Here is a 72,089-nt window from a genome sequence, read left to right on the forward strand (position 1 = left end):
GATTAACAGTGTCTCTATATAGCGACGTTTTAGTGTCGCTATATAGCGACGTTTGCCAGTGTCACTATATAGCGATGCTTTATGTGGCCTATGCCTTGTACTGAGTGTGATGCATATTCGTAAAAAAATATGCTCCTAGGTGTGTTATTTGAACAAGTACTTATGGGATGGGCACTCCACTTTGCATGGAAGTCAATACATCCTGGTTTTATGCATGTGCAAAGTATTGTGCCCATTAAATATGCTTTTCTTTGTTGATCAAGCATTAAACATTGTTTTTACCTTATATCATGCACATCCACAAAAAAAACATGGTCCTAGGTGTGTTATTCAAACAAGTACTTATGGGATGGGCATGCCACTTTGAATGCAAGTAAATACCACTTGATTTGAGGCATGTTCAAAGTATTGTTCCCATCGGATATGCTTTGCATTGTCGATCAAGCATAAAACACCGAGGTGGTGAGATACAAATATGTCCACTACACTTCCATCATTTTTCATCCTCTTGAAGTGTCCATGAGGAGATGCTTGAAGTGTGCATTGCATGTGAGCATGGAGAGTTGACTTATGAAGCTCCTTTGTTTGTCTCGAGAAAGTCAAAGGTAATGGATAAGGAGTTGACTGCAAGGATGTGGAGGCCTCTAAAGTACCTACCTGACAAGTATGCATCCATGACAGCCCATAAACTTTTAAAGAAAGAATCGTTTTTTGGAAAGAAAGAAAAAGACCACTGCTTGGAGGAATGCATCAATGTATAGGTGAGGCGTGATGCAACGAATAGTGCCATTAAGTATTTGTTAATAGAGAAAGACATCCCACTTAGTCATTGTAACATTGACTATAATGTTGTCAAGCATATAGTGTCTTTGTCAACAACCAAGATAAAGCTATGGGCAAACAAGTGGATAAAAAAGGATGAAGATGGGTCACAAGTAGTAACCTCTTATATGAGAAAAGAAATCCCACAACATGTGGTTGCATATGTGGAAAGATTGATCAATGAGATAAGGATGCCAATGAATATGCACCAAAGCTTTCAGTTCAGTGTAGAGGTTACATCAGAGTCTAGAAAGCTTGTGGACTACAGGGGAGTTTCAGAAGATGACTTCATCAAGAATGAGTCAACATGGGACAAGCCACAACTATTCTTCATCAATGAAGTCTCTAGTGATGAGATCCATAACTTCATTGATAGAATAGTATATACTACCATTAGCAAAGTGACAATTTGCAACATTGACATTTGTGTTGATAAACAAGACAAAGAAGCCATGTAGGTTACTCTAGAGCGAGCATATTCTTCAGCTTTTAAGATCTATAGTGCTGTGTTTATGCAACAAAGAGAGGCAAGAGAGAATGTGGCATAGCGATTCAATATCTTGAATCATTCTTCTTGTGTATGCGGAGTCCCAAGCTTGATCACTCCCTACAAAAGAACATAAGAGGGAATTCAAAAAGTTTTCAATTGATGCTAAAAGAGCAAGATATTCCCGCATCCATACATTATCAAAAAAACAACTATGGAAGTCTTGTAAAAAGTGGGACTCTCCTGCTTACCATGGTGGAGACAATTCTTTTTCGATAGGTTAGGAGGTCACCTTGTGTAGGGTGGGATATTTCTTTAAGGATCTCCTCAGAAAAGGAAACTCCATAAATATTATTGAAAACAAGCATTTCATGGCCTATTTTCAACTTCAAGTGGATCTAACCCCACAGATTATGAAAAAGAGGTAGAGCACAAGGAGACTGATGACATGGATGATGACCTCAAAGATCATAATGTCCCACATGATGATGATGAAGAAATGAACTAGCATGACCTGATCAGAGAGAGTTTGGTGGATGAAGAGAAAGATGATGATGCCTTCCATGATAATTATGGCTCGCAGGGTTATGTGAAAAGGCCACAATGATAATACTTAGTGGTATGAACTCTCTATTTCTCAATCAAATATCATTTTTTAAATAATATTTAACTTTAAAGATAATGAATCTAATCTTTCATGTTTGTTTGCAGGCAATAGAGGGAGAAGAAATGGATGAAGTCAATATGGAGGCACTCCTTTCTACTTTAGTAGTGCAATCACCTCTAACTTTGGTTAAAGAATCCCATGAGTAGAAGAGCCTTAAAGACATGATAAAAAAGCAGAATAACCACAAACATAGAATACAAGCTATGACACAAACCCATTCTGCAAATTTGGCTGCATTGGATAAAATGGAAAGCTCGTTTGAAGTTAGGGCCATTTTGAAACAAGAAGCTCAATATTTGAGATTTGGTAGAGAGGAGGTTTCAATCCTCTCCAAATAGGTTAATGACAATGCTATCTTGGCCATCCTCAAGTTTGATACTATCTTTTTTTTAATTGCTACTTCAATCTTTTAATTAAATCTAATGATCTAACATTTGTTTATTTGTTGGTGCAGTGTAGTTATATCTCAGTTTCATAGTGCAGTGTAGAATCATGTCTACATACTCGATTCCCTCCTTTCTTCTAGTCTTAGCTCTTCTTAAAAGATGATACAAGAAGTTTGTACCTGATTAAACCCTTTAAATTTAGATGGAGTGCGAGTCATCATTCTGCCGTATCATGAGGAGTAAGTATCAACTCCAACCTTATTTTTACTATTTCTTTGGCAAGATTGTGTTAAACAATCATCATTTTTAATCTGGTCATGTAGCTCACATTGGAGTCTAATTGCTTGGGACCTTGAAGTCGATCGTTTGTGGTTTGTGAATTCAATGGCAAGCTATCATGCCAACTCCCCAAGGAAACTATTCTCTTAATATTTTTGTTACTTTCATATTTTGTATCTTATGATCATGACATATTAATTTCTTTCATATGTCATGATGGACAGTGCTGCATATCGGCTAGTATCTACTATCAGAACAACCAAGGAGCAACAAGACCAAGTAGAATTCAAAAAAATAACATGTAGCAACAAGACCAAATAGAATTCAAATAACATGTACCAGTGGAGCAAAAAGATGGGCATAGCTGTGGGTGGTCGTGTAGCTCACATTGGAGTCTAATCACTTGGGACCTTGAAGTCAACCATTTGTCATTTGTGAATTCAATCGCAAACTATCATGCCAACTCCCCAAGGTAACTGTTCTCTTAATATTTTTGTTACTTTCTTATTTTGTATCTTATGATCACGACATATTAATTTCTTTCATATGTCATGATGGACAGTGCTGCATATCAGCTAGTATCTACTATCAGATCAACCAGGGAGCAACAAGACCAAGTAGAATTCAAACAACATCTACCAGTGGAGCAAAAAGATGGGCATAGTTGTGGGTGGAGAGTTGCCTACAACTGCATGTTGTTCCTTAGTGAAATTTTTTATTTGGAGTCACCAGTTAAAATGGAATCATATACAGAGGACAATCTACTAGCCGGGCTGATTCCTCAGGGGTTTCAACTCCCAACATTTTAGTGTACCATGTGCATTCAAAAGGAAGGGATATTGGTTGTCATGCTAATTCATCATCCGTAAACCAATGATACTTGACTTATTCATGGATATTTATATTGTGTGCGTATTATCCTCAATAGTCCCAAGATGCAAAGATGGGTGGAGAGATATGAAGAGGCTAAAGCAAAAAGAATAAATGAGAGGACGAGATCTAGATTCATGCATAGGCAAAGCGTGCTTTATCCACCAAACCTTTCTCTTCTCCCAGACACATCTCACATGATTGGCTACAAGAAGCTCTTTATGAAGCCAAAGATGGAGAGGTGTAACTGATTGAGAGCGGGAGCCTATAGTCGCGGATGTATGCCATGTGTAAGTTTCTTATCTTTCTACCTAATATGGGTTTTTATGATCACAATCACTACAAAATGTATCCTCATTGTTTTAATCATGTTCTTTTGTAGTACAAAAAGTACAGTGCATTATGGTCACAAGGATGACATTTTTGTGTGGAACGCATCGATTCAAGGAGAGTCACCTATGATTGTGGAGTCATGGCTAACTTTGTACAACATAGCTGAGCAATTGCTTCTAATACCAATCTTCTCTCCTCATAGTTAGATTATTGTCGGACCATACGTGACATCTATGAAGTTGATTTTAGATGATTTAGTATTTTCATTCTTGATGTCAAATGGTTTAGAACTATCTACCATGGTCCCAATCCTACAGTTAGGAGAGATAGTAGTGGTTTCTTTGCCATTGACTCTGCTAGACCCTGGACCGATGAAAGTGATACTTTTTTCCTTTTAGAGCATTGTGAACAAGTATATTTTAATGAATTGATTAAAAGATAATATCTTCGTTTTCAAACAAATATTGATAGATGTTCATATGTGTGTGTGTGTGTGTGTGTGTGCATGTGTGTGTGTGTGTGTATATTTATATACTTAAGCATAAATTAATATAATTACTAGCATCTAATTTGCATCTTCAACGTAGATGATCTTTCTTTTGGATCGTTCAGATCCAAGATGGTGGTACATGGTCCAAATAGCTCCTCGAAGCAAATGTATTTTTGAAGATAGGAATGTGGATATGGAGATGCGGATAGAAGATCCAAATGATAATGCCGATGGATCTAGGGAAGAGGATGAAGATGATGATATGGGCTAGGAAGAAGGTGACTGTAATGTAAAAAGGTGGAGATCATGACTTTGGGGAAAAGGAGGGAGAACTAGAGCATGAACTAGAGGAGTCTTAGGTAGACATATAATAGGGGATGATTATATAGGTGATCAATTGTATGTAAATCTTGAGATAGACTTATTTGGCATGCAATACTTGGCTCAAGACAAAGCCGTTGAAGTAAATGCTATTGATTGATTATCTTGATATTGACAAGACTTCGTATGTTTGGCCCTCTCATTTTTATAGTGACATTTTGTACATTTGTATGTCAAGTTGACCATCGATATATGAGTGTTTTGATCTCAATTTTGATGTATATACTCTTATATTTTTTAGCTTCCAAATGACCAAATTTGTGATAAAAAATTATTTTGGGTCCCTTGGAAATGACATTCTGTAAAAATGTCAGTATGGAAATTTTAACCTAGAGTTGGTGGAAGCATTGTTAGTCGTAGGTATGTACGTTGGTATAGGCCTTATACAAACGCCTATATCGACATACATATAGACTAACATTTCATCATCTACAACACTTTCCTCGCCTGTCAACCATACCATCGCAACATACACAGCTTCAAAAAGAGACCTATGTCTTGTGGTGACCCTCCAAACCTTTCCTAAACACTTGCACCCCTATAAAGGTAAGAACCTCAATCAAACCTTGTGATCAACACTTCTTTTTCACCCACTCTTATACAAGAACCACTCTCGATGCTTTAACCTGCACTTCTTTTTGGAATACAACCCAAGGACCTATACCTACACTATAAAGTGCATCAACATAACTGTAGTGACTCAACCTTCAAACTTCAAAATGAGACCACATTAATTAAATATGACACTAAATGTGTATACCAATGGTTCAAAACCTAGAAAAGGAACAACTCTGTCACAATTTATGTCAGAAATGTGTCAGAAAGGGGCTAATATCTCTTGTAATGTGTTCTTGGCATATGTATGTAGGGACCTCTCTAAGATAACAAAAGAGAAGTCTTAGCTTTTTTAACAAATTGCCTTTTTTGGAAAAAAAACATATTCATCTCAATGTATGGATATGGTGATTAGGCTACATAAAGACTTGGGACCAAGTACAACATAATGTTGGCATGTGTTCCAATAAGTGCCTATGCTCGAGTACACCTACTTCAATGATGACATCGGTTTACTCTCTTGGTTTCTTTTAAATTTTATTTCCGTCTTCCATTGGAGTTCATCTCTATAGAGTAGATTTTGCGGCTAGTTTGATATCATAATGTAGAGGAGATTTTGCGGCTAGTTTGCCCTGTTTGTGATGATAGAGAGCAATCATCTTCCAATATATCAATAAATTTGTTATGGATTCTCCTATAAATGTGTCTAATTTACCTTTTGTATCAAGGTAGTGGATCAACAAAATTCTTGTAAAGGACATCTAGGATGTGTTGGGGTGCATCAGTGTATTCATCCTTATCCATGTTTTAGAAGAACTGTGTGGCCCTTACCACGCCATCATAGATCACTCGTTTACAAGATTTAGATGTTGGATTATCCATGCTTAGGAACTCAAATATTAGCTTTGTGAGCAAATGCATTTTTTGATTTGAAATATACTTTAAGGCTGTCTCCTCTGTTTCGCCAGGATGGTCATTCATGTAGCATCCAATTGCACTTGTGTGTTGTCCTAGTTCCTTCTTCATCTATATCGTCAATTCATCAAGAGCATAGTTAGTTGTACTGAATAAAAACTAAAATGACCAAAAGAGTGTTGGATAGGATGACATTGGATACTTATAATCTCAAAATTTGATTAATTGTGACAAAGCTACATAAATTCATCACGAGCGTAGTTAGTTGTACTGAATAAAAACTAAAAGGACCAAAAGAGTGTTGGATAGGATGATATTGGATACTTCTAATTTCAAAAATTGATTCATTGTGACAAAGGTACATGCTTTATTCAAAATGTATAAGGAATTTTGTTTGACATTTACCTTAAATTTTTGGATGTCATTTGTGAGTCGAGATGCCAAGCGCGTCAGCCTGAGAAACCTTGATCGATAGTCTAAATATGACAACATATCGTCACTTAAGACTTCCCCACAAAACATTAACGTAGTGATAGCAATGGCTCCATTGCCTATAGAATAAATCCCATTATCAAGGTACTCTTGCAATCCTGGAGTGTATTTTGATGTTGCCCATTTAGCTTCCGTGACTTTGCTTGCAATCACATCTGCCCACTGTCGTCACAAATATTAGAACATTGGAATGTGATTTCGAAGTGGAGTCATAAAAAATCTAATTAACTTATTTCTCTCCTTTTAAGAGTTATGGCGAGCACGTAAAAGCTAACAATGTGCTTGAGCTAATTAACAAGCCCAAATAATTTGACGGATTTGTTAACTTAGATACTCACTGCTTGCTTGAGGTAAATGCCCATGTCACGTCGTTGCACCTTGGATGCCTCAGCCACCCAATTATGGACTGTGTCATTAAGCGTCATGAACACGATCCTTGCCTCTTGTGAGAGACAGCGTACGATGCTTGGATCCCACCTATATACATTACCAGCTGTTGAAGGAATAACCTTGATATGCACAAGTTACATGCATCTAGCTGAGTTGTCTATTGATCCATAACTATATTTAAGTATTCACTCAAGAACCTAGAGATGCATACCTCTCAACTGCTTTCAAGTACGTGTCCAGCTCTTGAGAAGATCTCGAAGGCAAGTCCATCAACTCATCAATAGCAACTGTCAAGATGACTGCCTTGGCAATGGAGAGCCTTGCCTTCGCAAATTGTGGCTCAAATAAGGCACATGCCGGCAAAAAGTACAATTCCATGGGTCTTTGTCTTAAGGGATTCAAGTCTACCAACCCTGTTTCTTTGCACCATCTAGGTCAAGAAAATGTCGAATGAGGAAACAAAGTCATTCCAAAATGATTGCAGCTAGCTTTTGTTTAGCTCCTATCTTGTATTTTACCTTTTCAATTCTTGAATCTCTTGCTGATGGGCTTTTTGGCAACGAGTAAACTCTGCTTTGGCTAGAGCGAGAAGTTTTTTGTTATTTACGGAAGGTAAACTGCATTGTGCAACGTGCTTTATGTCAAAGATAGCAGTAACTAGTATTTAGCATCTGCTACATCCTTACGATTAATTGCATTTGGTTGCTTAGAAAAAACTATAATTACCGATAGATTGTCTTTGCAAGCCACACATCATCTGTTCCGTAATGATCAAGGTACAACATAGTGTCTACTCGCGGAAGAGTTCTATTCCACGAGTACTTCACAGCATGTACAATCTGGGCACAGATTGTTTGGATTAGTCACTCTTCCTACTCTTGTATTACGATTGCATGCATTCTAAGAACCAATGATTTCCTCATAGAAGTGAAGGGCATCTGACCTCTCTGGAAAGGTTGTTCTTCAAAGACCATTTGTCATGTGGACCTTCCGACCTGATAGCAGCTTCTAGGTGTTTTCTTGAATAGTGGTAGGCCTCCTCTAGAATAGTTTCTCTAGGAAACCGAATATTAGACGCTCCAAACACATTAAGCATTTCTGAAAGCCCGTGCAGACGGCATTCTCCAAGAAAGCAAAAGAACTTCCCGTCTTGCTTAAAGTATTCGAAGACATCTACACTGGCACCATATAAAGTGAATTTCATTCTGGAAAGAAGACATGACCTTGGACAATGTCAAGGCCAAGCGTTTTCCCTATGTAGTATAAATCTGACTTTATAATGACGTCATTCGCAGGGTATCTTACCAGCTGAGACTTTGTAGCCATACAAGCGAAAAAGGCGGAAAGCCATAGCTGTATCATCAATATCCTGAACAGGGAGCTCCCTAGCCCATCCGATCCCATACGGTTTAAGAAACGAAACAAGTCAACTATCCCAAAGCTCATGTTGCAAAGTGATGTATACGGATATTCAAGCCATTACCCATTCATGAGGATGAGCCTACCATTGGTGATGCTGATTTCGATGAGCACAATAGCACAAGTAGTAGTGGACTGAATGCATTTGTAGATCTCAACATTGGTTTGGATATTGAAGTAGAGAGTTTGGCAAGGGTTAATCTCATTGAGGATGAGATTGAACCATGGCCCATGATTGATATTGGCAAGCCGAAACTATTTTAGATATTGTCTCATTCTCCTCACCTCACTTTATTTTTGTATATGTGGGTTTGCCAATATCAATCAAAACTGTGCTTTGGTAATTATGGGCAATGTTTGGAAAGCAGTGACGCACATTTATCAGCCTACAGCAAAAAAAATTTCTGTGTACTCTACTGTGCATTTATAAACATGTCTAAAAGACAGTGTAGACGTGCTAATAGACGTGCCCATATTTTCACTAATTCTATTTGCATCTACAGGCGCGACCGCTATTTTGTGCGTCTATCAAGCATGTCTATAGTTGCTTTGTCTTGTTGTGTCATGAGCAAATGGTTCGTGAAAACGTAGCAAAAGCACAAGTACACGAGCATAATCCTTCCCGAACACACACAACATGAAGCAACATCTTCTAGAGAACCGCACATCACTCTATCCACCGTACACCAAGCTGGATGTCGAAGGCATTTAGGATGGAACACCAAACATCACTGCTCCGAAATGGTGCGACTCACAAACATTCTATCCTATCTATGCGAACCCTAAAATGACATAACATTCTACCCTAACTTGCGGTTCTACTAACCCTAGAATAATCTAACCACCCTAACCCACAATCCTGCTAACCTTAAAATAACCTCACCACCCTAACATGCAGTCTTGCTAACCCAAAAATAACCCAACCTTCAACCTAACCCGTGGTCTTGCTAACCCAAAAATAACCACCTTCAACCCTACCCCGTGATCCTGCTAACCGGTCAAACATGACCAACTACACACACAAAGCCGAATCCCTAACCCAACGTCTAAAGTCCAACACACCCCTAAGACCCAAAAATTAGAAATGTGTTGAATATACGGAAGGTAGAAATTAGAATGTGTTGACTGTACGGAAGGACGGCCGAGCCATTGATTAGGGCAAAAAACAATGGGAGTCATCGACAAAACCTTTCTTTTGTGAAATGAAAGGCTCAGGGCAAAAGGAGAAACCTCAGCTCCCAGATGCACAATATGGTTACCGGTACGTCGGAGATGCTAGTGAGTTTCTCCACTCGTTTTTTTTGCTTGCCTGTTGCTTTTTGCTTTGTCGGGTGGATGAGTGGCTGGAAGAGTAGCGAGGATGAGTGGATCGGGAGATGGGCGTTGGCGGTGGTGTATTCGGGTGGATGCATGGCATTTTGGATCCCCGCGCAGCTACCCCCAGACAAATGAAACTACCCCCAATAGCATCCGCGCTACTCATGAAACTACCCCCCAGGAAATGAAACTACTCCCCCAATAGCTGCATCCCCGCACTATTCGGGCGGATGAGTCGGGTGGATGCTTGCCTGTGCTTTTTGCTTTGTCGCTACCCCCGATAGCATCCTGTAGACTCATAATAATACTGCCTTGTTGCTCAACTCCGGAGACATTCCACTCGCCTTAATCCGCTCGCTTCCATGGGACCCTGCACTCGCCTTCCCCTCGCTTCCATGGTACCCGTCACCCCATGCACTGCCAGCACCCTCATCTCCCATGCTCCCCTCCTCCACCCACCGCTCCACAGATTTGTTTCCTTTGGATCAGCTCGCAGCCCTCCCTTCCAGCCCCATCAATCTTCCTCCCATATCAGCTGCTGCTCAGAGGTCGACGGCCGCCTCATCAGCACCCCTTCACATGGACACGGTAAAACCTATTATCACGCTCATGGTGTTGCAACATGAGAGATCCTGCTGTCGTTTACCAATCGTAGGTTCGCAAATGCTCACCCTGGATGCAGACTTTTCCTTCAATCTTATCGCATGCAGCTCCTGATCAAGATTTCGATCTGCAAGTGTTCAACACAATATCTATCTTGTGATTTGTGTGCTTTTTTGTTAGACCCTTGAAATCCTTACCAGTTGCAGCTTCATCGGCGTAATACATTCCTTACATAGCCAACAACATGTAACGATCTGTCTCTCTGTTTCGTACGCTGAAAGTCGCCCATGTTACGTATTCATCCTTTAAACGTGTAATCAAATGTCTGCCGTAGAGATGTGGTGAAGAACAAATTCAGGAACTAATTGGCGATATCCGAAGAAAATTGACGACGATGGATGACGGTAAGACATCAACCTCGGCATATGATACCGCATGGGTCGCGCGGGTACCAGTTTTACATGGCCTGGGAGGTCCTCAATTCCAGAAAACCACCATGAACCATCTTCGAGTTGTTTTTTTATGATCCACTCGATAGTTTTCTGGAATTGAGGACCTCCCAGGCCATCTCGCTTACTTTTTAGCATAGGATCGGATGCTCAATACTCTCGCTTGCGTTATTGCCTTGAAGACTTGGTGTACTAGCAATGTCAGCATTGCAAGAGGTGAGATATAAGCGCTTGACCGGTACCGTAAGCCATTGTCGTTACATGGCCTAATTAGCATGAATTGTCATCGTCGTGCCAGGCGTGGAGTTCCTAAGAACCAACACACAAGCTGGAAGGCGAGGCCAGTGCACACACGGTTTCGAAATTGTATTCACTTCCTTACTCCAGGAGGCAAGGAGACTTTCCTTACAAGTCACCCTTCATTGAGAAGATCGAGAAAGATAAGGAGGAAAAGCTCAAAAGGTTTGGCCCTCGGCAATCTATGCGTCTCCGTTTCCGAAATTAGTCTCAAGATACTGGAGCTTGGAACCGCAACCGTGTAGGTTTCTTAATGCAACAATGCGATTAAAAGAAGCTTGTTTTCGTTTACAGAATCCCTGTAGACGTGCTGCAGGTCTAGAAAGTTTGGTGGATTGGGAGAGGATAATGCAGCTCCAGTCAAAAGATGGTTCGTTTGTGAGCTCTCTTGCAGCAACAGCCTGCGTCTTTATGCACACAGGAGATTCCAAGTGCTTGGAGTTCTTGAATTCAACGCTCGCAAGCTTCAATAATAAAGCAGGTATAGAGCTTGTGATCAATATATATTGACTGCTGATTTGTTGAGCATACGGACGAAATCATGGAAAAGTTGTTCGTTGACTCTTTGAATGATGTAGTACCACATAATTATCCGATAGATTTATTTGAGCGCTTGTGGCTGGTGGATACAATTTAAAGACTAGGCGTAGCTCACTTTTTTGAAAATGAAATCAGGGTATGTATACAGGCACTCTAAGTTCCACAGAATTCTCTCTGACGAAGGAAGATAGAAGCTTTACCTTAAATGTTTCGTCAACATTCTTGTTGTCTTGCATTAAACAGATAATGTGACTAGCTCTGATAAACATTGTGCACAACCATTGGAAACCGTATGGGATTGGATGGGCTAGGGAGCTCCCTATTTAGGATATTGATAATACAGCTATGGCTTTCAGCCTTTTTCGCTTGTATGGCTACAAAGTCTCAACTGGTAAGCTACCCTGCGAACGCTGCCATTGCAAAGTCGGATCTATACTGCATAGGAAACACGCTTGGCTTTGACTTTGTCCAAGGTCATGTCTTCTTTTCAAAATGAAATTCACTTTATATGGTGCCAGTATAGACGTCTTTGAATACTTTAAGCAAGATGGTAAATTCTTTTGCTTTCTTGGAGAACGCCATCACGGGCTTTCGGAAATGCTTAATTTGTTTCAAGCTTCTAATATTAACACACCATTCAAAATTTTTGGACTTTCTCTCCCGGTTTGGGCTTTTTTTTTGAGCATATCTTCTCCACTCAACTTCACTTAGTGAGCTCAAAAATTGGGTTTTTTAGAGCACTAAATGTGTCACTTATATACAAATATGGCTTAAGCTAAAAAGTCAAGTGGTGACCTCTAATTTTTAAAAAAATGGCTCAATGAAGCTATAATTCCCAAACTTGTGCATGGTGCCCCCATCCAATAACTATAATAATAATAATAGTAGTCTTCTAACTCTAGTTCAATTTTAACACTATGAAGTGAAAATATGACACCATATGAAAAGAGTTTGTTGAATTCAACATATAAGTGGCGTATAGATACACCATTTTTTTGAAAAAAAAGAGATTGTTGAATTCAATATATAAGTGGTGTATAAATACACCCTTTTTTTGAAAAACAAACCATACAATAAATTATCTTATTGGTGGTGTATAGATACACCATTTGTATAGGCAAAAGCATACAAAACATTATCTTATGCATCTGAATCTCGTTCAGAGTCATCAGATTCATGTAATGTATATGCGCTTGATGGGTCAAGTCTTGCCAAATGATGTTTAATATGGACATGACTTGGATCAGGGATTGTGATACATTTTTTAACATTGTATCCACGCTTCTTTTTAAAACTTCATGTCCTCAATTTCTAGCAATGAATAATGCTACTAACTTCCACCTCTGTTAATCCCTCATCATTTGGAACCCATTCACGTTTCTTTTGCAAGCATCTCTCATAGAGTTGTTTTATTGTATATCTTCTCGGGCGATTTTTCAATGGCTTTGGTTCATACCATAAAGCTGTAAATATTATAGGAGTTTCCTTGTCATCCCTTTCTATCTTAGCAACCTTTGAAACCCAAATTGGGCCACCTTGGTCATCCAACTCTGAACCTAGATCAGATGCCCAAACTGCAACAAATAGACCCTCTTCAATCTCATTAGATAGTATAAACTCTAGTAAGGTTTGTCTCCCTTCCTACCACAATATTTTCGAGGTAAAAGGCATTCCTCTGCTTCCTCCATATCTACTAACATATTTATATCCAAAGGAAAACTTGGTGACCTAGCTTGTTCCAGTCAAAAGGATTCATAGTATTCAATACTCATTAAGTTTTCTTGTCTTTCTAAATATTGGATAAGTGCTTCAGTTGATTTAATTGTCTCCAAAATCTTAATTGATTGCTAAGGATATTTTTGCATCATGCTTTGAAGATGTTTAATGAAGGCTTTCAAGCCTTTCATTTCATCTATGTCAAGTGATTTGTTTTTTGCAAGAACAAATCTAGTTTCCTCCAATGGAATTATTCATTGTAATAAAGCATATGACTCACTCCATAAATGATCTGATCCATCTACTGAGTAGTGCTTCCATTGCATCACTGGAATATTATCATGCATGTGAAACTGAAAGTAGTGTGGATTTGTGTGTCCTATTAGGGCATCATCTCCTTTTTGTAAATGTGGCTCTATGAATGCTCTCCAATCTACCATCCTCTCTAAGATAGCCACTTCTGATTCTTCCTTGCGAGAACCTCCAATTTTTTTCCCAATTCGAAATAGCATATCCTCCATTGTCAAAACATCCATTGCCTTCAACTCACCAAAGATAACACTGAAAATTTGATCTATGTCTTCATGTGTATGGCCGACAAGAAGAAAGCTAACTTCCACTTCTTCAAATATTTTCAAACCAATAGAGCATAAAGCAAATATATATTTATTCTTGTTCTCTCTCCAACAATTATCAGCTTGTATTCGCAATGTGTTAGGTAAACATCCATGAGCATCTCTGACCTTTCTTATTGCTTTCATGATTGATGTAACAACCTGGTTACTATCATGGTCATGCAAACTATTAATCCATACATCACAAAAGATTCGGTATCCATGTACTAATACTCCACACAAGTGTGTTTTTAGTCCACGTTTGCCCTCCAATGCTGGTGGGATACATCTATATCATGGCAAAGTGGTTGTATTCTGGTCCATGCCATCAATGGTGATGCACATGGACTTATCGACATGTGAAATAGCTTCCTCTCTCCAAGAAGCATATAACTTTCGAGCATCCTCCACATGACGTAAATGGATTGATCGCCATTTAATATATCTTCCTTGTTGCTGCTCACATTTACTATGTTCAATGGCATTTTTTGATTCATCACATGTCTTACATTTTGACATCCTTTGCTTTGATGGTGTCTTGACCTGGCAAAAATCTCTACGCCAAATTTTGTACAAGGTTGATCATGAAATCATGCTCTCGTCTCTGTCTTGTAAAGTTTTATTGACAGTTTCTAGGACGACCTTCTTTGTCATTCCCAAAGGAAGATGTTGTTGGCATTCGACACGTCCATCTAGCATTGTTTGTTGAAGATGAGGCTGTGGTAATGCATGGTCTTCGAGAACTTGCTTTAATGTTGCGGTTGAATTTATAGTGCTTCCATGGCATTTAAGCTTGTAGGTATTTCCATGAATTGTATGAACCACTTTTTCTTTCACCTCTACCTAGATGGTTTAGTATGTGCCATGTGATAGTCCAGTTAACCATTGATATCCTCGATTGCAAATGGGTCTCCCATTAACGATGGGTTTCAATCTAGGTTTACAGTGTTTTGTGCTCAAGTCTTGATTAGTGCCTTGATAAAGAAAGCATGAAAACTCTTGAAGAAGATAGTTATGTCTATTAGGCACTGTCTTACTCTAAATACCAAGGCATATGGCTGCACAATCATCTTTCCCCACTTTTTTGATGCAAAGTCTCTTGCAACAAACTCGCATAAGCATCCTTTCCATATTCTCCTCGAATAGCATTACATGTCTCTTTGGTTCTGGAAGTGATGCCATGATTCTTCGCCTCTTCACACTCACATACTTTCTTTTTGTAAATAGTGTCTTGTGTTTTCTAGTTGTAAGACCATCAAACCTCGAATCCATTTCCCTTGAATCTTCATCTTTATAATCAAATGCTGTGTGGGCTTGAGAATTATTTGATACCTTATAATATCTTGGAAATGGCAATCTGGTAGACATGTTCATTGATGTCAATTTGTTGCCAATGCCTCTTGAATTTTGTGGTTGAACTATTTCTCCTTCGTAACTCAAGATTCTCCCATCTATATTCTCTAGCATGCTAGCAACAATATTATGAACAACATGATAAGTCTCAGATTCTCTGCCCCTTTTGCCTTGTGTTCGAGTGGTAACATCATGATCATTGTCACTAATATCATCAATTCCTGCTATTGCATCACTTATCCCATCAATCTTTGCATGTATTTTTCTTTGTGGTCCCATCTTATTATTCTCAACACAAGACAAGTCTTCTATATTAGTAAGCATGTTTGAGTCACTTGCAACACAAGACAAGTCTTCTATACCAGTGAGCCTGTTCGAGTCACTTGCAACACAGGTCTTCTATACCAGTGAGCCTGTTCGAGTCACTTGCAACACATGACAAGTCTTCTATACCAGTGAGCTTGTTCGAGTCACTTGTAACACAAGACAAGTCTTCTATACCAGTGAGTATATTTGAGTCACTTGCAACATAAGAAAACTCTTCTACATCAACATCTATTACTATAATGTCCTCAATACCTGTGAGCATGCCACTATGATACTCTTGATTACTACTATAGCTTCTTATCAATTTGGATCCCATTTGTGTTATAGTCCTTTTCTTCTTATAATATTTTATTGTGTCTTCCATGACATTGAAGGAAACTATCTTGGGCAAACTTGATTTCAAGAGAGCTAACCCCCATTTATAAGTACTATGAACTTGTAGTTGAGACGTAGTATTATGGACGTCTAAATGTGAAGTACTATCCATTGCATTTTGAATGATACCTGCACTAGTCAACTTAATTATCTCCACTATATAGAGAAACCTCTGAGCATAGCCCTTAAAGTTGCCAATTGCTAAAACTTCTCCGAAGCAAGATAACATCTCTACTTTTTACCCCTCAAAATAAGTTTTCTTGATATCTTGAAAGTATGTCTTTGTAACAATTTCGTCTTGGTCCCAGAGTGTTCTGTGTGCTTGCATATCAAATATGTCACATTGTAAGATATCTCCCAATGTTTCAAAGTCTCCATGTTGATATTTTAAATGTACTTCAGGATTTACAACGTTGGTGATTATCACTACACATCTTCTCTCACCACAACATTGGAAATGACACACATTCATAGGATCAAGACTATGAATTCATCCAAAAGCCACCTCTTCATTCTTCTTATATAACACCACATCCATACCCTCTGTTAGGGTGAATACCTATTTTATGTACAAAAATAGATTAGCAACTCAAAATGAACATAATGAATAATCATTGAGCTTATTATTACTTAGTAACTTCTATATCAAAACTAGTAGAGAAGGCATTAAAAAACCCTACATCCAAAACTTTAAACAATTAATACCAAAACATCTTAACCACCGTAAATCGTAAACTTTAAACATTTAATTCCTAAACCCTAAATCCTAAACTCCTAAATAATAAATCCTAAAACTTAAACCCTAAACTCTAAATCCTAAACCCTAAATCCTAAATCTTAAATCCTAAACCCTAAACCCTAACCCTAAAATACAACCAAAATTTAATGAATTTTTTTAATTTGTGCAACAGGTTGGGGGGTATATCTAACCTGTTGCACAAGTCGAGAATTTTCTTGATTTGTGCAACAGATTGGATATACCTGTTGCTCAAGCAACAGGTTGGGGGATATATCCAACAACAGGCCTCGGTTGGGATGACCCGCAATAGGTTGGGGGGTATATCCAACCTATTGCACAAGTTAAGAATTTTCTTGACTTGTGCAACAGGTTGGATATACCCCCCAACCTGTTGCTCGAGCAACAGGTTGGGGTTACCCCAACTGAGGCCTGTTCTTGGATATATCCCCCATCAAGCAACAGGTTCGGGGGTATATATTTTCTTGACTTGTGCAATAGGTTGGATATACCCCCCAACCTGTTGCTCGAGCAACAGGTTGGGGTCACCCCAACCGAGGCCTGTTGTTGGATATATCCCCCAACCTATTGCTTGGGCAACAGATTGGGGGGTATATCCAATCTGTTGCACAAATCAAGAAAATTCTTGATTTGTGCAACAGGTTGGATATACCTCCCCAACCTGTTGCTCACCCCCCAACCTGCTGCTTGAGCAACAGGTTGGGGAGGTATATCCAACCTGTTGCACAAATCAAGAAAATTCCTTGATTTTTGCAATAGGTTAAGTGCACCATTAACCTATTCCACTTGCAACAAGTTGGGGGATATATCAAACCTATTGCACAAATTGAAAAAGATCATTAAATTTTGATTGTATTTTAGGGTTAGGGTTTAGTATTTAGGGTTAAGGTTTAGTATTTAGGGTTAAGGATTTAGGGCTTAGGATTTAAGATTTAGTGTTTAGGGTTTCAGGTTTATGATTATGTTTTTAGGGTTTAGGGTTTAGGATTTAGGGTTTAGGGTTTAGGGTTTAGAATCTAGGGTTTAGGGTTTAGAATCTAGCATTTAGGGTTTAGGATTTAGGATTTAGGTTTTAGATTTTAGGGTTTAGGGTTTAGTATATAAGATCATGAGCTTAGAACCTAGAATCTAGGGTTTAGGATTGAAAATTAGGTTTTAGAATTTAAGTTATAGGGGTTAGGGTTTAAGGTTTAGGATTTAGGGATTATAACTGTTATATTAGTTTAAGAGCTTAGATTGTATAACCTAAGATTTAGGAAACTTTAGGATTTAAGATTTAATAGGGTGTAAGATTTAAGGTATATAGACTATATAAAATATGCATTCCAAAGTATTTAGTTTAGATATATGTAGACTATATGTTATATGCTTTCCAAAGTGTTTTGTTTATAGGTACGATCCTTTACAAAGGCTTTACTTTAAGTAAGTATAAGTCTACCTAGTCAAAGTATCTTACTGAATAGGAACAAGCACATAGGCTAAAAGCACACCGATTCATATTTTCTTACATTCATGCTGCATGGTGTATCATAAGGTACGATCCTTTGCAAAGGCTTTACTTTAAGTAATTATAAGTCTACCTAGTCAAAGTATCCTACTGATTAGGGACAAGTACTTAGGCTAAAAGCCCACCGATTCATATTTTCTTACATTCATGCTGCATGGTGTATCAGAAGAAATGAAAAAGTATGTGATAAGAAATATTCAGAAGAAATATGTATTCCATATCATGGACACCATGGATATCTGGTGGTTGCTAAAGTAAAAAAATGATATGGATGAAATGATACTGTAGTTTTGTGCAAAGTTTAAGGCTTTTGCAAAGTATTACACATAGTAACAAAGATAAGTAAGTATGCTAAACCTCTTCTAGATTCTATGGTTTTAAATACCTACCTTACAAATACATTATCTAATTTTTCATTCTTCGACTAACTAACAAGTATTATACACATGAAAGAAAATCATACATGCTAAAAGTACGTGTGTAAAATTTAATATTTTCTTATTTTTTAAATTAATTTAATTCTTTGATTGACTACTTTTTAAAATTGAAAGGATATTAGTATATAATCTACATAATTTTAAATGTTATTAATGTATAATATTAATAATTTATATATTTACTTAAATTTATATAATAATTAAATTATATTTATATTAGTTTTTAAGTTAATACTGTATAGAATAGCAATATATTCACTAATTCTTCATTGTTTTAAGAATAAGTATTATATAAAGCACATATGCTAGAAGACCTCCCTTTCAAGTTATATTTTTTTAATTAATATATTTATTTATTTAATAATTATATAATATTTATATTAATTTATAGATTTAAAATATATATTTTTAGCAAAATTATATTTTAATATTAGTTATTAAAAATTTATTATATTATGGAGTAAAAATATTATAAATGGATTTCTTATATTAACAAAGTGTCGTGAGAAGAGTTTTTTGGAAAGATTTAGGATTAAATTTTGTTTTGAAGTTGTTGTGTATGCAATAGGTAGGGAGGTTTGAGTGGTTTTGAGGTTGAGAGAGAAATTTGTAATAAAGTGTCGTGAGAAGAGTTTTTTGGAGAGATTTATGAGTAAAATTTTGTTTTGAAGTTGTTGCGTATGCAATAGGTAGGCAGATTTTAGTAGTTTTGAGGTTGAGAGAGAAATTTGTAATAAATTATTTTTTTTGTTGATGAGTTTTTTGGAGAGATTTATGATTAAATTTTGTTTTGAGGTTGTTGCGTACGCAATAGGTAGGGAGGTTTGAGTGGTTTTGATGTTGAGAGAGAAATTTATATTAGATTGTTTTTTTTTAATTGAGGAGTTTTTTGGAGAGATTTATGATTAAATTTTGTTTTGAAGTTGTTGCATACACAATAGGTAGGAAGGTTTGAGTGGTTTTGAGGTTGAGAGAGAAATTTGTAATAGATTTTTTTTTTTGGAAAAATTATTGCGTGCCCAATAGGCTAGGAGAGAAATTTCTAAAAATAGGTTGTGAGAGTTTAAGGTGAAGAGGAAAATTTGTGGGAAAAAAGATTTAATGCAAAAATGGATTTTTGAAGTTGTTGCATATACACAAGTTTTTTAGAAAAGAATCGGATTTGAAAAAAAATTCAAATTTACAAAAACTTGATTCTTAGAAGTTCTTGCATATGCAATAGGTTAGAAATGAACTCACCTCTTGCAACATTTTGAAAATTTTTGAGAATCTTACACTAGGTTGATGAAAGGAGAGAAGCGTGGAGTGTAAAAGAATGATCTTTGAATGAAAGAGAGAATAAAGAATGTTCTACTTATAGTGAACCTAAAAGAACTAAAAAAACCTTAAAAACTAAAAAAAGCTAACTTGACCTAAAAGCTACCCATTTCCTATAAAACTCTACTTCTCCTACTCACAACTTTCCTGGAGCTCCTCCACCACCTCTCCACCTAGGTACTCCCTCCCTCCCTCTCCTCCCTCCCCTCTTGCTTCCCATCCCCTCTCCTCCCGCTTCCTCTCTCCCCTCCCTTCCTCTCTCCTCCTGCTTCCTCCCTCCCCTCCCTTACCCTCCCCTCCCCCTTCCTCTTTCCCCGCTTCTCCCCTCCCTCCTCTTGCTTCCTCTCCTCCCTCCTCCCGCTTCCTCTCCTCCCTTCCCCTCTCCTCCCCCTCCTCCCCCTTTCCCTTCCCCTCGCTTCCCCTCTCCTCCCAGCTCCCCCTTCCCCTCCCCTTCCCCGCCTCCCCCTCCCCTTCCCCGCCTCCCCCTCCCCACCGGCCCCTCCCTTCCCTGCCTCCCCCCTTCCCCTCCCCTTCCCTGCCTCCCCCTCCCCCTCCCCGCCGTCCCTCCCTTCCCCTCCCTGTCAGCCCCTCCCTTCCCCGCTGGCCCTCCCTTCCCCTCCCTGCCGACCCTCCCTTCCCCTCCCCCTCCTCGCCGGCCCCTCCCTTCCCTACCTCCCCCTCTGCCTCCCCCTCCCCGTCGCAGGCGAGAGGGAGGGAGGGGAGGGGGCCAACAGGAGGGGGAGGCGGGGAAGGGGGAGGGGAGGCAGGGAAGGGGAGGACGGGAGGGGAGGCGAGGAAGGGGAGGACAGGAGGGGAGGCGGGGAAGGGGAGGACGAGAGGGGATGCGGGGAAGGGGGAGGGGAGGGGAGGCGGGGAAGGGGAGGGCAGGAGGGGAGGCAGGAGGGCGGGAGGGGGAGGGGAGGTAGGAGGGGAAGGGGGAGGGGAGGCGGGGAAGGGGAGGGCAGGAGGGGGAGGGAGGGGGGGAGGAGAGGAGGGAGGGGGGGTTAAGCCCCTCTCCCCTCCCTTCTCTCCTCTTGCCCCCTCCCCACCCTCCCTTCCCCGCCTCCCCTCCCCCTTCCCTGCCTCACCCTCCCATCGGCTGTTAAGCCCCCCCCTCCTCTCCTCTCGCCCTCCCGTCGCCCCCTCCCCCTTCCCTACCTCCCCTCCCCTCGGCCCCCTCCCTTCCTCCCTCTTCTCCCTTCCCCTCTCTGCTCCCTTCCCTCCTCTCCTCCTGCCCTCCCATCGCCCCCTCCCCTTTCCCCGCCTCCCCTCCCGTCGGCCCCCTCCCTTCCTCCCTCTGCTCCCTTCCCCTCTCTGCTCCCTTCCCCTCTCCTCCCGCTTCCCCCGCTTTCTCCCTCTTTTTTAACGCGGGGAGCAGTGAGGAGGACGGGAGGGGAGGGAGGAGGGAGAGGAGAGGGCAGTCGGGAGGGAGGCAGCAGGCGGGGAGGTGGGAGGGAGGAGGCAGGCAGGGACGCGGGAGGGAGGAGGGAGAGGCAGGCATTGAGGCGAGAGGGCGTAGACAGGAAGGGGAGGTGGGAGGGAGGGGAGAGGGCCAATGGGAGGGCACAAATGGGAGGGGAGGTGGGGAAGAGGAAGGGAGAGACGGGATGGCAGGAGGCGGGAGGAGAGGAGGGGGTTAACCCCCAACCTATTGTGCATGCAACAGGTTGGGGGTTAATCCCCTCCCCTACCTTAAGCCCCCAAAGGCCTTACATTTTTATTTTATTTTTTAAAGACCAAAAAAATTAATTTAATTTAATTTTCAAAAGAAAAAAAAGATGAAAAAAATTAATTAACTTAATTTATTTTTAAAAAGTTAAAATAAATAAAACTTTAAAAAATTTTAAAAATTAAATTAAATTTTAAATATAAAAATAAATTAATAAAATAAAATAAAATAAAATAAAATAATTTTAAAAAAATAAAAAAAATAAATTAAATTAATTTAATTTTAAAATTTTTAAAAATTAAAAATAAATAAACTTAAAACAATATTTAATTAAATTTTATTTAATATTTTGAGTTTGAAAATCATTGTAATTCTCATTTTTTATTTTTGATTGTTTTTCAGAAAATTATGGCTTCCAGTTTTGGTTCCAAGGTGTCTTTCAAATACCTTAAACATGCTTGGCATTTTATGGAGCGCCAATCAAAGTATTTTTTGGTGATCATTGCAGAGAATGTGTCAAGCGTGAAATATTCTCCATAGGCAGTAAGAAATGGTGGCATGGTCTCAAACATCAACATTAAAGAAAATAATTTGATAGAAGTTATGTACAAAGGAAAGAATGACGAGGTGGTTTACAAGTTACGAGTTACACAGAAGCACTTCTTGAAGCCCTTACCAGATTCAATTGAGGGATCCCAAGAATTACTTAGTGCCTTAGAAGCATTGAAGAAAATGTGGGATGCATTTCCGAGTGGTGGTGTTGTACCTTCAGTAGCAGTAAGTGCAGTGGTAAGTATGCCATCTATAACATGTAACCCTTAAGTTATACCACCAATATCTGTGGTGATAACTACGGTAACTCCGACAAGAGTAACTACACTATCTACGACAGTAATTACAATATCTTCAACTGTACCTACACCATCGACTGCTACAACTACAGGAACAAGAAGGAGTGATCGTGGAGCAGATTCAAGTTCTATAGCTATTCCCAGAAAGAGAGTAAAATAACTCCTACTCCACGTGTAGATTGTTCAAGTGCAGGTTATTTAAAACCAGGCAAAAAATTGGATAGCGATGAACAGGAGGATCCGCAAGAAGAAGATACAAGTCTCGAAGACTTTTCTAAAAGTGTGGCAAACTTACATCCTTTTGAGGATGAGGGGTACATTTGGGGATTTTCACAATTCAGGGTGGCCACAATGCTTATTGATCGAGCTTCATTGTTCACAAATCAAAGAAAGCTAGATAAGATATTTGCACACAAATTATATGAAGATACGAGGAAAACAAGAACTCCAGTTGCCACTAATATCACTCTTCATCCTATGGCGTTTAAGATACTTCAAGAAGATGATCCTACATTGCCTGATGTCACATTTCAAAAGCGCGTGGACTTTCTTGATGCTTTTGAGAACTTTAGAAGGAGTGACTTTGTTCGTGGAGAGGCTTTGTACCAAAGCTGATATGGGACTGAGATCAAGAAGAGATACATGCTGGCAAAGAATAGATTCTTAGAAAGATGCAGGTTTGAGCCCATTGATGGGCAACACTTTTGTGAAGCTTGCAGGATCGCCCTTGATGAGGGAAGAAAAGGAAACTTGCCATAGATTGAGTGGATGGAAAAGCTTCAACGGGTCATTTTTCATGTATGCATACTTAAACGATGACTCGAAGTACATTCTAGAATCAGAAAGGCTGACTTCTGCTCCATTTAGGTTGAAAAAAAGCGAGTTATGGGTGGGCTATGGAAAGCCACAAACAGTGAAGGGCAGGAGACCTACATCTGAGTACATGGCAAAGAGGACTCGGTTCTATAGATGCTTGAAAGGTGTCATAAGCAATACGCAAGGCATAGCAACTAATAAGGTTGAGGCAAAGGATTTGAACACCGCCGTTGCAAGATACAGGGATGTTACTTGCATTGTCTTCTGCGAGGACTCAGTGTTTCAGAGCATGGTGGATGTTTGCCAAGCATATGAAACAGGGAAGATATCCTTTGAGGCACCAGAGCACACTGCAACTCAGAGGAAAGAAATAAAGAAACCGATGTCTATTGTTTGGTGGAGAGCATTAAGGTTTGTTCCAGATGCAATAACAGAAGAAGTATGCAAGAAGATCCTAAGTGGTGACTGCTTCTTTGGAAAGAAGAGCAAGCATAGCAACTTGGATGAAGTGGTCACCTGAATGATTCAAAGTGAGGCTGATCTCTTGGCACTATTGTTTTTATTAAAATCTGATGATGAGTTAGCTGGCAAGTCAATTGATATGGATAAGAAGAAAGCACTTAGCCTAGGTCAATGATAAGACATGGGCTAGAAAGTGGTTGGCTTCAATGGATGCAGATGCCACACCAACAAAGGATCTAAGAGCTAAAATGCCAAAGGTTGTTGAGATAGAATATATGGACATCAAGCCCGGGGCATTCACTCTTCATGAAAGGGGGACATCACCTGCTTGCATGAACTTCAAGAAAACCCCCTATTTAAGATCCATGTAGGATGATAAAACACCCCTATTTAAGCTTATAAGATACCACCAAAATTCTATTATGTCCCCCCTTTCCTTAAATCTATGTTCTTTCTCAAGCATTTAGATCACACAAAAAGCAAATTTAGATTACTTTCCTATGACTATTTAAAACCATACACAAAACCAAACTTGTTTGGACTAGTTACCCAAGGTAGCCTATACTATGTCCCCCCTCTTAAATATGGCATGGCCCCCCTAACTTAAATTCAATATTGGGAAAAAATAAAAGGCCCCCCACCCCTAATGTATAAGCTTATGCCTCATTTAAAAAAACACCCCTATTGTACACTCACGTGATATCATAAGTTTCCTCTTGTGAATCCCCCGGGACATCAAGAAAAAGGCCTTGCAGTCCACTACCCAAGGTAGAGCAATTGGTGGTTTAGATGATGGTTCTCCATTCAACTTCTCCTATGATATCCTGCTATCAGAGAATGATACAAAATTTGCACACATCAATGGCATTGATACACATTTCATAACAATGAGCGGTTATGCTTGGGAGAAGCCATGCGTATTTTTCATAGATGAATTGCAAGACCTTATAGTGTCACGGATAGTTGAACTTGTGCAGTTTATCGTAGAAGGTCCTATGGCAGATAAGAAAAGATCAATGTTGGTCCTGTTTGTGACAGAATCACAAAGGGATTACTTGTATGCAAGTTTGACATCTGCATTTGAGTGTTTACTTTCAAAAGTATACCATGGTATAGTCCTATGCAATCATATGACTATCTTGGAAGGCACTGCCATTCAAGTCTTGTAGCCTTTCTTGATGTGCTTCTTATCCAGGGGTGGTGGCAATCTAATCAAAATTCCTTTAAGGACTCTCAAGCTTCATTACTTTGAGGACAATAAGGTTAAGCTTGATGCAGCAATGGTGGATTACAAAAAGCCGATGGATCCTGATGTGATACTAGAGATGACAAAGAATTTACTGAATGATGGGTGGAAAGTAGCATTGTATCGAATGGGTTTTGCTACTGAGAAATTGCTACGCCAAGGTAGAAATGTAAATGTCATTGATACCCCCCATCAAATTGAGTTCTTTGACACATATTACAGTTGCACTACCTTCTTTGAAGAGGAAAATGTCAAAGAAGAGGGTAGTGAGAAAAATGTCAAAGACAAGGGTAGTGAGTCTGAGGGTGATGATTCTACCTCAATTGTTGATGCGGATGAAAGCTCTGCATCCGATGACTTACGCCAACAAGAAATCCGCACAAAGAATAAGGGTGATCAATTGTCAACTAGAGTCAAGGAGTTCCACTCATCATACAGGAAGGCTCGCGGCAGTAAGAAGTAGTAGTACAGTATGTCATAGGAAAAGGTAAGGCTAAAGAGGTGGAAGCACTTCCCTTGCAATTAAAAGTGAGAAAGGCACCCTTGGTCTTGGGTGAAGGACATGCAAGTGGATCAAGTAAGGAAGCCTTACTCAAAGAAGGTATGGATGAGGAAAAGTATGACTAGGAGGAGTTACCAGGAGGCATAGATGGTTCTTCAACCATGACCTTGTAGACTCCAGAGCAGCCTACTAGTCAGGAACCTAGTAGCCAGGTTCCTACTCACCAAGAACTTGGTCATGAGACTCTACAGCAGCCTACTAGTTAGGTGCTTGGAAGTGAAGAGCAAACTACTGAGGAACTTGCTACTGAGACTCTAGTCTTAGAGCAGCCTATTAGTCAGGTCCTTGGTAGTCAAGGGCCTGGCATTGAGGACATTGGTATTGAGTAACATGATGGCTGACAGCTTTGTAATCACAAGTTTTGAACTTCTATGTAAAGCAAATATCTAATAAAAAGTTTACTACTTTTTTTATTTCTTTACTCTCATTATTGTGTATAAAGATTGTTTATGAGGTCCATTTTATACTTAATGGTCTATTTTAAACTTTATGTCAAATGTATTTTTATAGTTAAGGGTGTTTTTTAATACCAAGTGAGGTGTATATGTACACCATTTACACATAGAACGATTTATCTACACTACCTTTCGAAGGGGTTTATGTACACTACCTTTCTAAAAGAAATGGTCATAAAAGTGTGTGCACACCACTTATACATAAAGGTGTTTATTTACACCACCTTTCTGAAAGAATTGGTCATCTATTATTGGTCGTCTATTGTTCTTAGGTGATAGTAGCTCAATTCACAAGAAGTTATGAAGATGTTTATGTAGACCACCTTTGTAAGAGATGTTTGTGAAGTTATGAAGATGTTTATGTAGACCATCTTTGTAAGAGATTTGGTTATGCATTGATGTTCTTAGTACTTAATCATCAAATTTTTTGTTTTGAGTTGTCAAATCTAGTTCAAAAAACAACATTACTAGTATATTCAAAAATTTTGGATTGTTTTTTAGTCCATTTCTCAAATTGGACTTTACACAAGTCCAAAAATTTTGAATAGTGTGTTTATTCGATTTCCTGGAGAAACTATTCTGGAGGAGGCCTACCACTATTCAGGAAATACCTAGAAGCAGCTATCAGATCGGAAGGTCCACATGACAAATGGTCTTTGAAGAGAAACCTTCCTGGAGGGGTGAGATGCCCTCCGCTTCTATGACGAAATCATTTTTTCTTAGAATGCATGCAATCGTGATACAAGAGTAGGAAGAGTGACTAATCCAAACAATCTGTGCCCAGATTGTACATGCTGTGAAGTACTCGTGGAATAGAACTCTTCCACGAGTAGACACTATGGTATACCTTGATCATTACAGAATAGATGATGTGTGGCTTGGAAAGACAGTCTATCGGTAATAATTTCCCCAAGCAACCAAACACAATTAATCGTTAGGATGTAGCATATGCTATATACTAATTACTACTATCCTTGACATAAAGCACATTGCACAATGGATTACCTTCCGTAAATAACAAGAAACTTCTTGCTCTAGGCAAGGCAGAGTTTACTCGTTGCCAAAACCCATAAGCAAGAGCTTCAAGAATAAAAAAGGTAAAATACAAGATAGGAGCTAAACAAAAGTTACCTGCAATCATTTTAGCATGACTTTGCTTCCTCATTCTACATTTTCTTGACCTAGATGGTGCAAAGAAACAAGGTTGGTAGACTTGAATCCCTTAAAACAGAGAGCCATTGAATTGTACTTTTGCCAACATGTGCCTTATTTGAGCCACAATTTGTGAGGGCAAGGCTCTTCATTGCCAAGGCAGTCACATTGACAGTTGCGATTGACGACTTGGTGCACTTGCCTTTGAGATCGTTTCAAGAGCTGGACATGTACTTGAAAGTAGTTGAGAGGTATGCATCTCTAGGTCCTTGAGTGAATACTTAAATACAATTATGGATCACTAGACGACTCATCTAGATGCATGTATCTTGTGCATATCAAGGTCACTCCTTCGATTGCTACTGGTAATGTATACAGGTGGGATCCAAGCATTGTAAGATGTCTCTCGTAAGAGGCAAGGATTGTGTTCATGATGCTTAATAACACAGTCCATAATTAAGTGGATGAGGCATCCAAGGTGCAACGACATGACATGGGCGTTTACCTCAAGCAAGCAATGAGTATCTTAATAGATCCATCAAATTCTTTCGGCATGTTAGCTCGAGCAAAATGTTAGCTTTTACATGCTGGCCATAGCTCTTAAAAGGAGAGAAACAAGTTAATTATATTTCCTATGACTCTAGTTCTAAATCACATTCCAATTATCTGATATTTATGATGACAGTGGGCAAATGTGATTGCAAGCAAAGTCACAGAAGCTAAATGGGCAACATCAAAATACACTCCAGGACTGCAAGAGTAACTTCATAATTGGATTTATTCCATAGGCAATGGAGCCATTGTTGTCACTACGTTAATGTTTTGTGAGGAAATCTTAATTAGTGACGATATGTTGTCATATTTAGACTATCGATCAAAGTTTCTTAGGCTGATGTGCTTGGCATCTCGACTCACAAATGACATCCAAAAATTTAGGGTAAATGTCAAACAAAATTCCTTATACATTTTGAATAAAGTATGTACAATTAATCAATTTTTGAGATTATAAGTATCCAATTTCATCCTATCCAACACTCTTTTGGTCATTTTAGTTTTTATTCAATACAACTAACTACTCTCTTGATGAATTTATGTAGCTTTGTCATAATTAATCAAATTTTGAGATTATAAGTATCCAATTTCATCTTATCCAACACTCTTTTGGTCATTTTAGTTTTTATTCAGTACAACTAACTATGCTCTTGATGAATTTATGATATAGATGAAGAAGGAACATGAAGGTCGAAACAGAGGAGATGACCTTAAAGTATGTTTTAGATCTAAAAACACATATGCTCACAAAGCTAATATTTGAGTTCCTAAGAATGGATAAGCCAACACCTACATCTTGTAAACAAGTGATCTATGAGGGCAGTGGAAAGGGTCACATAGTTCTTCAACCATGTAAGGATGAATACACTGATGCACCCCAACACACCCTAGATGTCTTTTACAAGAATTTTGTTGAGCCACTACCTTGATACAAAAGGTAAATTAGACACATTTATAGGAGGATCCATTGCAAGTTCTTTGATAGATTGGAAGATGATTGCTCTTTGTCATCATAAACATGGCAAATTAAAGCACAAGGACATAATCGTAATATTTCAACCAGATTCACATAGATATTGATTCTCATCTTGCTGTATTTATGGAACTAAAGAAAGTCCATGGTTTTGAAGACTCACACAATGCTTTCACTAAAAAAATGATATACATGTATTCAAAGAGAGAGAGAAATGGAATGAAAGCATAAAAAGTTTCCATGGCTACGAGCCAACTATTATGAAGAAATAGATGTAACCAATGTACTTAGTGTACAAAAATGTCCTTGAATGGAGGAGTATCATAAAAATTCAGACAATATAGGTTTTGCAATGGACTTTTAAACAAATTACTATCAAAAGGATAATTTTAAAATAATTTTCTATACAACTAAATTTTCTTGCAGAAATATTTTCGTCATGTTAAAAGAATTAAATTTTGTGTTAATTCAAGATTATTGTCAATCTACTAATTCATGCACTCAATCAACCCTTCCCAAAAATGTATTTAGAAGTAAAAATTCCATCTAGATCTTGTAACATAGGATTGTTATAAGTTATTCACATTATGATATCAAACTAACCACAAAATCTCCTCTATAGGGAGGAACTCCGATGGAAGAGGGAAATCAATTTTAAAAGAAGCCAAGAGAGTAACCCGATGTCATCATGGAAGTAGGTGTACTAAGACATAGGCACTTATTGGAACACATGTCAACGTTATGTTGTACTTGATCCAAGTCTTTATGTACCCTAATCACCATATCCATACATCAACATGAACATATTTTTTCCCCGAAAGAAGGAAGTATCCCTCTCGATGCTTGATGCATAGATCTGTTTTTGTGAGATCCACCTATTCCACATGCACCCATAAGATTCAATATTGTCTACATATCATTTAAAATTGTATGAAATATAATAAGGCGATATGATAGTAAGCATACCTGACAATGCCACTGATCTTTAGATAGTTTTTCTAACATCTTTTGATAAGAATCCTCTCACTATAATTGGGAGGATAAACTACCCAAGCAACAATGGAGTTATAACAATGTATCACAATCATATAAGTTACACAAAACCATCACAATCCTAGTTCTACTAAGCATTCAAGCTTACATGTAGAATACCTATAAGACCTTCTGCCAATCATTGGACTTGAGGCCACTAAGATTATTGTCCTTTGTAAAAGCTCCCCTAAGGCAACACATGTGTCTTGTGGGGTGTTTAAAAAGATGCAATGTATGCCTTCACCCTTGCCTTCTCTACGTTGGAGAGGATCCATGGTGCCTTCAGAAGAATAATTCCAAGAGGATGCTCTTGGGTTCTTGAACCACCCTCTTGAGTTGTAGAAACATGCTCTTGGGTTCTACGCACACACTCTTGGGTCCACAATGAGGCATCCTACTCATATCATGCAAGTCTTCTCGAACTCCCCTTGTGTATTTGTCACCAACCAAGTGTACCCAAATAGAAGCCCTCCCATTCTTGAAGATATGCATGGGATCCGAGAGATGATTGATTTGTAACTCATCCGAATATGTAATCTCGTGAGAGATCGGCAGCCACTCCATAATAGGATGAGGCTCCTCACTATTAGCTCTCCAATCCTGAATCCAGTCACTTGCCTTCCTATAGACCAGTGGTGGATCAGGTTGACCTTCATGTCCAGGATGATCAAGTGGAAGGTATTGAGCATGACCTTCATAAACCATCTTCCTCGTATGTTTGGAGTGTCATGCATTCAAACTAGGGCTACAAATAGGACAAGCATGGTACCCTTGTGTTTTAAGCCCTACATATATACATGCATAAATAGCTCATTGGACATGCATAGATCACACCACAATAAAGCATAAATGTATCAATAGGCATGCACAAGCAACTACTTGTGCACTCCCTATGTGCTAGATAGTCATGCATGGTCCACATCAAAATTCTCCTAATGAAAATGTATGTGGCCCGCCTTGGGGCTTTATAAATATCAAAGACACGTACTCCCCTCCATAGGGTCTGTAGCTCCTTGATCAAGGGTGCCATGTACACATCCATATTTTTGGCCTTGTACTTCCCTGGCACAAGTAGGGCAAGATGAGGTGTCACTTCTTTATTGTTAGCCATGGCGAGATATTGTAGTTCACCAAGACTATGGGGCCATGTCGATCAAGATGTTGAGCGTGACCCGAAAGGGTTCATGTCATCCATTGTAAGCCCGAGATGTAAATTGCATGGCTCCCATGCAAAGTCCAGCCACATGTTGTCTATGTGCTTCCAAGAAGCACAATCTGCATGGATCCTCAAAGTGTCATTTGTGGAAAGGTGTTGTATTCTAGGGATGTTGGGAAAAGGTCTCAAGATCTTCACTGGGATCATCTCCCTCAGCAAGTGCTATCTGTAGTGCTATGCTCCACACTTCAAACAATTAACCAAATCACCATATTCATGACGAAATAAAATACAATCATAGGGAAAGAATGGATAGTGTCATAATCCATCCCAACCATCGTCAACATTTTCTTTACTTTGTCTTTGGAATTGAGCATGATATTTAGGGCAGGCAACATCTTTTGGAGCAACCTATTGCAATTTGCATATCCAAGGCACCTTAAGAATGAGATACTAATCTAATTACAACAATTAGGAACAAGATGCTAAGAATAATGATCCAAATATGATTTGCACTAACCTCATTAGGGAGGTAGCAAGCTAAGGGTGTCCACTTCTGGACCACCCGTGGGGGAGTGTGACACCCCCTCGAGTGAAAATACAAAGGTTTTGCTTCAGTGCAAAATACCTCGATCAAAGTATTGTGTCCAATGAAATTGGCACACATGGACATCCGAACCGAGCTAATACCTCGATCGAGGTCTAGCATTTTAATCAACTGAACCGAGCCTATACCTCGATCGAGGTATCGTGGCATGACACCTATACCTCAACTGAGGTATTGTGGCAAGTCCACATATGTCAATCGTGGTATGCTAGACAGATGACATGGAGGCATGCCAAATACCACATTGAGGTATGTGGCATCCGATATGGTATTCAGCGTACTCTGCTAGCAGCTGACATACCTCAATCGAGGTATCATGGCAAGTCCACATACCTTGATCGTGGTATGCTACACCGATGACATGGAGGCATGTCAAATACCACGATCGAGGTATGTGGCATCCGACATGGTATTCAACGTAATGTGCTTGTAGCTGACATACCTTGATCGAGGTATTGTGGCATCCTCCATGGTATGCTGGACCGATGAGGTATGTGGCTTGTTAAATACCATGATCGAGGTACAGGGCACATCAAATACCATGATTTGCACTAACCTCAGATCACGACTGAGACACTTGCACTTGACTGGCTATACTTTGCCTTCAAATTCAAGGTTGAGAGACAAGATTGTAGTTTTATCATCCTTGCATCATCATGCAAGTGTTTTGATGCCAAATCTCACATCATGGTCTCATGCTGTGACATCTTTACCCCATCTCCCATGGTGCCTCCAAAAATAGAATCCATCATGTATGCCATACCCTCGTCCTCCTCTAGAGGATCATCTCGAGGATTATCTGGCTCAAAGTGTGGTGGTGGTGCATGTGCTCCACATCATCACATGAGCTACCACATCACCTTGCCACATCACAATGATTTACCACCTCACTATTCTACATTTTTGCCATCTCAGCCATGTGTGCCACCTCATCAAGCCACATCATAAGCATGGTTGGAGCCTACTCGTCAGTCAGCCACCACCTCAGTCTTCCACCTCATCTTTGCCAACTCATCATTGCCACTTCATGCTGCCATATCATAAAGCCATGTCACAACCTTGGCCACCTCAGCTTGCCACCTCATGCATGATGACCTTAGAGGCATGACACATGATGTGCCACCTCAACAGTAATCATGGAGCCACATCACCCATCAACCATGCTCATGCTTGATATGACTTCCTTGCATGTGAGGAAGTGGTTTATGCTTGAATTATCACTTCCTCTTAGTTTGAATTATCGCTTCCTCTTTAATTAAATCACTCTTTGAATTGCCACTTCCTCACAGATCACAAAGCTTTTTGATCAAATCTTCGTCTCCAACTCAACTAGAGCCGTGGAGATAAAATCAAGTACCATTGTAACAAGTTTGGAATGAAGGCCTTTCAGGCAAGCTCTAAACGCATTTTTTAAATTGGTAGAGCACGCGTATTAATACGTGGTTGAAAACCTTTTAATCTTGCTTTTTCTTATGCTCCAATGGCATATCATGTTTTGGTGATTTAAATGGTTGTTGTACACATACTATGCAATAAAGGATTAATAAATTGTGTATAGGATTTGCATGTCTATGCTTCGGATTGGGCTCAAAATTTGCACACGTTTTAAACCCCATGGTCTCCATTTTGTTGTAAACTTTGAGTCCCATCTGACACCAGATGTGTGATTGGGAAAGTCAAAGGGCCCATTTTCACCCTATGCACCTCGTTACATATGTGAAGGTGCAAAATATGGAATGGGTCATTAGGATTCTCATGTCCATGTGTTGGATTGGACTCAAACTTTGCATAGTTCCTAAACCTTATGGTCTCCATGCTCTTACAAATTTTGAGTCCCATCCAACACCGAATGTAAGCGCGTCTATTTAAGCATCTAAGTGCGCATCTATACGTGCATGTGTCTGATATATAGATGCGCAATTAGATGCGGGTTTCTAGACGCGAAAATAGACGCGCCTGTAAGTTTTTTATTTAGTTCAGTAAACGCGTCTGTGCACGCATCTATGGGTGCTTTTTCTTGTTGTGATCTAGACCACCTTTGTAAGAGACTTGGTTATGCATTGATGTTCTTAGTACTTAATCATCAAATCTAATCTAGTTCAAAAAACAACATTACTAGTATATTCAAAATTTTTGGACTGTTTTTTAGTCCATTTCTCAAATTGGACTTTACACAAGTCCAAAAATTTTGAATACTATGTTTATTTGATTTCCTGGAGAAACTATTCTGGAGGAGGCCTACCGCTATTCAAGAAAAACCTAGAAGCAGCTATCGGATCGGAAGGTCCACATGACAAATGGTCTTTGAAGAAAAACCTTCCCGGAGAGGTGAGATGCCCTCCGCTTCTATGACGAAATCATTTTTTCTTAGAATGCATGCAATCGTGATACAAGAGTAGGAAGAGTGACTAATCCAAACAATCTATGCCCATATTGTACATGCTGTGAAGTACTTGTGGAATAGAACTCTTCCATGAGTAGACACTATGGTATACCTTGATCATTATGGAATAGATGATGTGTGGCTTGGAAAGACAGTCTATCGATAATAATTTCCCCAAGCAACCAAACACAATTAATCGTTAGGATGTAGCATATGCTATATACTAATTACTACTATCCTTGACATAAAGCACATTGCACAATGGATTACCTTCCGTAAATAACAAGAAACTTCCTACTCTAGGCAAGGCAGAGTTTACTCGTTGCCAAAAAGCCCATAAGCAAGAGCTTCAAGAATTAAAAAGGTAAAATACAAGATAGGAGCTAAACAAAAGTTAGCTGCAATCATTTTAGCATGACTTTGCTTCCTCATTCTACATTTTCTTGACCTAGATGGTGCAAAGAAACAGGGTTGGTAGACTTAAATCTCTTAAGATAGAGAGCCATTAAATTGTACTTTTGCCGGCATGTGCCTTATTTGAGCCACAATTTGTGAGGGCAAGGCTCTCCATTACCAATGCAGTCACATTGACAGTTGCGATTGACGACTTGGTGCACTTGCGTTTGAGATCGTTTCAAGAGCTGGACATGTACTTGAAAGTAGTTGAGAGGTATGCATCTCTAGGTCCTTGAGTGAATACTTAAATACAATTATGGATCACTAGATGACTTAGCTAGATGCATATATCTTGTGCATATCAAGGTCAGTCCTTTGATTGCTACTGGTAATTTATACAGGTGGGATCCAAGCATTGTAAGATGTCTCTCGTAAGAGGCAAGGATTGTGTTCATGATGCTTAATAACACAATCCATAATTGAGTGGATGAGGCATCCAAGATGCAACAACATGACATGGGCGTTTACCTCAAGCAAGCAATGAGTATCTTAATAGATCCATCAAATTCTTTGGGCATATTAGCTTGAGCAAATTGTTAGCTTTTACATGCTGGCCATAACTCTTAAAAGGAGAGAAACAAGTTAATTATATTTCCTATGACTCTAGTTCTAAATCACATTCCAATGTTCTGATATTTGTGATGACAGTGGGCAAATGTGATTGCAAGCAAAGTCACAGAAGCTGAATGGGCAACATCAAAATACACTCCAGGATTGCAAGAGTAACTTGATAATGGCATTTATTCCATAGCCATCCATAAATAAGTACATCTCGTGTCTTGTAGCTTGGTCAAGTATTCCATCAATGAATGGAATTGGAAAATGATTTGGCATTGTTTGAGCATTAAGCTTCCTATAATCTGCACAGACTTGGAGTTTGCACTCTTCTTGGGCACCACCACAATTGAATAGCCAATCACTTTGATCGATTGCATAGATGAAGCTTGCTCGGATCAATTGGTTGAGCTTGGCTTTAACCTCTTGGCATCTTTGAATTCATCGTTTTTTTTTTTTTGTTGCATTGGCTTAGAATCAGATATTAATGAAATTCGATGTTGGCATATTTCCAGAGGAACTCCCCATCAATCCACTGTAGCTCTATGGAAACACATCTTATATTGTAGAAACACACTTTTGATCGCTTGAAGTTGATCATCTAAGAGATGGGCACTTATGATAATTGTACGTGACTCCTTGACCATATCCAAGTTGAGCTCCGAGTCGGTTCTAGAATCAAGTGTTTAGAATTAAGCTAAATGATGGTTATCTTAGGCTCGGCTAGCTCTCATTCACCAATCACGTCTAATTCAATGAAATGACCAGTGTACAAATATTGTTGTTTTGATAACTTCAAGTCTTTCATTTTTTGTTTTAGCTTGGTAGCCACCTAGTGTATGTAAATTTCCCCCATAGGCAAAATATGCATTTTCATTAGCCGAGACTCAACATCCGAAATTGATCTTTCACTCTACGTCCTTGGGTTGGAAATTGCTCGATAACTTGCTTAGATTAGTAGGATTCACACCTCAATATCCCCAGTCTTGTTTATCATGAACTCGGAGCCCCAATCATGCAAAACCTTGGCACCTTTCAACCATGGTCTACCCAACAAAATTAGATAGGCATTTATTTTCATTGAAATGACACCTTTTAACCATGGTCTACCCAAGAAAATTAGAGAGGCATTCATTTCCATTGAAATGACGATCAAACTTAAAGCGTAATACACTCCTTTGATGTTGATCATTACATCGATGAGCATACCTTTAGGCTCTAGCAGTCACTAACCGACCATGTGTATTGAAAAATGCTTCAAGTTCTTGAGCTTCAGTCGCTTAACCATAGATTTCATGATAAGACTGACTTTTCCACAATCACATAGGGATATTTTGCTTTTTGATCTTGACACTAATGACTAGAACTTCCTCATCTACTACTAGTGTGTTAATGACCAAAACGGTAACAAGAGAATGCACAACCTCGGGTGGTTTCTCCTTGTCTCTGAGCTGCTATAGGAAGTTCTTGGCGATATGGGGAAGTTCCAATAGTTTTGCCATCACGAGGATGACCCTCATGTTGTGGAAGGTTTCCAATGCTTGGGTCATCTATGAACTAATTGGGCACACAATGGCTTAGATTGGGACTTGTTTATTAATTAAGCTTTGCCTGGCTTGGTTGACTACTGAATGAAATTCTATTCTTGTTGGAAGTCCACTACAGATTCCTTCCCTTTTAATTCTCTGGCGAGCTTGGATGCCAATTCTTTTTACTCCTTCCAATTGATGTCCTTTGTTGGAGTGGTCCCTTCTCGGTACCAGTCACATTGGACCTTTTGACCTAGTGATTGCATTACCCTAACCAAGTCTATCACCTCTGTCAAAACAACTTGGCACTCGGGACCAATTTCTCTTCTTTCTACATTTCTCTTGAGTAGCTTGATGTGCTCAAGCCATAAACTGATGTTGACCTTGGGTTACTGGCCAACTCAAGTCAAGACCAACTTTGATTATCATGGTCAACTTGGATGGAGGCCATTCATGAAGGCAGGCGTGAAACCTATTAGCCAAATGGTGTAATTCCGAAGAAAGGCCAACATAGGTTACATTGGGAACTAATTATGTGGAAATGGTTTAGAGAGTTCTAAGATCTTGTTTAGGAAGATGGTATATCTCAACCGTGTAACTTCATACGCATGTAGAGGATGAGTATGAGTTAGGATGGAGTCTATCCTCATCCCCTATTTTTGTCTCCTTAGGATCCGCATAAGCTAGATGGAGTTGAGTCTAGTTGCTCTCAAAGAGGGGGTGGCCTCAGTGGAGGAGAGCTACGATGAGTGTTTGAGCATTGAGTCTACAGCTATGGCTGTTTGTAATTGATAGGTTGTATATTTGTCTTTCCTTTTTGTACTCTTACAACACTTGCATTCACTATTGCATCCAATCACCTATCTTCATAGGGTTTTACCCAAGCAACACATACCATTTGGGATAGAATTTGATGTCTAGTCTTTGGAACACATAGGCAGAGTTGTCTCTGCACAATTAGCAACCTCAAGAGTGCAAGAGAGGGTATCTTCCTGTCAATAGTGTACTCATATTGAGTGCCGAGCAACATTAGGCTTCCTTGGTCAACCAAGGTGACGAGGAAAGACCTTCAAAATTTGGTGATCATGAAATAACGAGTGGGAAATTGAGTGGATTGAGCATAGGAGCCTGTAGAACCAAGTGCACAAACCTTGAGTAGTTGTTCATGCTAACAAGCAACAAGCTACGATATCAGCTTTGGATGAAGATAGATTTAGGGGGATTTGGTTTGTTTGTAGTAGTGGATGCGACGGGCCCGACCATCGTCGGAGCTCTTTTCTAGCACTGGACATAGTAGGGAGTTTATAAAAAAGACACTTATGTGCACAAGCGTGTGCGTGGTGTGGTGATAAGAGCATTCATGTGTCTATAGACCTGGCCAATCCCCAGGTCCATAAACTTTTGCTCATATGTGCGCTTCATTTTTTTGGCAGCGACAGGAGGGAGGGGTCCATGCCTCTTCAATGCCATGGATACGACAAAGGGGACACCCTGATATTTATCTCTAGGCATCTGCTTTGGATTAACATACTACTATAATAGATATATCCGAGTGCTTGAGGACGATTTGAGATGTTTGAAGACCTATGACAACAAGTGTCGAGAAAAAAGAGTGTACCTACGCAACCAATATGATCATTCAAGCCTTAACAAATGACTAATACATACTCAGAGAGACATAAAATGTACGCGGCTAGGATGGAAGACTACATGCTCTACAACAGAAGAGGTTGGTGACATCTAGTCAACGAACTTGGTATGGAATCAAAACCAGGAATGACAATCGACAAGGATGAGTGGATGTAAGAGGGACCTGAGAGCTCAAGGATGGAGAAGGCACAGCCATGCATATGGAGAGATGGTCACAACTACTATTTTGACACTAAGAGTGAATATATTTTCCTAAGTTTCATCCAAGATGACCTGAGGAATGTGACATTTGGCAAGTCCTCAAGGTGGTGATACAAAGAAATGGAGCATTCTTCCACAAAGCACCAGGATTTTGAGGAATCCAACAAGTCCCTTCATGAGTCTAGCCATAAGCATGGATGAAAACTTGGAAGGTGTAAAATAAGTCTAGAGGCCAGACGAGCCTCATTATTAAGAAGAAGACTTGCCTGTGAGACATAGATTGAGATAGAGTGTGGATCACATGATGCATAAACTATCCTATTGGTGGAAGACGATTCCCTCAACAAAATACATTAGAGCCTAAGGGATCATCTATGCCATCTCGATCAAATTGTGCTCTATGTGCTCGTCTTGAGATTGGTCAACAAGGAGGCCAACTTCTCCCCTATATGCATTTGCTTACCTAAATCCTGATGAATCGTATTGAACTTGTCTATGAATGACTCAATTGGTTCCGACTCCTCGAAGTCCAAAGGGAAAACATTTGCCATGAATAAGAGCTCTTAGAAACCAAATTACACAAAATTTCCAAATGGACTCATTACACTTATAGGTGAAAAGTGTACATAGATAGAAAGGCTCATAGTGTGATGGTATCCTAGATTGGGGTGGTAGCACGTTTGGTCACCGATACACTTTTTGTGCTTAAATGCTTGTGCTAAAATAACACAATTTTAGCACTTTTCAAGAGGTGCTTGCTTGTGACATATCCACCAACCATGTTAATTATGTTTGGGCATTTGCACACGTGTCGACACCATGACACTCATAAGCTTGTAAGCTTTCATGGTACCACTACTTCAGTTGTAACTACTGCTTCATCCATCGCATGTTGTCTCCCTTGTCTCCCTTGTCTCACTCATGCTTGTGAATGAATTGAGCATTCTTTCCCTCATTGGATGAATGAATGGTCTATTTTAAAAATTCATTCTTACATGTGCTTGTAAAGAAATTAGCATTCTTCCACTCATATATGTGGATGAGTGGATCGTTTTAGAAAAAATCTATAATAATTAAATTTAAAAGTCTACAAGGTTACAAACTTGTTACAAATCAAAATTATGTTTGCACTTTTTCAAACTAGAGATACAAAAGTACATCTAAAAAATAATAATAATTATGTGTTTCATATAGAAGAAGCATATAAACATAAATTCAACTCAAGTCACACATGATTATTTGAATGGTCATGTTATTCATTTAGCTTTGAAATACTTATCGTATTTTTGTCCTCTCACACATAAACACGAATATAAGTAAATAAGGAAATATATAAATATATGGAAACACTCTCTATTTCATGTTTTCATAGATACTTAACAAATAGATAATTATGTAGATTTTCTTCATTAGAGCTTATTTATGTTCTTAAACATGCTAAAATCAAGTAAAATTAACCAACCTCACAAATTTATCACAAGATTTCATTCGTAGATCATTGCAGAATACTAAAATTCTCGTGTAAATATCATTGCATCTAAAGTCCTATGTATCTACGAAAGTATTCTGAAAATAATATAGCAAAGTGTACTTCTTGTAAGTTTTCCTAAATGGCTATAAACTTACATAGAAAAACTTGATTGAAAGATTTGGTAAAAATACTATTCGTTTGAACTACTTATCTGCATACAAAAGAGCCCCCATGTGGCTTTGCATTTGGTGGTAGTGAGGAGAAATTTAGCAGGTCCAAACGCAAGCCGAAAATAGGCCTATAGAGTGCCATCGAAGAAGCAAGCGATCGCCTTCTATCCCCGCAGAAAAACCATCTGGATATAGACTCAGAAGAAGCCTCGCCTGACAGTGGTTACTGAGCGAAATTGGAACGGACTCGAATCCTAGGGAACGCACGAAGCAGGACCAATGCCTGTTTTCAGGATAATCCACCGGATTTTCTGGGACGTGCAAGACTGAACCACCAAACGTCACCGTGCTGATGATGTTAGTTGCAATGTAGTTCCGCTCTACAATTATGCAAGTGTCGTTCTCGTCAGGTAAACTGGCGCCGAGTGAGTCAATCAGGGTAGAATAGTACTGAAGCGAGCCGAAAAAATGATCAACAAAAGGTATATTGCTGCTGCAGCCCAGATCTTCCTCGACAACAGTCAAAACTTTCGGGCAAAGTTTTCTGATGACTTCAAGGAATGTTTGGACCGAGCACTCACTGCGGTATGACATGTGGGGAAGATGTATCATGCAGTTACCTGCTAACGTTTCTCCCTTGACAAGCTTTATCGTTGATGGATGGAGCTGGTCTCCAGGACCAACCTTAACTTGATTGAAGCTGAAGGATAGGTTTATCGAGGAAGCAAATTCTGACAGGCGTCTTCCTGTTTTCGGCAAGGCAGATGACCCATGAGTCCAATAGATGGCAGTTATACTTAAGTGCAGAGGGGATTCCCCTTTTGTTGAGGCAAAGCTACTCATAAAAGAAGACCACTGACTGCCATCCGATACGTCGTAATCCACAATATGAAGCCTAGAACACCCCTGGGTTGCTTCGAGGATAGCTTGATTAGCTGTGAAATGGCTGAATTTGATATAGGGAGTCCACTCGTGGAGTACTCGGAAAGCGGCAAGGGTCTGTGAAGAGCTCAAGTCCCGGTCCACATTCCATGCCAACCGAGGAATGAAACCGTCCATGCGGCAACGCAATGCATGGCTGAAATAAAATGCTATTCTTTGCATCGGATCACTTCTGGTGGAGGACAAGTCCTGGAGGCGGTCCACGATAATCTCTGCGAGGTCGTTGTTCTGGGTGGCCACAGCCTCGGCAGCTGCAGAAAGAAGGTGAAACAACCTCATAGCGTGCAAACAGTGTTCAGATGCGAGAACGTCGTCCATGGCTGCAGCTGCGTTTGGCGAAGGGGATGAAGAAGCAATGGAGTCATTGCGTGCGCAGTCGAGCTGTGCCTGCTGGTTGCAAGCTTTAATTCCGAAACACTCAGGAGAATTGCGACAGAGGTGGGGAAGCAGGAAGGTGATTGGAGAAGCTCTCTTGATCATCAAAGAGGACGCCATGACAGGGAGAGATGAGGCGTGCAGCGATGGAGGATGGGCCTGAGAAGCGGTCGTGCAAACAAAAATCCATGCCTGAGTGCACTTCTTATTCTACATGTTATTTGACCATGCTTACCCGTAGAGGATGCTCCTACGACAATCCTTCGTTTTCAACGTGCATGCTTTCATTACGTATTCCTTTAAGAGCCTTACCACCGACTCCCGAGGAGCGTTACCTAGGGTGGGCTGGCAGACTACCATGTGTTTAGGCTATTTGCCAAAGGGCCTTTGCACATGGGACAAACATGTGTGACAATGTGGGTCCTCGGCAGCTATGCCCCTCTATGGTACTGTGCACATGGAGACTACCATGTGTTTAGGCTATGAATCTATTTGTCAAAGGACCTTTCCACATGGAAGCAAGGAGAATGCCATGTGTTTAGGCCATATATGAATCTATTTGTCAAAGGACCTTTGCACATGGAGCCAAGGAGAATGCCATGTGTTTAGGCAATGAATCTATTTGTCATGGTTGCTCCCACCCTAGACCAAAAGGCCTAACTAGATAACGTTGAACTATTGCCTTCAAAGAGCGTTCAAACTTTGAATGTGTGATTCATACAAGTGATCTATGACAATCATAGGACAATCGTTGAAAATGCAACCCTTCAAAGGCAATGCAAACTTTGAATGTGTGATTTATAAACAAGCAAAATTCTAATTTAAGTGACGTGAAGCATATGCCACCATTGAGGAAAATAAATGTTCTATCAAATGGTTTGAAAAATATGCAATGTTACAATCTTGGCAAGATTCTCTTTCTTTAAGATATTGTGTTTTTGCATGTGCACTCTTTTAACACCAAGAACAATAGAAGTTCCATGCCTAATATTTTAAAGCTTATTAAATTGTACACGTAGCCTGCATGTAGTAACCAACAAGTATGACTCTTACCTTTACCACTAATTCTTTTGACAATGTATAAGGAATGATATTTAAAGATTTAAAGATTGCTTTCCACTTTACAGGTCTACATTCTATTTTCAAATGTTCCTTCTAAAAATGATAGCCCAAATTGAGATTATAAATTGCTAAACACATACATACGCACACAAATGCGCATGTGTGCATGCACATGCCCGTGCACGCGCACGCGCACGCACACACACACACACACACACACACTTCCTACACCTTCCTCTCTTTTTGACCCTGGCCCCTGTGGTTCTCTCTCTCTCTCTCCCTCTCTCCTGGTTTTACTCTATTTTTTATATTCCTTAATTTCTCATTATTTTTTATTTTCCCTAATTTTCCTTATTTTTTAATTTCCCCTACTTCCCTTTATTTTCCCTAAATTTTCTCCCTTTTTCTAACACTATATCCCCAATTTTTAAATCTAGTTTCTCAGTGGTTTCTTTATTTTTCCTACCTCAAATTTTTTCTTTTTCCTTATTTTTTTCCTTTTCCCCCTATTTTCCTTTATTAATGGCCTTTTCCTTTTCTATAAAATTTTTACTTTTTTCTTTTCCATATAGTTTTTGTATAATTTTTCTAATTTTAATGATTTTTTGTAACTTTTTACTTATCTCCTAATTTTTTTAATTTTCTTTATTAATTTTGAGTAATTTACCTTATTACTTTTCTTTTCTTGTTTATCATCCCAATTTTCTTTTCCCCCTATAGTTTTTGCTTATTTCGTTTCTTCTAAATGTCTTCTTTTCATTATTTTTGGTGGATCTATTTGAAAACTTTTCCCTACTTCCCGTTAAATGTTTCCCTTTTTAATTTTACTAACCCCCCAGGGGCCCCCCCTCTTATTTTGCTACCTTACCCTAATTTTTTCCTACTTCCCTATGCCCCCCCCCCCCCTCTTCTTAAGTATTCCTAGCTACTCCTTAACCTAACTTCACTACTGTACCCCCAAAATAACCCCCCCTCGACTTTCAAAGTCCCCATTTTTATAAAACTGATAAATGATTATTTATAACCCCCTCCTCGTGGTTTTTGCTGGCCTGCCATTCATGGCTTTTTGTGCACAACCTAGCCTCCCTAGCTCTCTTTCTCCCTGACTGACCGACCCTCCTACCTATTTAATAGACGCTTCCCTTCTATTCTACCCACCTCTTCTACTGGTTTCTACCCCGTGCGGCCCTGTCTATGTGACTGCCCGATGCCCACAGCCCCCACTCACATCTCCTACAGTATGTACTCTGCCCCTTGAACTCCATTTTCTGCCCACCTCCTCTGGCTTTCGTGCTATAGTACTGCCATATATCCTCTCTATATGTGATAATACCCCCCCTTTATATGTGATAATACCCCCCTTTTCTATTTATTCATCCTCTCCTCTCTCTATCTATATTTTCCCCCCCTCTTCTAGTTCTTAATGCCTTTTTCTTACATTAATGCTATCTAACAAAATGCGTATATGTCCCTATATTTTTTAAAGATTTCTTTCTATAAATACTTTTTCCTATGCTTTCCCTCCCTCTGTAGATTTCTCTATACTTTTCCCCCCTCACCTCTCTGTAGATCTATCTAGATCGATTTTCCCTTCTCTATTTGTCTCTATAGATATATAATCCCTACCCTCCATCCCTAATAAATATTTACGCTTAATTTTCCCCTCATCTCTATTTCCTTTTTTTCCCTCCTCTTTCCGTGCTTCTCACATTCTTAAATTTATACCCTAAGTTTTTATCAACCCTTCATCGTAACCCTACTTAAATCCTCTTCCTATCCTTATATTATTTGTGATTCTAGGACAAACCCCCCTACTTCCCCAATTTTTCCACCAAACCTTTTTTCTCTTACTAATCCTAATACTTCATTTCCCCTTCCTTAGTTCTCCCATTTAATTTCTCTCCTCTCCTATTTTAAGTAAAGATGTATGTTTTCTATCCTCCTCCCACCCTCCATTTATTGTTTACGAACTTCCCCTCACCTTTGTATAAAACTCAAGATCGGTTCACTTCATTCCACAATTTACAAAACAATTTTGTTTTCACTTTTTTATACTACATCGAGTAGTTTAAGTTCTTGGAAAAAGCGTCTAATTTATTGTGACTCTGATAACAAGGGAGGGGTGTTTATGACACCTGTCTTCCCAACCTAAGCTGAGATGGTTCTTACCATGTTTTCTTATTGGATGGTGACAGGTATGCAGACCCCCCTCTTCAATAAAGGTGATGCTGGCCAAGACTTATCCAAGCTCTAGTTTTGTATAGTTATGCAAAATCATTTTTTGGCCCACCACCTGGCAACTTTTAGAGATTCACCTAAGTGGGACCTTGACCTCGGAGCTTGGAATACCTGACGGATTTGTCATTTTTTCACCAACTTTTGTGTTATGAACACCCATATAATAAATAATGTTTTATCCACCCTTAATTGAGCTTCGTGTGCTGTGTTGTTAAAAGGTTTTTTATTTTAAACACACACACACACACACACACACACACACACACACACACACACACACAAACACACACACACACACACACACACACACAATGCACACACACACACACACACACAATGTAGAAGATTGCTACTCTACCCTGGCTACACACGCACACACATACACATTTTCCTGTTTTTGGAACCTCTCATGAGATTTTGGTTCATTTATAAGCTTGGGAATAAAGTTGATCATTCTTACGACTGTTCCATATGTTTAATAATCTCATAATGGCTTACCTCAAGATGCTTTTTGAAATTTAGTATAGGTTAACCCCCCTTCCCCCTTCCCCTTTCCCCTTATTATTCACACCCGTACTAGCCCCACATTAAATTATTGACCTTTTATCTTTGTACTCTCTCTTTCCCAATCAATTGATGACACTCTATATTCATAATTCAAGCAGCCTTCCTAATTATTTACACTATGCTATGACCCCCAATTAAATTATCGACCTAAATATCTTTGTAATCTCTTTTCATTTGATGCCACTCTATATCTATAATCCAAAAGAAACACCTAATTATTTGGACTTTATCCTGTGAACACCCCCTTATAAATTATACATATTTAACCCCTCTCCCCCCCCCCCCCCCCCTTTTACCTAGCTACCACTTACCCTAAAATAAACCTTTCTAAAATGCAACCAAACCACTTAATAGCACTAAGAGCATCCCAAGTGAATATACCTCCCCACTCTCCTTATGCGCGCCATCGCTCGTGACTGCATGGTTCTTTGTGTTGGTTTTTTCTCCCCTTTCTTTATTAAACTACCCCTCCGTTTACATGCACTACTGCATCCACTCTTACTAATACTTTTCTTTGTCCATGTCTTCATCTCAGGTTCATGGTGATTTCCCTTACGAAATGATGTTCTCATGTAGCTTTTCATTTGTAAACTTTGTAAGTTAGGCTGTCCATCTTATGGCCAGCTTCTTTACTATTCAGTTTCTTGGCACTGTTGCCTCCTAAACCTTTTGTATGCATCAACTCCCTTCCTGATAGCCTCCCACTTGGTCCTGCATTAATCTTACCTATGTTGAGGTGCATACAAAGTATTGTACCCATTGGATATGCTTTGGATGGTTGAAGTCACCACAAACCCTATTTTTCACCAAGTGTTATGCACAACCGTAAAAAACACGCTCTGAGGTGTGTTATTTGAATGTGCGCATATCTAATCGGCACGATAATATTCATGTGCATCAATCCCACATACTTTGAGGTGCATGAAAATTATCACGCCCATCAAATATTCTTTGGATGGTCGAAGTTGCCATAAACGCTGTTTTTCACCAAGTCTTATGCACTTCAAAAATGTGCCACAACAACACAAAGCAACTATAGATGCGCTTGGTAGATGTGCAAAATAGCAGGCGTGTCTATAGGTGTTGCTTTAGTAGACGAATTACGGGCGCATCTAAATGTGCGTCTAAAAGCTCATCTATTTGCGCATAAATTACCGCGTCTACGTGCGCATCCAACCTGAGAAAATACGGGCCCGTCTAACATCGTGTTTATTAGCACGTCTATTTGTGCGTGTATTAGCGCGTTTATTTTGCGCGTTTACACTGAGAAACAGACGCGCATTTAGACGCATAGATAGACGCAAACCAGAGAATACAGAAAGTGAGATTTTGGTGTTCATCATTGCTTTCCAAACATTGCCCATGATTACCAAAACAGATAATTTTTTGCAAGCCCACATATACAAGAATTAAGTGAGATGAGGAGAATGAGACAATATGTAAAATAGTTTTGCCAATATCAATTATGGGGCTACGGTTCAATCTCATCCTCAATGAGATCAACCCTTGCCAAACTATCTACTTCAGAATCCAAACAAGTGTTTAGATCTACAAATACATTCAACCCACTACTACTTGTGCCACTCATGTGCTCATCGAAATCAGCATCTCGAATGGTAGGCTCATCCTCATGGGTAATGGCCTCAATATATGTATCTCCTATCTCATGATCATCCTCCTCTCTCGTATCACGGTCATCATCACGTCCATGGCCATGATCATCCTCCATATGCTCCATATTAGTAAATGTACTATACATCACTTTGGAACGTGGCATAATAGGTATGACATGCCACCATCTATTATTATCCACCATTGGTTGATAGACAACCTAATTCAAACACAAATACAATCATGTTACTTTTCTTGCATCAAATATTTAAAAGCAAGGATTTTTATATGTGTGCACAGTACCTATTCACATTGTTGTGGTAGTACTAGTGTGTCCTTCCTACTTTGCCAAAACTTTGTGGAGTCAATAGTTACAAAGCCACTTGCATGGCGTTTGATTGTTGCATTAGGGCCTCTTTCCACCACGTCCTTAAACCACTTTACATCCAAAACATACACAAAGAAGCGTCGAAAGTCAAGCATAATAATATCTTGGATTATGCCACAATAATCATCCATGGCTCCATTGGCTCCCTCAAAGCTAGCAATGACGCCGCAATCTTGTGTGTTTCTCTTATCATCAATCCGTTTATGGACACATCCCATTCTCCATACTTTGAGATGTGATTGAGTGTAATCCTGCGTGCACAATACATGTTTCCTGAGTGTTTCCTCGACATCGGTAACACAGACATTTGATTTTTTGCTCCAACCACATTTCGCGATGGTGGATACGGAGGGATTCATCCTCACTGGAGCTACTTGTTGAAGATGAAGACATCCTACAAACAAACAACCCACCAAATTTGCTCTTCTTCAAATGTTTAATTTAAACTCTGTGGCGTGTCTAAAGGCGCGTCTAAAAGCGCATCTACTCTGTGTATTTAGACGCGCCTATAGATGCGCTATTAGACGCGATTATAGATGCGGCTTTTAAACCTGCTTTTTAGCACGTCGCTCGCTTTGCTTTTCTTCACATTACTTATACTTCGCGTGGCTTGCTTCCTTCCTTATTAGCAGATCCATAGTTTCGATGCTTAAGAGGAAGGCTCCCATACTTATTTCCAAGCTTACACTTACGAGGAAGGCACCCACACTTACTTCTAAGCTTCAAGGAGAGGAGGATGAACAAGGAGGAGAAGCAACTTTGAAAAAGAAAGAAGAACCTTCAATACCTCTATCCAAGTAAGTCTTTTTGCAGTTGATCTTGTTTGGAAGTTTGCTCTCTTTAGATTTGTACTTTCTCGTATCCAAAAAGCGCATGATCTGGGTATCAGTGTCACATTTGTGTGTCGGGTGCAATGTCCTTTTCTACTTTTTAGGAATCCCGTCTGTCGAAGCACATCTATAGGCGCATCTCAGAGCGCGTCTAAAAGCGCGTCTACAGGCACGTCTAAATGCACGTCTAGCCTGTTTCAGACACAGATAGATGCATCGATAGATGCTCTGTTCTAAAGACGCTCTATTAAACGCTCTGTTAGATGCTCTGTTAGATGCATCTATAGATGTGCAAATCGGACGCGTCTATAGACGTGCTCTGACAGTAAGCCTCTCTTCCCTTCCCCTTTCTTCTCAGCTCATTAGTAATAGATTTTTTTCCTTTTTTTCCAGTTCAACATGTGGCCAGGAAGCGCTTTGAGCTCACCTGATCCCCGAGAATCTATTTGGAAGGAATTATATAACCTTTTAAAGCACCCTCCTAGTCCTGCGGAGTTGTAGGGGTATATGACGGGTACTCTAAACACTCCCCAGGAGTCGGTACTACAGACTCCAAGCCACCCCACACCGCCTGAGATCACCCCAGCGGAGTCAGCACAACTATCTTATGCCCCTTCTTATGCCCCTTCCCCCATACCGTCTTATGCCCCTTCCCCCATGCTGTCTTATGTCCCTTCTACCATCCCGTCTTATGCCCCTTCCCCCATGCCGTCAGGAGGTCCTTCTGTCTCGCAGAGCCGTCGACGTACTCCTGTGCCGTCGAGACTCGGTTCTCCAGCTACGAGTGGTCAGCGTAGTCTCGTGCAGTCTCCAACTACGAGTGGCCAGCGTACGAGCTTGACACAACAGGGTAGCAGGCGTAGTAGCAGGGAGAGCGGTGGGGGATGCATGGCATAGTGCTTTGGGCCATGTGGCAGTGGGGAGGATGATGATTCAGATGATTAGACGTGCCTCTGGGTGATGGTACGATTTATTATGACATCACTCAGACAGGAGGCATCTTGATGGATGCGCGGGGGAAGGACATCATGGCCTTCATGCGCTCTGTAATTGCTAACAATTACAAAGATTGCTTTATCCACTACAAAGACCACCCAAAGAGGTTGGCTGATGAGACCCTCGCTACTGTTCGCTTTAGGTATCCTAACCCCCCCAATCGCCAGTTCATAGATAAATGGGCCAAGTCAAAGATTGTTACGATACTTGGTAATAAAAGATCTTCGCTTAAGAGGCAGGCACTAGCGGAGCTTGCCAGGCTTGACGCAGGTCAACCACCAAGGGGCCCGCCCCACACCACTCACAAGCGTGAGTGGAAGAAGGCAATGAAGTCAGTGAGGGAGGACCCCAGTCTGCAACACGTGGAGGCACGGAGGATCTAGATGGAGGAATATGGAAGCGTGCATTTTGGAGCAGGGGGTGTTGAATCATGGGAGGCCCAATTTGTAAGTATCGATCTCAAATTATATTGCTTATGTAGTTTATTAGGAGGTTGTTTCTTTGTACTAGTCCCTCTGCAAAGTGTGTCGTCATGCAGCTTGAGATCGTGGGAAGATACCCTACTCCTGTGAAGACAGCCTACCACCGCCACCATCACAGAGGAGATACATGGAGGCACTTCTATGATGACGGGTTGATTACTGAGGAGCAGTATACCCAGGCTACTGGAGCGGCCCCCCCAGGTATTTGAAAGTAATTAAATAATGCCAAAATTATAAGTAAAGATTTGATTTTTCATACATTGATATATGTTGTCCCTTGTTTACAGGCCCGTGCACAAGACGATGAGGAAGAGGAGGAAGGAGGTGCAGAAGGGAGCACAGAAGGGAGCGTGGAAGGGAGCGAGGACCTGGAGAACATAGATTAGTCGTACAAGTAGTGCTAGCTACTCTTTTTTGTACTTAAAGCCACTGGCTTGGCTTCGTGCCTCTTGTATATACACTCCTCTTATTTTTTGTACTTGAAGCCACATGACATGGCTTAGCTTCGTGCTATATGTATATACAAGCACTTTTTGAGCTTTCAATCTTATTGCGTTTTGGAGTTATAATGTTTTATTTGGAATTGTAATTAAAATGCGGTTGGCTGTAAGAATTAAATTACACAATGTGGATATGGGATTCTTGTAACTTTGTAGCATACACAACATACACAGCATTCTATAAAAAAAAAAAAAAAAATAAAGCGCGTCTATCAGTGCATTTAAAAAGGCGTATATATATGTGTCTGTCTGTTCGACTTGCATCTATATTTGCATCTATAAGCACGTTTATAAGCGCGCCTATTTATGCATCTAAGTGCGCATCTATACATGCATGTGTCTGATATATAGACGCGCAATTAGATGCGGGTCTCTAGACGCGAAAATAGACGTGCAAATAGACGCGCCCTTAAGTTTTTTATTTAGTTCAGTAAACGCGTCTGTGCACGTGTCTATGGGTGCTTTGTCTTGTTTTGTGCTTTGAGGTGTGTTACTCAAACACGCACATGCTCGATGGGCATGATAATTTTCATGTGCATTAACTTACCTGTTTTAAGGAAGCTTCAAAGTATTATGCCCATGGGATATGGTTATGATGGTCAAAGTCACCACAAATCCTCTTTTGCACCAAGTGTTATGCACAATCGCCAAAAAACATGCTCTGAGGTGTGTTATTCAAAATCACACATACCAGATGGGCACGATACTTTTCACACACATCAGTCTTACCTATGTTGAGGCATGTGCTGAGAGTGTTCTCAACAGAAGTAGAACAGAAGAGGGAGAGAGAGAGAAATAGAGAGCCACACAAGTTTTTGGTGGGTGTAGAACACACTAATCTTCTTTTTCATTCATTTATATATGTGTTTGAGTATTGTACATAACCGGGGTAAAGGCACAGTGACCTTTAACCCCCACAACCTCCGACTTAAAGGACAATGTGCCTTTAAGGGAGAACAACCAGTGAGCATACTATCCAATGCCCATCAATACATGACAATACTCAAACCGCTGACTAGGTAGACTCTTCATCAGCATATTTGCAGGGTTATCATCTGTATGAACCTTGACAAGCTCTTTGTGCTTGTCCTCAAGTACCTCCCTGATGAAATGGTACTTGACCTCAATGTGTTTGGTCTTTGCATGAAAGACTGGATTCCGTGCTAGCTGAATAGCACTTATGGAATCACTATGCAATGTTGGTATACCTATATGAATCCCCATATCTCCTAGTAGCTGATCAAGCCATATAGCCTCCTTGGAACCCTCTGTGGCTGCAACATACTCAGCCTCTGTGGTAGACAAAGCAACACACTTCTGTGCATGAGACATCCATGACACTACACCACCTACAAAGGTGAACACATAACTAGAAGTGAATCTTCTACTATCCGCATGCCTTGCATAGTCTAAATCTATGTATCCAAGTACACGCATGTCTCCTCTACCAAAGCAGATGCACATCTCCTTGGTACCCTTCATGTACCTCATGATGCACTTAACTACCTCCCAATGCCTCTTTCTTGGATTAGCCATATATCGGCTAACAACTCCCACTGCAAATGCAATGTCTACTCTAGTAGCTATCATAGCATACATAAGACTCCCAACCACTGATGCATAAGGAACCTTGGCCATCATGGCCCTCTCCTCATCTGATTTGGGACTATATGTATGACTCAGTTTCACTGCCTTCCCCCCTTCCATATTGAAACACTGCAATACTTTTGTAACATACTCCTTCTGTGAAAGCCAAAGGAGTTTCCTACTCCGATCACGTGTGATGCGCATACCAAGAATATGACCTGCAAGTCCCAAATCCTTCATATCAAAGGCCTCATGCAACTTGGCCTTTAATGCATCTTTCTCATAAGTATTCTTGCTAACCAATAGCATATCATCCACATATAGTGCCAGGAGTATCATGCTATTATCCTTAGCCCTTCTAGTGTAGAGGCAGTGATCAATTTCACTCTTTCTAAAACCATGGGATTGAATGAAAGCATCAAAATACTGATACCATTCTCTAGGCACTTGATTAAGACCATAGAGACTCTTCTTTAGCTTGCAAACTAAATGCTCTTTGCCCTTTTCTTCAAAGCCTTCCGGTTGCACCATGTAAATTTCCTCATGTAGATCCCCATGCAAGAAAGTTGTCTTGACATCCATCTACATAAGCTCTATATCCTCTGCTGCCACTAGTCCAAGCATGCATCTAAGTGTGGTCATCTTCACAACTGGAGAGAATATCTCATCAAAGTCCACACCGTTCTCTTGCTTGAAACCTTTAGCGACAAACGGGCCTTGTACCTAGGCACATCATCACCTTTGAATTTCATCTTGTAGACCCATTTACATGGCAATGCTTTCTTTCCATGTGGCAAAGAAACCAAGTCCCAAGTCTTACTTTTCATAAGTGAACTCATCTCTGATTGCATAGCATACTCCCACTTGTGTTGATCCTTGTGCATCATAGCCTCTGTGTAGCAAGAAGGCTCCCCACAATCAATAAGCATCACATAGTCTACCCCTGGAACAAACCTATCAGGTAGTCTAGACACTCTAGATGATCTTCTCAAGGGCATTTCAGCTTGTTGTCCCACCTGTATATCAGCCACATTTGGCTCATCATTTCCACCAATAGATGATCCATCATCTACCCTTGATTGTATACCTGTGGGAGTACTTGTTAGTACCATTTCTTGCACATTTGGTGCATGGATAGCTTGCTATCTATCAACATATGTAGGTGATTCACATCCTAGAAAGTGATTCTCCTCATTTCCACATCCCTCATGGGTGCCTTATGCATCTTCTTCTCATTGAAGACTACATCATGGATGCGTATGATATTCTTTGCTTCTGGATCCCAGAGATGATAGCCCATCTCTCCACTTCCACCATAACCCAGAAAGATGCATTTCCTAGACTTAGGATCTAGCTTCTTTCGAAGCTCTTTTGGCACATGTGCATATGCCTCACACCCATATATATGCAAATGAGAGTAAGAGGGCTTCTTGCCACTCCATGCCTCTTTAGGAATACCACCATCCAAACTCTTACTAGGTGATCTATTGATCACATGCATTGCAGTCTTCAACCCAAAAAGCACCAGAAAGACTTGCATTAGAAAGCATGCATTGCAACCTTTCTTGAATGGTACGGTTCATCTTTTCTGCAACAGGATTTTGCTCTGGAATACGAGGGGATGCGAGCTCCCTCTTAATCCCACATGTATCACAGAAATGCTGAAAGTCAAGAGAGAGATACTCTCCACCATTGTCAGTCCGTGGGCATTTAAGCGTTCTACCTGGCTGATCCTCAACCAAGGCCAGCCATTTCTGAAATACCTGGAACACATCACTCCTCTGAGCTATAGCAGAATGGAAGTAGAACGGAAGAGGGAGAGAGAGAAACAGAGAGCCACACAAGCTTTTGGTAGGTGCAGAACACCCTAATCTTCTTTTTCATTCATTTATATATGTGTTTGAGTATTGTACATAACCGGGGCAAAGGCACAGTGACCTTTAACCCCCACACATGCAAAGTATTATGCCCATATGATATGCTTTGGATGTTTATCCTCACCATAACCCTCATTTTTAACCAAGTGTTTTGGACAACTGTAAAAAACCATGCCCTTGTTCAACTTTCTGGTTACATGTTTCCTTCATGGCTAGCTCTATCCTTAGATTCATCTACATCTTTGCATGACCTTTCCTTTCTCTCAAGATCTTGCTCCTCTCTCTTTCATCCTGACGTATGAGGTGACCTTGCTTCCTTTTCAAATGCTTGCTCACTTTCTAAACATGCTCGCTCTCTTGCATGGTGACTTTGTGTCTTTGCCTTTGAAGCTCATATGGCACTGTATTGAGATCATGTTCTCACTTTGTGTTCCACCATTACATAGAAAAACGTGTGTGTGTGTGTGTTTATCTATATCCAATTATATCTTTGTCTAAGTCTTCTCTTTCCTTCTAGGTTTTCAATTCTCAACATCCTTTAATATAGATTTGTTGCTTGTATGCATATTCTTGTAGGAAATTATTAATTCTCTTATGTTAGTATAGATTTTCACATAGTTATGTATGATGATTTTGCTTTATGAAATACATTTGTAGCTTTATACAAAATATGCTTCCTTGCTTAGTTTAGCTAGCTTATATACTGCATAATTATGTTAATTACCTTTTCATTTGGGATCGGGAGAGGAATTCCTCTTGAAAGCTAAATTTAAAATCCTTTCTTGAACGTACCTAACATTTTTCCCTATAGTCCTTAATCCTACTTTTTTTTCAACAAAATTTATTCAACTCGACCAATTGATCCTTGAATAGTTAACTTATCTTATGTGGGATCATCAATGACTAAAATATTGGATTATTGGCTCATGTAATTAATCCTTGTAATTTCTTTCAATAGGGCAGGGACTACCCCCTTTCAATTATTTATTGACATGGACTACCCCCTTTTAATTACTTTCATTCAATCCTTGTAATTTCTTTCAATGCCAAAGTTCACAAGGGATGTTACAGAAATTATGTTTTTGATATATCTTGCTTTGGACATTATTATTTTAGTCAAGTGTGACTATGGCAAAGTACTCCATAGGAGTGCACTGGATGCGGTGGGGGTCCTAGTGGATACTTTGTGTGGTTAGTTGGGGACGCTTGATTAGCTTGTGTTTTGCCATGATAGATGGTCCGTATTGTGGGTGATTCCACGTTAATACTGATGTCGCTAGTGCAGCTTGTTGAGATATCGAGCTCCACTCGAGATATGCCAGGGTGACCGTTGTGTACTTATGTCACCGACTTGTTAGCTGGAGATGCGGTTGGTACACCGCCCACGAATAATAGCTGGATGACAGCTATCCTTATCTACTATAGTTTGTGGCTCAATTAGTATGCCACCTTAGTTAGTTGAGTTTGGTTTGAGACCCACATATAGGGTTCTTCTATTTCTTTGTACTAGAGTTCTTTTGGCTTATACAACTAAGAAGAGGAAAACTGTTTTTCAGCCTCCACCTTCATGTGTATTCCCCCATTGTGCATGTGAGAAAGCCTCAAGTGAGACTCCTTCCCTCTCTCCCACAATCTTCACATGGTATCAGAGCCTTGTTCTTGGTAAGGATCTCAAGAAAGCAAGCCAAGTTCATGGTGTCCTGGTAAGAGGACCAGTGTTGCTTTCCTATTTCGAGTTTGGGAGCAAATCTCTGCAGGTAGCACAGCCAGAAGTGCAAGAGTGCACTGTTTCAGATTGAGACGCCCTTCGTGGTGGGACTTTATTTTCTGATTTGAGGCCGTTTCGGGGCCCGTTTTGAAGGCAGAAGTTCTTCGCAGCAGGCACTCAGAGAAAGGCCCTGTTTTTTGCTGTGCAACCACTGGCGCGGCTAGTCGGTGGAAAGGTGCCACAGAAATTGCATCGTATGCCTGTGTGCAGAGATACTGGGAGTTGCAGATTCATGCCTATTGCCTGTTGATGCAAAATCGTCACTAGAAAGTGACTGTGTGGTGAAATACCACTCTCGTCGGTTTTGCAGATCTGCCCGTGTGAGGCAAAAGCTGTGTTTTTTGCAGTGACAGAATATTTTGCAGTGTTCTATAATGGCATCTGATTCTCTTTCATAGATTGTCACTGAAAAGCTTGACTAGAACAACTTCCAGGCATGGAAGTTTAGAATGACAAATTTCTTGATGGGAAAAGGCTATTGGGAATTCATTACAGGAAATGAAGAAGAACCTGTTCTTCCTAATGTTCCCAGTCAACAGGAAATGCAGGCATTCAAAGGATGGCATGAGAGAGCCAGGAAAGTTATGTACTGGCTGTCTATCAGTATTTCGGACTCCATGATTGTGCATATTCAGGATGCAAATACGCCAAAGCAGGCATGGGATACTTTGGCAAAAATGTATAGCACAAATACGCAAGCCAGGAAAATGCAACTCAAACAGGAGTTGCATAATGTGCAGAGAGAAAATTTGAGCATAAATGACTACCACATGAAAGTGAAGAAAATTGCAGATGCACTTCCTTCCATTGGGTCGCCAGTGGATGATGATGATTTGGTTTCTGTGACCTTGAATGGTCTAGGAAAGGATTATGCATAGTTCCGGACATCCATTGCCATCCGTGAAAACTTTCCTGATTTTGAGGAGTTGATTGCTCTTCTAATTTCTGAAGAGCAGAGAAATGGGGGTGCATCTTCTTCAGCAGGAACTTCAAAAGAAACTGTCTTCTACTCAAATGCTTCTACTCAAATGCTGGAAGAGGTAGAGGCAGAGGTAGAGGAGGCCGATCTGCAAGCCGTGGTAGAAATCAGAATATGCAGCAAACGCAAGAAAACCAGTCCTATGCAGGAGGACGTGGTAACTCTAGAGGCAGGGGGAGCCAAAGAGGCCGTGGTGGATGGCAGAGAAGCCAAAATGCAAACAGCAATGTTGAATGCTACTATTGTGGCAAAATGGGTCATATGGCTAAAGACTGCTACAAAAAGCAGAATGACATTATGAGTGGAAAATTGCAGCAAGGCGATTATGCATCCTCTAGTAGACAGGGCGATGACAGAAATGAGCATTTGTTTATGGTGCAGCATATGACAAATTCTGTAACAAGTGCAGAAGAAAGCAATGATGTGTGGTATGTTGACTCGGGTGCGTCAAACCACATGACAGGTCACACTGAATGGATGCAGGATGCAAGAAAAATGGAAAAACCAGGATTTGTGGAGACTGGTGATGATACTGCACATCCTATTGTGCAGATTGGCAAAATTCCTTTGTCTATGCAGGATGGGAAAAAGAAATACTTGTCGGATGTATTTCATGTCCCGAACATCACTAAGAACCTGGTTTCTGTTGGTCAAATGGTTGAGCAGGGCTTGCAGGTTAGATTTAATCCTCATGGATGCTTTGTTGAGGATATGAAAAATAACGGTTGCTTGATAGCAAAAGGAAAGAAGAAGGGCAGGATGTTTACGTTGGATGCAAACATGCCTGAATTGAGTGCAGCAATGTTTGCACATGGGACCGGTGTAGTTGCAAATATTGATATCTGGCACAAACGCATTGGTCATGTTAATATACAGCGACTAAAATCAATGCAAGCCCAAAATATTGTTGCAGGATTGCCTAAATTCAAGGTTGCAGAAATGCACAAGGTTTGTGAAGCCTGTCAATTTGAGAAACAGGCAAGGAAACCTTTTCCTAGGCATGTTCAAGACAGTAAAAAGCCATTGGAATTAATCCACTCTGATGTGTGGACTACAAAAGCTGCATCTATTGGAGGCTGTCACTATTTTGTCACATTTATTGATGACTTCAGCAGAAAACTGTGGGTGTATTTTATGAAAAAGAAAAGTGAAGTGTTTGGGCACTTCAAAGCTTTCAAAGCTATGGTTGAAAAAGAAACAGGCCTGCAAATAAAATGCCTAAGGTCAGATGGAGGGGGAGAGTACCTCTCAAATGAGTTTGCAAGGTTCTTGCAGGAGCATGGTATAAAGCAGCAATATTCATGCAGTCATACCCCACAGCAAAATGGAATTGCAGAAAGAAAAAACAGGCATATTGGAGAGGTATCTCGGGCTATGCTAAATGAAAAAGATCTACCAGATTATTATTGGGCTGAAGCAGTTGCTACAGCAATCTATATAATGAACAGGACTCCCACTGCAGCAATACATGGCATGACGCCAGAGGAGATGTATACTGGTAGGAAACCAGATATTTCTCATTTGAAGATTTTTGGTTGCATTGCCTATGTCCATGTGCCAGATGAGTTGAGGTCCAAGTTGGATCCAAAAGCTGAGAAGTGCATCTTTATTGGTTATTCTCTGCAGCAGAAAGGGTATAGATGCTATAACCCTTCTACACGTAAGTTCACAGTGAGCAGAGATGTTGTTTTTGATGAGATGAGCAGCTGGTATAAACCAGTAAATGTGATGATTGATGTAGATGCACAAAATGGTATTGCTGCATAGAATTCACAGCAACAATCACAAAATATCAGTGGACCTGCAGTGTCCTCTAGCAGTGGTTCACATACTTCACCATGGACAGGTAGATTGAGATCAGGAGAATCTCCTCAAAGCAATGCAGACAGTGGTACGCAGGTATCATGAAAAGGAAAAGAGAAGGTAGATCAGCCCATGTTTGATGTGAATGCAGGTCACTCTTATGTGGATGGTGAATCCAGTGGCTCAGAACAGAGCATTGATGATGAGTTGGGTATTCCTTCTGTTGTTACACCTGGAGTAAGGAAGACCAGGGATGTTTTCAGAGCACATGGAAGTGAGCCTATTTTGCGCAGGTCTACCAGGGTTAGGTATCCTGAGGCTGAAATATGATGGATTTATAGCCATTCACTATGCCTATATGGTCAAAGTGATACAGGAACCAGAACCCACTTCTTTTGAGCAAGCCATGGAAAATGAAAAATGGGAGAAAGCCATGGATGAAGAAATGGATGCCTTGGATGCTAATGCTACATGGGAATTGGTGCCTTTGCCTAAAGGCAAGAATGCAATTGGTTGTAAGTGGGTTTATAAGATCAAGCACAATGCAGATGGTTCTGTGAATAGATACAAGGCAAGATTAGTTGTCAAGGGGTATGCACAGACATATGGCATTGATTATGAAGAAACTTTCAGCCCGGTTGCAAGGATGGCAACCGTAAGAGCAGCCATTGCTATGGCTGCATCAAAGGGATGGTCTTTACATCAGATGGATGTAAAGAATGCCTTCTTGCATGGTGATTTGCAAGAAGAGGTCTTTATGGAGCAGCCAGCAGGTTATGTTCATGCTACTCATCCTGAGTTTGTTTGCAGGTTGAAGAAAGTCTTGTATGGCTTGAAGCAAGCACCTAGAGCATGGTCTGACAAGATAGGACAGTATCTTGTCACTATTGACTTTCAGATTTCCAAGGCAGATTTCTCACTCTATGTGAGAAAAACAGAGAAAGGGATTATGCTGCTGGTCATTTATGTTGATGATTTGATCATCACAGGTGATAGTGATGAAGATATCCTTCATGTGAAAATGCTATTGAGGCAGAAGTTTGAGATGAAGGATTTGGGAGAGCTGCGTTATTTCTTGGGCATTGAGGTGATTAGATCACCAAGTGGGATACAGCTCTTGCAGAGGCAGTATGGATTGGACATGCTGTCCAAATATGGGATGACAGGCTGTAAGCCTATTTCAGTTCCTTTGGAGTAGAATGTGAAGCTAAGCACAGATGCAGGTGAGCTTCTAGAAGACCCTACTATGTACAGATGCATAGTAGGAAGTTTGATTTACATGACTATTACCAAGCCAGATTTGAGCTATGCTGTTGGGTTGGTAAGTCAGTTTATGCAGGCTCCAAGGAAACCGCATTTGGATGCGGCTAGACGCATACTCAGGTATGTGAAGTCCACATTGCAGTATGGACTATTTTATGAGGCTGGGGTTCAGATACAGTTGCATGGATACATTGATGCTGATTGGGCTGGTAGCATTTCTGATAGACGATCTACCAGTGGATATGTGTTCTCTTTTGGGAGTGCTGCAGTCACTTGGAGCAGCAAGAAACAGCCTACAGTTGCCTTGTCGAGCACAGAGTCTGAGTACAGGGGTGCAGCAATGGCTACATGTGAGGTAGCTTGGTTGCATAAGCTACTCTATGATATGCATCAGTCTACAGATGGGCCCGTTGTCATTTATTGTGACAACATGAGCAGTATACACTTGGCAAAGAACCCAGTCTTTCATGCTAGAACAAAGCACATTGAGGTGCATTATCACTATGTGCGGGAGAAGGTTTTACTAGGTCTTATTGATCTAGTTTATGTTAGCACAGAGGATCAGGTAGCTGACATATTCACGAAAGCATTGGGCGCAGAGAAGCTACGCAAGTTCAGAGACCTGCTTGGTGTGCAGGATTTGGGATTGAGCTCGAGGGGGAGTGTTGAGATATCGAGCTCCACTCGAGATATGCCAGGGTGACCGTTGTGTACTTATGTCACCGACTTGTTAGCTGGAGATGCGGTTGGTACACCGCCCACGAGGATGACAGCTATCCTTATCTACTATAGTTTGTGGCTCAGTTAGTATGCCACCTTAGTTAGTTGAGTTTGGTTTGAGACCCACATATAGGGTTCTTCTATTTCTTTGTACTAGAGTTCTTTTGGCTTATACAACTAAGAAGAGGAAAACTGTTTTTCAGCCTCCACCTTCGTGTGTATTCCCCCATTGTGCATGTGAGAAAGCCTCAAGTGAGACTCCTTCCCTCTCTCCCACAATCTTCACACAGCTTGAGTACAAGTGATGGAACTCATAGCGAGGATTGGAGTTAGTGCGAGGGTATTGATCGAGGTGTCGCACAGCACATTATATATGGCCATGGGCCAATTTTGTATTTGCTTTATTATTGCAAGTTTGAGCAATATATTTTGTAATGGACATAATTCATTTTTGGGCCCTAAGATGGCCATGTAAAGCAAATCCCTCATTTTGGAAGAGAGGGATAATTTTGGCTCCTTGGTGCTTTTATGAAATATCATAAATACTCTAGATGAGGAAGCGTGAGCCATTCATCTAGGGGGGGAGATTGTACTCTGTCTGTTGTCGCTTTCATTGTGTGATTGTGCTCTTCTTCTCCAATTGATTAAGTGGTGACTTTGTTTGTGAAAAGAAATACCTTTTTGGTTTCAGTGGTATCAGAGCTCTGGTAACACTCTTGTGAAGAAAGAAAAGAAAGAAAGTTTGAAGCTTTCTGGTGTGGATTCAAGAAGAAAAAGACACCTTGGAAAGAGAAGTCTTGTGGAGAATTCAAGAGGATGAGCTTGTGGGAAAAGAAATTTAAAGAAAAGATTGGCTACACGTGTGTTTTGGAGGCCAACAAAGCCTCATCTAGCGTGCCTTATTTCAAAAAAATAAAATTCAAGAAAGCTCCAAAGGCTAAAGCCCTTAACCTCTCTCTGCCCATGTACATTGTGTTGTAGGACTTTGACTCGCGATCCTTCTTCCTCCGATTCTGCGTACTTGTGACAGCCCGCGGCCCTACGCCTCTAGCCTTCCATGATTTCGCGTGCAGATTCACATAGTCCCACAGTCCTAATACATAAAGGTTGCCTTTATTAATTACACTACCCCTACGTTGCCTACCTCTTGCGTGCACCCGTTTCTGTAGACCTATAGTCAGCAGCCCTTGCCTCATTAGGGTAGCTTCTACCCGTGTGCAGACTCCAGCAAATTGTTGGGGTAAAGGGCAGTGTGCCCACCCACTTGTACAGTGCCCATGTATACTCATATATATATGATAGAGGAATAAGCTGGAGTAGCTTTTGCTCCACCAGTTTTGGTGTCTCCTATCCCTTTGTGTGTGCTCTCCTCTCCCACAACTGGTATCAGAGCTAAGGAGAGCTTGGTGAGTGTGGCCAGCAAGGTTAGAGAGGAGCATCCTGGTATCAAAGCGATGAGGTCAGCGTCGGAGACGTAATATGGAGACTCGGCTCACTGGGAAGTGACGCTGGGAGGTGGCTTTGGTTTTGCCAGTCTCCACGACGATGGGCGCAGTGATGAGGAGCTCTTGGCTGCAGGTTGTTGGAGTTGCTGTGCGTGGAGGATAAGATCCGCTCTGACATTCGAGGGATGCCATGAGAGGTCACTACTGAGTTTGTCGATGCTGGAGCCATTTGTTATTTGGCCTACGAATCGCCATCGGTGGGTTTGGAGCAATGGACGTTGAGGCTGAGCGTCTGACTAGAGGCTGTGGCACTGCTGAAGGGCTATGGAGATGGCGCTCGTGAGAGAGTAGCTGAGGGATATGGCTTGGTTGCTCGTATGGTTGACTGTTTGCGGGGCTGCCAGTTTGCTCATCCGTGTGTGGTGGAGGCGCAGCTGCGGACTGGTTTGTCCCATTGAATAGAGGACTTGGCCGATGGAGGGTTGACTGTGTTGTGAGCTATGTCGAGTCAGCTTGCTTGCCGAGGCATGAAGAGTTGCTCACGTTGGAGGCAAACATGTGCTGAAGCTTTGCTTGAAGCTACTGTGGATGGCTGAGTGCCTAGGAGCAAGAGTTGTGGGCGTTGCAATGTTGATGCTGGCTAGCTCTGTTGAGGATCACTCGTGGCAGTCCATTGCATGGAGGGCTGTAGGGATGCTCCATCCCATGAGCAAAGGAAGAGTAGCCCAGTGATAGCAACAACATCCATTTTGGAGAAGATGAGCTGTTGGAGAGCTTGTGGATTGCATGTTTGATGCAGTTGTATGCTTGGGAGATAGCCAGTGTTGCATTTGAGGTCTTGGAGCTGAGCATTGGCTGATTTTGGTCTCTTTGCAGGGCATTTTGTAGAAGTACGCCTTGTGGACATTAGCTGTGGATAGGCTGATTTGAGGCTGTTGCTTAAGCACTTTGCGGGACTGGTCATATGCCATTTTGCAGTCTTGCACAAGGAGCTTTCGATCTGTACATCACTTTGGCAGTGGCATTGACACATGCTTTGACAGTGGTACATGCCTGATTGAGATGCATTGACAGTTCGTTGGATGCATGGTTATTTGCCTATGTTGGATACATACGATGGTACGGTGATGTATTGAGATCTTGTCAGATTAGCATCATTTGGAGCACATTTCGGGGCTGTTTTGCCAGTGCTTTTGGGCTATTTAATTGCTGATCTATGAGCATTCTTGGGGCTGATTTGGTTGGGCATTGTACTTGCCATTTTGCTGGTGTTGCAGTTGACATATGGGGTGATCTGCTGGATGTATTTTGACCATTTTTGGGGCTGTTTTTTGCCGAAGCAGATGAGTGCTGTAAAGGGCAGCAAACATTCAAGGAAGCTGCTGTTGCTGTTTTTATGACAAAACAGTTATTTTCAGGACTGAATATCTCTTTCCTGGTGTGGAATTGCACTTTGTGCCAAACTGGAAAGTTGTAGTTCATAGAATATACTACAACTTTGCTTCTAGAAGCAAGTTGATCCGGTATAAGCTGCAGGAGTTACAGCCGCTGCAAAACCATAAAAAGTTGCAGTCTACTGTCTATTTGTGACCAATGTGCAGGAAGCTGTTTTTCAGGTGAGAATATCTGAGAATCCACAAGGATTTGGCTCTTGAGGTCAACTGACAAGTTGTAGATCTTTCTACCAGCTACAACTTTTCTGTTTACAGCTTTGGCATCCGGTCTTTCAGTGAAAAGATATCGCTGTTCAAAAACAGGGACAGCGTGTTATTTTGCCCAAAGTGGCTGTGAGGTATTGTTGTAAGGATTTCTCTTGCACAACAGTGAATTGGGAACTCACAGTAAATTACAGAAAGTGATTGGGATCTCACTTCAGTCCAAGGGCATTATTGGCATTTTGGCAAATCACTTTGGCACATTTGGCAAGTGGTGAATGCTTGATTTTGTTGCCAAAGGATTGCACACTTGAGGTGATGCATTGGTGTTGCAGTAAATGCCATTTCGATGCATTATGGATTTGCATTAATGGATGCCACATTGATGTGTATGGATAGTTGAGCTGGGCTCCTATTGCCATTGGGGTTGAGCAGGCATTGCTCATTTGGTTCAGTGCATTTCTTACTTGGATTGCCAGGCATTGGCAGGTTACTGGGCTGCATATATTCTTGTTTATGCCTCTTTATGGCTGAGTGCTTTTGAGCATTGGATCAGCCAGTTTATTTGGAGACCTGATTGTTCTGGACAACACTATATTTTTGGTCATTTGGGTTGCCTATTGCACTATACTGCTCTTTGGTTGTGAGCTATTGTGCCACAGATATGGCAACTACAGTTGGTAGTGCCCTCTTTGATATTGAGAGGTTGGATGGATCAAACTTTCAGTATTGGAAAGAGCAGATTTATGATGTGTTAGTGCAAAAAAGGCAGCATAAGCCCATTCAATGCAAAGGTCTAATAGCATTAAATAGAGTGATTGGGATGACATGGATGAGCAAGCATGCTCTATCATTTAGGCATCACTCTCGAAGTCAGTCTACTTGCAGGTACAGGATGGTGTACAGGGTGTAGACTACCATGCATATGAGTTTTATACTCGTATATGTCAGATGTATGACCATGATAGTGTTATGTTACAGCATGATGGGCTGAAATGTCCTGATGGGCTGAAATACAGCCTTGATATGCACTCCAAAAGTCGATCAATTGTTGAAGGGGGAATTCTAGGAGCAAGTCTAGCTCTCGGACTTGTGTTAGATGTTTCTATTATGGAAAGTATGGCCACATGAAAAAGTACTGCTGGAAATGGCTAAGAAAATGCAAGAAGAAGAGCAAGGTTAAGAATGATAGGAAGAAGGAGAAGAAGCATGTTGAGCTTCAAGGCATCGATGCCAGGGTTTCCACTGATAGTAGCAGTGATGAAGGCATTCTTTTGTCTATGTCTGACACCTCCTTCTTGGCCACTGATGTACCCATTCTTTGTGATTGGATGTTCGATCCATGTGCTTCATGTCATATGATCCCTCATAGGTCATGGTTCAGTGCATATCAGGAATGCATTATGGAGAGTGGTTTGATAGGCACTGATCATTCTATGGATGTCTATGGTTATGGGGATATCCACCTTGTTATGCCTAGTGGCTCTATTCTTGTTCTACAGAGGGTTAGACATATACCAGGACTTGCTACGAGCAAGATCAGTACTGGACAATTGGTTGAGGCAGGTTATCATGTCTCTTTGGGTGATCATGCATGGAAGATTGCTAGAGGCAATCTGGTTATGGCTAGGGGATCACGGGTTGGATTCTCTTATGCATTGCATATATCAAGTGTCCAGGATAAGATGCTTATGATTAGTAAGCAGCCATTAGCTAGTTTATGGTATGCCAGACTTGGACATATGTCTACTGTAGGTATGGAAGCCCTTACAACATTGAGATACATTCCTGTTATGGATGTCTCTCAAATTTTATGTCATGATTGTGATGATGATCAGCAGTCAGGATCCTCCTTTGTGAGGAAGACAGTCAGTGAGAGGTATCTTGAGCCATTGCAGTTGGTTCATAGTGCAGTTTGTGGGCCTATGCCTACCATTTCACTAGGTAGGGCCTCTTACTTTGTGACATTTATTGATGCTACTACAAAGTACATATCGGTATATCCAATTCGGCAGAAGCATGATGTATATGATACATTTCAGCGCTTCTTGGGTAATGCTGAAAATCAATCAAGAAAGAAGCTATTGAGCTTGATGACTGATGGTGATGCAGAGTTTACCTCTTCTAGATTTCAGCATCTATGTGATACACTTGGTATCAGGAGGGTGTTGACCACTCCTCATCTTTCTGCTCACGATGCCTTAGCAGAAGGCATAAATCAGATTCTATTGGACAGGATTGGTAGCATGCTATGGTATGCAGGTCTTACTGAATGCTATTGGGCTGAGGCATGTAAGACAGCTGCATACTTGCTTAACAGGTCACCCAGGAGATCTCTGAATGGTAGAGTGCCATTTGACTTCTTGACAGGCAGGGCACCATGTTATGAGCATTTACGTATGTTTGGCTGCGAGGCTTATGCTCATGGTTCCCGATCGAGGAGGTGTATCTTCCTTGGATATAGTGAGTCCAATAGGGACTACAGGTTATGGGATTCTTCAACTAGAGAGTTGATACGCAGCCATAATGTCTATTTCAGAGAGGATGCTATGTTTAGACAGCCCAGGACTGTGGATAGCAGGAGAGTGGTGTTCTAGGAGGGTGTAAGTGCACTGATACCTCCGAATTCTTTGCAGGGGCAGCCCATATCCCTTGGAGTGGGAGGTTTTTCCCACAGTGAGCAGGTTATAAAGTTGGGACAGCCACGATTACTTCTTGATTTTGGTCAGAGACGATCAGATGTCTCAAGTATTCCACAGGTTTATACTCCTATGGAGATTGTTGATGCATCTTCTATGGACAGTTACAGTTTACTCCCAGGATGCAGAGTGCCTCTTGCAGATGAGCATGAGGCTATGCATGGTGAGGAGGATACCTTGGCTAATGATGCCCGGTATGATCCATTGGCTGGTTATGCCAGGACAGATGTGGTTTCTGCAGTTATTGACTCGGGTCATATTGCGCATGGGTAGAAATCATTGATGTGTTTGGTTCGTAAGTGCCTCCATGGCTAGAAGCAATCCCCTCGAGCTTGGCTTCATAGTTTTGATACCGTTATGAGAGCTCAAGATATGATGCGCAGTGAGACAGGTTATGGTCTCCGTATTCAGGAGGTTGCTATCCTTCTGAGGTTACTTGCCATATGGTTCCTTATGGACAGGGATGCTTTGCAATGGGCGCTGCATGGTCTTGATGATGTTTGTCAGATACTTAGTTGTTTCAGTATGGAGAGGGGGAAGTTACTGAGTACTCCATTGCCTGTATTGGCTCCATACTTGAAACACTGCAGGTTTGATGATCACAGATCAGTTGAGCAGCAAGTTATGGTTGATATGGCAGCCATAGTACTCCATGCATCCAGGACTGTGTTGAGACTTGGTTCTCACATGTTTTCCATTGGGGCTACACGTCCGGTTCTTGCTTCCGTTGCAGTGGGAGTTGGTAGCATGATTATGGCAGATTTTGGCAGTAGGGAAGCGGTTGGGGACATCAGGCCCTTATGCTTCCAGGAGCAGCATGCAGGTGATGCAGGTTGGGTAGACCAGCAGAGGTCTATTGTAGGGCATGTGCTTATGGTCACAGGTGGTACAAAGACATTTTCTTTGCACAGTGACAGTTCGGGTGCTATGGACTTAGCACAGGAGCACGTGGTGGTGAGAGTTCACTCTCCCAGTGAGATCTGGCATGAGATCTTGGTTGACAGGCATCTACAGCTTGTCATTTTCTATCCTGCAAACCTGATGTCTGCTAGCAGAGCTTATTCTCTATGCACTTTGCACATTGTAAAGTGCCGATGGGCATAGGATGATGATCTGGTCATCTTGTTTTTCAGCCTATGGCTGATTGTATTGTATGTGTACTATACTCCCTTAAAGGCACACTGCCTTTAAGTGGGAGGTTGTTGGGGTAAAGGGCAGTGTGCCCACCCACTTGTACAGTGCCCATGTATACTCATATATATATGATAGAGGAATAAGCTAGAGTAGCTTTTGCTCCACCACTTTTGGTGTCTCCTATCCCTTTGTGTGTGCTCTCCTCTCCCACACAAATCTGCAATTATTCCATGGGCTCCATCGTGCCGCCCTTGGGAAAACAACATCTGCAAAAGATTGACTATGATTGGGCATATCTACTATCGCCATCACCTCTAAAATCATGCACACGTCTCCTTAATTCACGGACTCTAAGGATTGATGCGCAGCATCTTCTAGTCAAAGGATTTCTTTGATTTTTTTAAAAAACAAAGCAAGGGACCCCGAGGTGCAAAGGACCTTTAAAGGATTTATTTTATTTTAAAAAAAAGGAAAAAAAAAAAAAGAAGACTTTGTCCTTTAGCGATCTACAACACAAAAGTGAGAGGCCACTCTACTGACCAAGAAAGGCATACAAAAAAAAAAAGGCAAAGCAAGATGTGAGAAGCTCGAATCAAGAAGCCGATTGGAACCACGAATCATCGAGCAATTGATTGGAGATCAGTCAAGCACATAGACGACTATGAGTGACATCATCGGTCACATATCTCCCACTCTTATTCTTTCTACCTCCGATCAAAGAGCGAGATAAGTGACTTCTTTGCTTTATATTTCACACTTCGTATCTTCCACCGTCCGTTGTCTTACCATACACTTGAATCACATTTTTATTTCATCCGTTTAATTCTCATACACTTATTATCCTTATTTTTCCTCTGTTTCGCTTTATTTGTACTTATCACAATATCATGGCACATCAGCCACAACCACCCATGCTTTAGGAGCAATTAAATGCAGTTCAGGCACAGTTGGCCAATGAGCGTGAGCATAGGAAGAGATTGGAAAAGAAAATCAATGGTAAGAAAAGGAAGAGGCATCCATCTGATGATGATTCATCCGACGATGATTCCGATGATGATCCTATTATCATGACAGTCAAAGCCACACTGAGAGCACATAATTCGACAAAAGGGAGTAAGACAAGTAGAAAAGCTTTCTCATTTCAAAATTTTGATGGAAAGAAAGAAGCACACACTATCTTGTCTTGGATTAGTTAGCCAGATGATCATTTTTTAGGGGAGAAATTCTCTAAAAAAGATAAGATTAAATGTGCTGCAAATCATTTAGTAGAGAGTGCTGCACTTTGGTGGAACATCACTAAGCACAGTAAAAGTCGACCAAAATCTTGGAAGTCTTTTCAAAAGCTCATCAAGAGAGATTTTCTTCCCTCACATTTCAAAGCAAAAACTAGACAATAGTGGGATACTTTGAGGCAATTCGATAAGGAAATGATCTCCACATATACTGATAGATTTTGGCAAACATTGATCCAATTACAGTCCTTAGAGAATGTTAATGAGCGAGATCAACGCAAGAAGTATGTGGCAGGTCTAAAATCTACATTGAGAGCTGAGATTAACATGTTTCATCCTCTCTCACTAAACTCTGTGATTTCTCTTACAATGAATTGTGAGAGGAAGAATAGGATCCCAAAAGAAGGGAAAGATTAGAATGCCATGTACCCTTCCATAAGAAAAAGAGTTTTGATAAAAGCCCTTCTTTTAATCTAAAAATGGTTTTGTTCCATAGAAGACAGATTCTTCTTCGAAGCCGAATGGTGAAAATTTTCCAAAGAAAGAAAGAAGGTGTTTCAAGTGCAACAAGGTGGGATACATAGCCACTGAGTGTCCCAAAAGAAAGAAGACCTCGACGGTGAAAGTGCACATGATTGACGACAAAGCAGCCAAGCAAGAGGGAGGTAAGTATAATTGTCATGCTCTTCCAAAAATGAAAGGTTTCATTAATGGCAAAGAGGTTGTTATTCTACATGAAGATGGTAGTACACATGATTTCATTTCGGAAAGAGCCTTAGCAAAGCTAAACCTAGAGTCTTTCCCATCTAACTACAAGGTCAAATCTGCTTTTACCAAGACAAAGTATAATTGCACTAGAGAGGTCAAGAATCTTGAAATCTCAATCAAACCCCGTTAGATATCAATGCTCCACTCTCATGTAACTACACAGGAACCAGCTAACTCTACTTATAAGCCCCCCATATGAGGAGAAGGCATTTGAGTAGTTCGGTTATGTGGTAGGTCTTGGTTTGGACACCAGTGGGGCCATGTGTGGCTTGATGGCTGGACGGAGTTGGCACACTACTAACTAGGCTACATGCGAGTGCGAGAAGGCATCCCTTGACTGACCACACTGAGGGTAGACGGAGCATTTTTTGGGGTAGTCCACTCTCGGGTTGTGGGGCCCGTTTGGAGTCCCAGATAATCTTGGATGGCATCGGTTCTATCGTGTGGTCGCGGTGGCCTATTTCAAGACCGAGACCATTTTGGGCAGATTGGGTCGGTCACCCAATTAGGTCTAACCGACTATGACTGGTGGCTATATAAGAGCAAGCCCATGAAGCCCATTTCATCACTGGCTACAACAACCCTGATTCCTTAGCATTCAGCCTCCGTCCTCTACTATTTCTAGCTTGCCATCGAAGCTTCTTTCACAGGAGTGCATGGTTGGGAGGTAGTGCCATCTATTGTATTAGTTGTATAGTAATCAAATTTTTGATTCTCCATACTATCTGTTTTTCTCTCTTGCGTATGAGATCCTGTTATCTGTTGAGCACAAACATTGTATTATTTTCTTAAATCAGAGCCTGGACTTAGCAAGAAGATTTGGTAGTGTGTTTCTGTTTGCAAGCAGATTGTGAGAGATGGCCTGGCCCGCAAGACTGCGAATCCCACCGTTCAGCGAAAGCGAAAAGTTGGACGGCTCTAACTATCCACTCTGGAAGTTCAAGATGAAGACCATCCTAAGCACATACGAGCTTTGGGACACTGCTACTGGGGTGGATGTGAGGCCGATTGCGAGATCGTGGATCCAACCAATGCAGGACAACAGATAGTACCAATTGTGGATGAGATTCTCACGTGGACAAGAAGAAATGCAAATGCACTGTGTTCTATTGTTTGCAGTGTAAGTGATTCCATCATGGCGTTAATTCAACATGTCACCACAACGGAGGAGGCATGGAAGGTCTTGAAAAATCAGTACGAGACCATGAATCAGACATGGATTCAGAATCTGGGGACTCAACTCGCGAATGAGAAATTGTCTGAGTCTGAAGCGACAGAGAAGTTCATCACTAGGGTGAAGAATTTACACGATTAAATGACTGTGATTGGCATCACCATCACCAGCAAGAATCTAGCACGAAGGTGCATACGGATTCTTCCACCAAAGTACGAAGGTCTTGTTATGGTGCTCAATATGTAAAATAGAAATCCGCCCCTCAAATTTGAGGATTTTAGCACAATGCTTCTGGAGGAGGAGATGCGTCAAAAGATGAGGACTGCAGAAGATTCAGTTTTTTGGACTAGATCAAAGAAAGGTAAGGGTAAGGACTCTGGTAACCAATCTTCTTCTGATGTTAAAAAGAGAAAGAAGAAGATCAAGTGCTTCTATTGCAACAAGGCAGGGCATAAGCAGAATGAGTGCCGAAAGAAGATTACAGATAAGAAGAACGGAGTAAAGAAAGAGTTCAACAACAGCACGTAGGCAGTACTAGATGAGCTGTTCATAGCAATTGAGGAGATTTGCATGGAGGCAGTTCATGTACCTATAGATGAACTGTGGATTATTGACAGTTTGCCACATGACCAGTCGGAAGGATTGGTATACCTCTACACAGCCGGTAGGGAATGACATCCTAGTAGTTGTCGACAATGATGCAAAATGTCCAGCAAAAGGAAAAGGTATGATTGCTCTCAAGTCAGATGGAGTTGTAAAACAGTTGTCTAATGTTCTTTATGTGCTAGATCTCAAGAGGAACTTGTTGTCCATTTTTGCGATCACGGATCGGGACCTCAAAGTTCACTTCGATAAGAATGGCACATAGATTTTGGATCTTCAAGGGAAGGTCATTGGTAAAGGTACACAGCGCAACAACATCTATGAACTCTCAGCTTTCAGTGCTCAAGCAGATGTGAAGAACACTAAGCTGTGGCATGAGAGGTTTGGTCATCTAAACCTTAGTTCTTTAAAGGAGATGCATAAAAGTGGAATGATTGTAGACCTACCAAAAATTTCAAATCTGCCCGATGCATGTGAAGCTTGCATGATGGGCAAGCAGCATCGGCAGCCCTTTCCTAAAGAGACTCTGGTAACCCATCTTTTTCTAATGATAAAAAGAGAAAGAAGAAGATCAAGTGCTTCTATTGCAACAAGGCAGGGCATAAGCAGAATGAGTGCGAAAGAAGATTGTAGATGAGAAGAACAAAGTAAAGAAAGAGTCCAGCAACAGCACGCAGGCAATACCAGTAGAGGTATTTGTAGCAATTGAGGAGATTTGCACGGAGGCAGTTCATGTACTTGCGGATTAACCCTGGATCATTGATAGTGGTGCATCGTGCCACATGACCAGTCGGAAGGATTGGTATACATCTCTATAGCCGGTAGGGAATGACATCCTAGTAGCAGTCGGCAATGATGCAAAATGTCTAGCAAAAGGAAAAGGTATGATTGCTCTCAAGTCGAATGGAGTTGTAAAATAGTTGTCCGATGTTCTTTATGTGCCAGATATCAAGAGGAACTTATTGTCCATTTCTGCGATTACGGATCGGGATGTCAAAGTTCACTTCGATAAGAATGGCGCACAAATTGTGGATCTTCAAGGGAAGGTTATTGGTAAAGGTACACAGTGCAACAACATCTACGAACTATCAGCTTTTAGTGCTCGAGCAGATGTGAAGAACACTAAGCTGTGGCATGAGAGGTTTGGTCATCTAAACCTTAGTTCTTTGAAGGAGATGCATAAAAGTGGAATGATTGCAGACCTACTAGAAATTTCAGATCTGCCTGATGTATGTGAAGCTTGCATGATGGGCAAGAAGCATCGGCATCCCTTTCCTAAAAAGGCCAGTAGGGGAAAGGCTCCTCTAGAGCTCGTTCACATGGACCTCTGTGAAAAGATGGAGACAGA

At 40.8% G+C, this 72,089-nt stretch overlaps 2 protein-coding genes across 2 annotated transcripts; both read right to left on the minus strand.

The window, feature by feature from the left end:
* Window positions 1-6,077: 6,077 nt before the first annotated feature.
* On the minus strand, window positions 6,078-8,418 carry LOC147905266 (bifunctional cis-abienol synthase, chloroplastic-like). The gene is made up of 8 exons (XM_087378857.1): window positions 8,373-8,418; window positions 8,011-8,240; window positions 7,794-7,906; window positions 7,586-7,684; window positions 7,279-7,497; window positions 7,016-7,154; window positions 6,591-6,839; window positions 6,078-6,296 (listed from the first exon to the last, which is right to left on the minus strand). The coding sequence occupies exons 1-8, from the start codon at window positions 8,416-8,418 to the stop codon at window positions 6,078-6,080; spliced, it is 1,314 nt and encodes a 437-aa protein (XP_087234983.1).
* A 31,721-nt stretch (window positions 8,419-40,139) lies between these two features.
* On the minus strand, window positions 40,140-41,480 carry LOC147905267 (protein NODULATION SIGNALING PATHWAY 2-like). The gene has a single exon (XM_087378865.1). The coding sequence runs from the start codon at window positions 41,478-41,480 to the stop codon at window positions 40,140-40,142; it is 1,341 nt and encodes a 446-aa protein (XP_087234991.1).
* Window positions 41,481-72,089: the final 30,609 nt, after the last annotated feature.

This window comes from Dipteris shenzhenensis, chromosome 1 (assembly GCF_047967505.1).
Source record: "Dipteris shenzhenensis isolate YYH24624 ecotype China chromosome 1, Dip_SZ_1.0, whole genome shotgun sequence".
Lineage (NCBI taxonomy): Eukaryota > Viridiplantae > Streptophyta > Polypodiopsida > Gleicheniales > Dipteridaceae > Dipteris > Dipteris shenzhenensis.

What these genes read in the sequence shown, in the direction of transcription:
- LOC147905266 (XM_087378857.1), bottom strand. Translation starts at nt 8,418, where the DNA reads ATGGCTTTCCGCCTTTTTCGCTTGTATGGCTACAAAGTCTCAGCTG. An exon ending in TGGCTACAAAGTCTCAGCTG is followed by an intron (nt 8,241 to 8,372) that starts GTAAGATACCCT and finishes GTGCCAGTGTAG; the next exon opens with ATGTCTTCGAATACTTTAAG. An exon ending in GAGATTCAAGAATTGAAAAG is followed by an intron (nt 7,498 to 7,585) that starts GTAAAATACAAG and finishes TTCTTGACCTAG; the next exon opens with ATGGTGCAAAGAAACAGGGT.
- LOC147905267 (XM_087378865.1), bottom strand. Translation starts at nt 41,480, where the DNA reads ATGGCGTCCTCTTTGATGATCAAGAGAGCTTCTCCAATCACCTTCCTG.